Genomic DNA, 72,089 nt, shown 5'->3' on the forward strand with positions numbered 1-72,089 from the left:
GGGAAGGGAAAACAAAGGAGGAGGCAACAATGCTTGATAAGAAATGTATGGTATTTTCCCAATAATAAAGTTATTAAAAATAATATATACCACATATATGGTATATATGTGCACATCAGAGGGAAACCAGGAGGAGGACAGAGAGACAGAGGCAAACTGGGGACAACATACAACAGTGGGACCTATCAGCTGCGCTGGACATTGATCATAACAAACTAAGCAACTCAATGGCAGCAATGTGAGGGAGGGAATAAGCAGCAAAGAGGGAACAGCTGACACTAAGCAAAAGGAAAGAAATGTACATATCACCCCATGTGGAAGAAATAACTGTATTGTCAAAGCCCATAGAATTAACAAACTTTATAAGCCACAATAAAGATAATTTGCCCCCACGAAGGTTAGAATGGGTTTGTGAGGAAAGTATCACTTACTTCGTGACTATAACAATCCTGTGAAATTTGTGAAATTTATGTAATTACTTAATCACAATAAAAATTCCTATAATAAATTTTAATAGAAGAAACTTTTTGTGTAACCCATACGAAAATGTCACAAACAGTGGCCAATAGCAACAAATATGCATGTTCTTCAGGCTCTAGATGGGGTAAGTGGAATATGAATTCCTCTGTACAACTCTGAACCAGCATTCAGTTACTTAGTAGATTCTGATGAACCTTAAGAGAAGACTTAATCTTGAGTGTTTGTTATACTGAGACATGAACACAGCTCTTGCTGGGTCCTGCTATGAGGTGTGGAGTCCTGGCTGTGGCTGCCCACATGGAATGCAGGCAGGACAAAGAGGGTCTAATACAGAGTTAATAACTTTTCCAGGAGCAGAATCTGTAGAAAGATTAAAAATAGACGTTGTAATTGTCTGACTACCTGAATGTTACTGAATGTAACTGGTGTTCTTGTTCATACTGTCTTATAGAAGAGAGAGAGAATTATTAAGAATGTTGCTGTTAGTCTGAAGAGTTATGCTGAAGGAGTGTAATCCCATATTTATTATGAAAATGACTGTGTAAAATTTAGTTTTCTCTGCCATTTTTCACTTTCATTTAGAAATATTATTAATTAAGGAGAATTTTTTCCTCTGGTTTATTTTGTTATGATATAAGTGATCATAAGGAACTTAATTTATTAGGCCCTATATGAAGAACCTTATTTTTTTTTATCACTTGTAGGGATTGAACTCAGGACCTGGGCGGTGATCCTGAGCTCTTTTGCCCAAGGAAAACACTCTGCCACTTTCAGCCACAGCACCACTTCCAATTTCTGAATGATTAATTGGAGATAAGAGTCACAAGGGGAAATTTCAGCCTGGACTGGCTTTGAACCATGTCCTCAGAACTCAGCCTCAAGAGTAGTAGGATTACAGACATAAGCCACCAGAGTTTGTCTTATGAAGAACATCTCTAACAGTTGTTGATAACTTGCTCATCAAAAGTTAACTTTGTTTCAGTGATGTCAAATTAACTCAAGTAGGTATTTGATTTCCTTACCTAGATCAGACCACTGTAGTATTGGATAGAAGTCCTGAGAAACAATGGCAAATGAAGTCTGTGCACAGTATCTTTCTCTAGAATAACTAGAAGAGGGCCAATCAAACTAACCCTTCATCAAGACTCCCCTGGACACACATTTCAATTGAATTGGGCCTCTAGTGTTTCAAGTTGCAGGGTCAAGTACACCACATCCTCCCTGCAGATCCAGGCATCAGGGGAGAGGGGTCCTTCTACCCACTGCTGGAGCCAGCCTGGTATTTGTGGGTCTTTCCTCCAAACACAGAAGAAATTTAAGTCACTTTCTTCACAAGAGAGATGCCCTTGCCCTCTGCTTTGTTCTTCTCACATTGCTGCACCCACCTGCTGATTTACATAGTGCTCCCCAAGGAGGACTTTCCAGCCCTAGTTTGACATAAAGGCTCATCTTAAACTTGACTTCACTGATCAAATCTCCTGGATTGCCAGCTAAAATGAGTCTCTGTTCTTGGGTTCTGGGTCTCCTAATGCTCTGGATCACTGGTAAGGGCAGAGGGAGATGAGGATGGTAAAGGGGGTTGAGGGTTCAGGGCCACTGCTTCTTGTTTGTATTCTGTTCATGGGTTAGATGCACAGAACTTGTCTTCTAGAATGAGGCAAGTGAAGTTAATTATATGAGAGTGATGAATGTTCTAGATGGAACCAGTTCCTGAGCTTTGGTGACAACTATGACAACTGTGCAGTGGGTAGTATACATGAGATCTACAACCTCATTTATTATTTTGATATTTGTATATGTTTTGAAATATTTAATAGTTTTAGGATAGAAGGGAAACCATGAAAAGGATTGGGAATTAATATATAACCACAAAAAAATTATTTCACATATAACCTTGTACTTTTCATTTATATTAATTTCAGGGTCCAATGGCGATATTATAATGACTCAGACTCCACTCTCCCTGGCTATCACCATGGGAAAGACGGTCTCCCTCTCCTGCAGGTCAAGTCAGAGCCTCATAGATAGCGATGGAGATAGCCTTCTGTATTGGTTCCTTCAGAAGCCTGGCCAGTCTCCACAGCGATTGATCTATTGGGCTACCAACCGAGAATCTGGGGTCCCAGACAGATTCAGTGGCAGTGGGTCAGGCACAGATTTCACACTGCAAATCAGCAGGGTGGAGGCTGAGGATATTGGGGTTTATTACTGCATGCAAGATATACGTTTTCCTCCCACAGTGATACAGTCCTTAACAAAAACATCTCTGTAGGGCTTGGCCCAGCTGTCCTATTTCAAAGCTTGTCTGGAGAGCAGCATAGCAAATTCTCTGAACTGAAGCAGTAATCTGAGTTTGGAGGACTTGACAGAAGATGTTATACCAGAGAGCTTGTCCAAGTGGGATCTTGGATTACTTCAGCATCCAGGGACTCCCAGAACCAGAATGTATAATGTTACTGCAAAAGTCAATTTATCACTTATTGCCAAATGTGAAAGACAAAGACAAAATCATCTACCAGAAGCATGCCATTTCTATAGTTTGGATAGAATTACAGAGTCAAATCCCATGCAGAATGACTCAAGAAGCAGTAGTAGCTAGGAATTGAAGAATGAGTCACAAAGCTAGGCTTAAATGTGAGATGGATTTTTGAAATAGGAATGTTACTGAATATCACCAAATAAATAGAATATGTTGGTTACATACAAAAAAATTAATTATATGTCTCAGATATTAAAAGCTTTTTGCTTAATCAACTCATGATTCTGAAAGTCCCATTATTATCATTTTTTATTTGTGAAAATACCATACATAGGGGTTACAATTACATGAGCAAGGTAATGAGTACATTTCTTAACAAGCATTGTTGCCTCCTCCTTTGTTTCCCCTTATTTCCCTACCCTCCCCTCTCCCCACCCCCACAACTGTTGTAAACTTTATTTTTCAACATAACGTCTTGTACATCTCATTGTTGCAATTGGTCCACCCATATCCCTATTTAAACAATTTGTTTTTTCCTTCCCCTCCCCAAATCATACCAACATTAAATACAGTGAAAACTGAGGTCTCCTTGGCACAGGCTTATTTTTATTTAACAAAGCTACAAATTGAAGTGTGACACTGCATAATGATATGTTCCATGTCTTTTTCCTCTGGTCCTCCTCTTATGGAGGCCTTTTCTCACCTGACTCTTAGAGGTTAGAAGATTATGATCTTCCCTTCCAAAAATCTACCATTAACTGGCAAACAAGCCCCACAATGAGCAAAGGCTTCCATTGAGACTTGAGTATGTATTGGATTTTCTCTCAGAATATGCACAGACCACTCAGACATCCAAAGCAGACCCCTGCTATTTCCCTCAGCACAGGTATCATCTTAGGAAAGGACCATACTTACCAGTTTCTCTATTACATTTAAGTTCTCCTAATCCCTCTGTCACTGATAAATCGAAAATATCTCTACTTCCCCTGGTGGTAAAACATGAAATAGCCTCATAGCCACAGCTGTTCTGGGAGAAGTTCTATACTTACTGAGCCTCAAACAGACAGAAAACATTTATAAAATTATCCACTGACTATATCATGAGCTTTACTAGGGAAGCATTTGAATATCTGAAAGAACCACAAACCACACAGAGAGTTGGTTTTAGTGCCAGGGGCAGACAATACTATTGAACAAATGCTATTTCTGCCAATGCGCCCTCTCTGCTCCTGCCAACACCACTCCATGAAGCAAGGTGATGTCAGGTGAGACAGGGCTTATCCATATGTGTCCTGATTGACCTGAAACTCTCCATATTCCTTCCTGTGTCTCCCTGAGTGATTAGGATTACACATAGGCAGTGTCTGTGGTAGAAACAGTCTTTTCATCTCAAATAGCTTATACGTGTATTTCACAGGATGTCACTATCTATCAATGTTACACCTTACATCTTAAATAAGAATCCTACTTTTAAACAGAGCTTTGAAGGCATTTTAGGAAAAGAATAAACACAAAACACTTTGCCCTGGTTTGCATGGCAGCTAGCCTGTGAGACATCAGTGACACAGTGACCCTGAGATTCCTGTGTGCAGTTCAGCTTCTTACTCTATGCACACAACAGATCTTTTTTAAAATAAGCTTTTTTATTGTGAAAATACTGTACAGTGGGTTTACAATCATATGAGCGAGGTAATGAGTACATTTCTTATCAAGCATTGTTGCCACCTCCTTTGTTTTTCCCCTACCATCCCTGCCCTTCCATCTCCACAACTACCTTTCCCTCTCTACTCCCTCACCCCACGCCTAAATTATAAAGTTCATTTTTTGACATGGCATCATGTACATCTCATGGGTTAACCTGTATCCCAATTTGAACAATTTGTTTTTACCCTTTAGCTCCCCAAATTATACTAACATCAAATACAGTCAAAACAGGGGTTATACCTTGGGGAGGGTCATACAAAGCTACAAGAAAATTACGTGGTACATGTTAAATAGTTTAGAAACCATTGCAAGGAAGAAAAGAAAACACCTGTGTCCCTTTCGTGGGGTTCATTTCGCTGACCTTTTCTGCTTGTTTCAGATATATACTAGTTATTGCAAATAAGGGAACCCATGGGAATTATGTTTCTTTGGGCCTGGCTTACTTCACTTAATATATATTTTTCTAAGTCTTTACATGTACTAACAAATGGGGCAATAACATTCTTTCTGGTGGAGGCATAAAATTCCATTTTGTATATATACCACTTTTTCTTGATCGATTCATCTCATGAGGGGCATCTGGGTTGGTTCTGTACCTTAGGTATGGTAAATAATGCTGTATTAAAAACATGTGCTGGTAGCTTTAGTATCGTCTACACAAGAGATCTTTATGTTTATGATTTCTACCTGAACCCAGGGCATAACAGTATTATTAAACAAATAATTTTTTTAAATTTAATTTTATTTTTTTATTGTGAAAATACTGTACAGAGGGGTTACAATAACATGGGCAAGATAATGAGTACATTTCTTATCAAGCATTGTAGCCTCCTCCTTTGCTTCCCCTTCCCATCCCTTCCCATCTATCCCCACATCCCTCCACCCTTATTACAAAAATTGTGAAGTGGTTGATCTCCACTCTCATATCCACTCTTCTTTCCTCCTGAAACATAGCCATTCCTAAAATGTCTTGGTCTCAAACCAATGTGTCAGGACGTTTTGTGCACCAGGAGTGGATGTTTATCAAAAGACAGGTCCACCTTCAAAGTTCCTCTAATTAAATGCAGGTGAATAGAAAGGCATGAGTTTTACAGTTTCATCATAGCTTCCTTTGGCTTCAGAAATATCATATTTCAGGCCTCAGATACATCATAACTGGGGTCGAAGTTCGTGAATCTCTCAAATCCAGATCCACATGCAGTTCATTTAGTGAAGGATGATGAAGAGAACTCTGACTTTGGCAGGGACTTTCCCTGTGTGTGAGCTTCTGACTATGAGGAGCAGTGTTATTTTGTGTACCTGCAGCAGCTGCTTGGACTCACAATGATGAGAGGTTGATTCACTGTCATGTAAATGTCCTGCTAGTGGCTCCCCAGATGTGTCATTTTGCACTAGGGTGGACAGTGTCCCCACATGCTGGTCCTGATGTGGGAGCCTTCCTCACTGTGCTCTGCCTTCACTGTCTGTGGCAGTTTTTCCTTGCTTCCCATGCTAAGGATGTCTTCTCCATTCCTTGTGGTTTCATTGCCTTGCTCACCCTTTACTGTGTTTCCTTTCATCAAATCTGAATCTGCTGGGACCACAAGTTCTAGAACAGTTACTAAAAAATGTTGTTCTGAACTGGAAGAGACTATAGCATAAGAACATGAAGGTTTATGAAGCAGAAGAGACTGAAGTAGATGTGAGTTCTTGGTTTAGGGAACATCTTATCTTTGAAGGGGGTGTTTTGGTGCTTTTGATTGGAGACAGGAATTTTACCTGAGAGATTTGGAGGCTGCTAGCTCAGAAATTCATGAAGATCACCAAGCTACATATATAGCCATGTCTTTTAAATCTTTCTAACCCTGCTGATTTTCATGTGCCCTGAGCACAGCCCACTGCCCTGAGAACTTCTTCAGAGGCTGCTCAGACCCTATGCAGGAGAAGGTTCCAGTGACCAAAGAGCTTGCACATGAAGGCCCCTGCTCACATCCCTGAGCTCCTGCTGCTCTGGCTCCCAGGTAAGAAAGAACAATGCTGGGAATTGCTCATCTCATATTAACAGAGCAGCTTAAGTCTTCCTGGAAGTACTTGGATAATATAATTAATTAAAATGACTAGTCTTTTTAATGTTTCCAATGTCATGTGCCCATTGTGATGTCCAGTTAACCCAGTCGCCATTCCTGCCTGCATCTCTGGGAGAGAGAGTCCACCTCACTTGCAAAGCCAGTCAGGTCATTAGCAATTATTTACATTCTTACCAGCAGAGAGCAAGGAAAGCTCCAAAGCTCCTGATCTATTTTGCACCTACTTGGCAATCTGGGGTCCCATGGAGGTTCAATGGAATGGATCTGGCACAGAGTTCACTCTCAGCATGAGCAGCCTGCAGCCTGAAGATTTTGCCACTTACTACTGTCAGCAGGGTAATTAGTTACCTACCCCTGTGACACCAGTCATAACAAAAACCTCCCAGGGAAGCAAAAGTGAGAGCCTGGGCTGCCCCAGATGCTTATCCTGGTGCTTCCAACTGCTGACAGGACATCTCAGATGCAGCCCCCTTTTTAAGGTCACTGGAAAGCATTGGGAGATAGGTTCTGGAGTCAATTGCATACCTTAACTGTCTGTCCTCCTGCTCATCCCAAGCAGCACACACCTGACACTGCCTCTTCTGTGACTTACAAAGAATACTGCTCTTTACTCATGTATGTTCCAGTCTGTCCTAAAATTCTGCAGTCAGTCAGTAATGAAGCCATTCTAGATATGCTAGGGTTTTTAAAGGCAAGGAAAAATACCTTGTGAAAAACATTTTAAAAACAATTGTTTGAAGAAATATCATCGTTAAAATTTATTTGAAATCAATTTTAGATTGCCGTGGAATAATTTTATTTGAAGTACAATATGATGTAATAATAATGTAATAAACAAATAATGTAATAAACAAGTGAGTTCAGTACCTTAAACATTTCAATTCCCTGTCAGGGATTTTTTTTTCAGCAAATGTATTTTTTAAATACTGATATCAACTCTCATGTTAAAACATGCAACATTTTAATCTGGTTCTCAGAAAAATAATTTATTTTGATACTGAGTATCATATTATTGTTTTACATTGCCATGGTCTCAACTTTTGAAAGAAAATGGAAAAATATGTTTTTAAATAACTTCAGAAAATATCAAGAAAAAATTAACTAAAACTTTGTATCATGTTTTAGAAGGTTTGAACATATTTTTCTTCAGGTGCTTGATCTTAGAAGTGTTATTTAGACGGCAGATATTCAAAGCACCCTTGGCTTCTGGCCTAGTTCACATAAATCCAAACTAAAGAATGGAAATAAATATACGAGAATAAATAAAATACATTTAAGACACTTGTGGAGTCATGTACTAGGTACAGCTACATAGTGACCCATATTATATGTATATTTTTCAGAGTAATCAGAAGTGACTTCCATTTATCATACAGACATTCTGAGAGTCATAAGTTCACATTTAGTAATTAACATGCACTCTTACACATGGAAATGTATATGGAAGGGAGGAGTTGGATTGGGAGGGATGGTTCAGAATGATGAAAGGTTGATAGGTAAAGATGAATTGTATTTATAATCTTGTAGGTTCAGTGGACATCATTTTATACAGCTATTGATAGATATTAAAAATAGAATAAAGACAAGAGATGTGTATGGAGTTCTCACTTGTCCATACTCTCACCTTTGTCCAAGTTCCTTGCATATTGTGGATCGATAGGATTGAGTCCCTTCCACCTTCCAATCTTACATGTGATTAGAAGAGGTCTCATCTCATTCAGAATATAAACAGGAAACAGAGAGGGAGAGCAGTGCTGGGAAATTTATTTCCTGAAGAGACTGTGGTGATGGGAGCCCACAGCTGATGACCCAGTGAAGTCACAGCCCAACTCTCAGAATATATCTAGGAGGGCATTGCCCAATTCCAGGTACACACATGACTCTTCATATTAGCAACTTGTAACCATAGCAAGAGTCTCCGTTCATGGAAAATGAGATGAAATATGTAAGGGGCCATTCTCAAATAGAAATATTTCTTGACAAAAGGAAGCAAACACAACTAAACATGCATGTAGTATTATTTTCTTTCCTACTCAGAATGTGTTCAGAATTCAGGATCATCAAAAGCATCCCTGAGAGCATGTTACAAATACAATATTACAAAACCACTTCACATCTACTGAGTGTTAATCTTCCCTTCAGCAAGTTAACAACTAATCTCTGTATGGATTAGGAAGTTGTATTTAGAAGAAGAAAAGTGTCATTGGTAGAGAGATGCTTTGTACTCCTCAATTAGCCTATTAAGAGCACTTCTATTTAAACCAAATTTCTCTCTCTCTCACACACACACATGTGTGCACACAAACATGACACACCTGTGTCAGTCCTTTAACAAAGTAGCTGACATAAACTCTGAATAAAGAAGAGTTTGTTTAACTCATAATTTTAGATGCAGAACGTCCCTGATGCTGTATCTTCATCTGTCTTTACTCTGAAGACTCTCTTACATGTGGTACAATATGTTGTGTTAATAAAGAGAGAACCAGTTGTAATTTGAGCTGGCCAAGCTTATGGTTGTCTTCCTTTGATAGCAGGTGACTATTATGAGAACTGCCTGACTGCATGAGAGTATCTTTAACCGTTTGGTGAGCAGTGGTATAATTTCCAATCCAATAATACAATCACTTCCCACAAGTCACCTTTTCCGTTGGCCAGGTTCATCCATTGGGGCAGCAGTACAAACATCCTGCATGTGAAGTAGAGACTAAAATCTCTGAGAAAAATAAATAGAGACTGGTTAAATTAGATTGGGACTGGAGATGTTCAGAGATTTTATGTTAATATAAGATAATCAACATTATATATATATATATATATATATATATACACACATATATACCATTTCAAGTAGTTACACAAAGTGGTCTCACCTCAGTATGTCAATTTATAAGTACATTATATTTTGATCCTTTCACCCTTCCATTAATCTCCAGAGGAAACTTTAAGAAGTCCTTTGATCAATTTGCTGTACAAATACATTGTAGAAGAATGACAAGATAAAAACTGTTACATTGAATTCACACTTTCAAGTGCAATAATTTCTCCCATTATGTTAAAAGACCATTAGGGTACTTACTACTTATAAGAGGAAATTTTGTTATCCTTGTCAATTCTATACCCTACATCTTAATATGAAGATCCTGGCAAATAGAGGTGCTAGCATCCCTAAGAGATAACTTGGTAACTATGGTATGCCTCTTCATCTAGCTCAACTCTGTGCTTTTATTGGGCAACTATTTTGAGAATCAGTGCTGCTAATGCTTGACACTGTGTCTTTCTCTAGACTAGATGAAGGAGGAATGAAGTACCCAGGTACAATGTCCATTCCTTTCCTAGAGTCTCTCCTGGACATAAAGCTGCATATCATTGGGCCTCTGATGCTGTTTTAGGGTAGTGGGGTGAAGTGCACCCTGTTTTTCCCTCAGTTCCAGATATTATAAATGGAGTCCTTCATTCCATGCTGCAGGCATCATGGATTTTATTGGTTGTCACCAAGTTTAGAACACATCTGCTGCTACTTTTCTCAGAAGAGCGAGCCTTACCTCCCCTTGACTCTTCTCACACTGTTGCCCCAACCTGGGTATTTGCATACTGCTTCCTAAGGAGGACCTTCCTTTCTAAGTCTGAGATAAAGGCTCAGCTCTGAACTTGTCTTGACCTGTCAAAACTCCTCATTTCATTCCTAAAAATGATATGGATATTTAAAAAAACAATGGGGAAAAGGAAAAATAAAAAATGCAAAATATAAGAATATATAGAATATATTGTAATTCACTTATGGAAACATGTAAGGAACAGTTAGCGTTCACTTTATCCATATTAGAGTAATATATGATGTATTACACAATAATATATAGCAATGTATAAGTAGAGAAATAAAAATTATATTTTAATAGGTAGTACAGATTTAACAAATATGATTAATTCAAAGTTAACAAATAGGCATACTTATACATAATTGGTATATGTTTATATGGGTCAACTATAAAACATGTGCCTAAATTTATATATTAATTCTGTGCATAGATACACATCTATATATGTATACAGATGTGTACAAATGGATGCATCTGTATGTGTATATAGATGTGTACATATGGACATATAAATGTCCAAATGTAGCTGCATAAACATGTAGCTAAAATACAGAGAGAGAGAGATTATCACAATTCCAATGAATCATAGTTTATCATTTGCAGAGACTGTCTTAAAGAAAGACATGTAAGAACACACAGCATGTAGACTTTTGAGGAAACAAGTATATATGGCTCAATAATCTTCTTTCTTTCTTTTTTTTTTTTTTTTGGTCCAGTCATGGAGCCTGAACTCTGGGCCTGGGCGCTGTCTCTCAGCTCTTCAGCTCAAGGCTAGCACTCTACCACTTGAGCCACAGCGCCACTTCTGGCTTTTTTCTTTTTGCTTATGTGGTGCTGAGGAATCAAACCCAGGGCCTCATGCATGCAAGGCAAGCACTCTACCACTGAGCCACCTTCCCAGCCCTCAATAATCTTCTTTCTATACTCATATTTTCTTTGAAAGGTTCAAGGAAACAGAAAAAATTCTGATGATCTTTTATGATGGTTCTCTAGGTTGGATTGCTTGGAGATGAAAAAGTATACTTCTGGACCTGGCTGTGAGAGATTCTTTAGAGAGAATTGACTAAGAGATAAGACCCATACTATTATACACAGACCCTTTCAAAGGACTGAGTTTTAATCAAAAAAGATGTAGCCACCAAGTAGAACATATCCTCTGTTTCTTGGGTGCCATGTTGTGAGCTTCACTAAACTCTGCTCACATGGTAAACTGGAATTTATGATCTAAGAGTTGCAATCAAGTACTCTACCCTTTATTTTACTTTTACTGAGGTCTTAGCCACAACAAGGAAAAGCTAAGTAATACATCTTCATAACTTAGGCCCTAGCTTACTTTCTAACCAATGATGGAAGATGAATTAGGCACCAGAAGCATTTGGGGTCCCCAGCACTGAATTGAGAGAAATGACTATTTGTAGTGGTAATAATATGTTGAGCTAGATACACTTCAAAGTCAGAGTTTCAGTGTGGGAATGTATGTATTAGTGAAGCAAAGTCATTAAACATGAATCCATGAACTCATGGACTGGATTTATCCTCAGGAGTGTGAGATGTGGATGTAAACAGCACAAGAAAGCTGCAGGCCAGGAGGAGGATTCTGAGTACTCATGACTGGGTGCTATAATCTCAGAGCAGGAGAAAAGGGACAGCTCTTCTCTGCAAGAGATCACTGAATAGAGAATCCCAATAGCCAGGGTTCATCCTACTGGCTCCATCTTCAACTCCACTCTCTTGGAAAGGGTTCCAGAACTTCTGCCTTGACTTCTCAAAGTTGTGAACAAATCCATATCCTGAGATAAATCATCTTGTGCTGAGCACACTTCACAACTGTGACTAAGAACAGTGACAAATCCACAGGGAGAGCAACCGGCTCCTTTCCTTCCAATTAGAATACTTTCCCAGCAGACAGAGTCCAGGAAGCCAACATTAGCTATCTTGCAAGCCATCAGTACTCAAGCCACACAAGCACAAGGTGAGCCACTGGTTCTCACCACCTGTACCATGTCATGCAACAAATAGTGATTAATTTTCCTGCACCACTTCAGCCCTCCACATGCAGTCAGTGATTAATATTTAGTAAAATACCAGGGTTTGGCATGGAGAGATTTGGGAATCTCTGTGCAGCTTTTGCTTCTTGTTTCTCTATCTTCACCTGTGTGGACTTACTAGCTCTTATTGGTCAAATTATCACTGGCAACACACACACACACACAAACACACGCACACACACACTCAGATATAGACAGAGAGATATTCACACACCACGCGCACAAAACTCCCATCTTATCTGAATTTTATCCATAGAAAAGTTAAAAACACATCTCAAAATGTAATTTATATCTCTCCCTGAAAAAAGAATGCTGGGGTCCATTTAGTTTAGCATCATCTTAGATGGTCATATGTACATAGTTTTTTTAAGCTTTTCTGCTTTTCTGATAAAAAATATCCTAGATGTATCCTAATTATTGCAAATGAGGGAAACCTGAATCCTAAGATATGGACACAAGAGGTCTTTCTTTGTTGTTGTTTTTAATGTACTATATGATTTTTTTTCTTTTGTACGTTCTTCCCCCTATGGTATATACCCTGTTTTCACTGTACTGAATTTGTTACCCTGAATTTTGTATATACATTTGTCTAATTTGGGGAGGGGAAAGGGAATAACAAAACGCTGAACAAGGACACAGGATGACCCATTGCAACGATGATATCCACAAGACTCTATATTGGAAATGAACTTTACAACTTTGTGGGGGAGGTCTGAGGGAGGGAAGGGATAGTAGGAGAAAAACAAAGGAGGGAGTAACAATGCTTGACAAGAAATGTACTCATTACCTTACTCATGTAAATGTAACCCCTTTGTACAGCATTTTTACAATAAAGTCAAATTAAAATTTAATTAATAAAAAATTTTAAAGATCCTGATTTTAAAACATTTAATGTTAGAATAATACCACTAGATGGCAGTGAAATCCCACAGTATATATTAAAAGAGCTAGCTAAGTTTTCTATGGAAATCACAGAGTTTAGTGTTTTATCATCAACAAAGAGTCTCCAGGCTTGGGTATTTGACTAAGACCAAGGACACTCAGAAGGAGCTGTCAGCAGGCTGAATTGTGGGGGAATGTCTTCTGTTTTTGGAATTTATAGACTGGAAGCTTGGCTTTGCCTCTTTTTCCTGCCTTATTTATCAGCAAAGGCCACCTTTCAAGGAGATGTGTCCTTGGAGAACTCTGTAACAGTGAGTGAGGTGATGTGAGGTGCCTGAGACTGTAGCAAGTCCTGTAGTGCTAGTGTCTTGAGGAGATGTGGCCCTGGATGGCCCTGTCTCTGTCTATGTCACAGGCATCAAAGACCTTGTGAGGTCTTTACAAGAAAGTGAACAGTCAGGAAGAGAGTCTAAAACAGATGACACTCTAGACTTCCCGGCTTCCAGAACTTTGATTTTATAACTATTCCATAAATTTTTCTACCAGCGCAAGATATCTGTGTTCTCCATGGCATTGCAGGGAAACTAAATCACCAAACCAGCTCTCCCTGAGCAGGATCAGCCTTAGGAATTGACATGTAGTTTGGACATGTAGTTGCAGACTTGCTTCTCTTCTTCCTGCTTTTCCAGCCATGGTGAGGAAGCAGGACTCAGGCTCCATTCTCAGTGAGCTTGAATTCAAGAATGTTGCCTATCAGGTGAAGGTGTAACCCTGTTTAGTTTATGGATCAGAATCAAAAAAACATCAACTAAATTGGATGCATTTCTGGTATTGTTTGTTGATGTACATGCACTTTTTCTTCTGTAAGCGACTGAGAAGATCCTGTTTATCCTAACATTCTTTTCTCTACACGGTCCTCAGCTCAGACTTTATCATACCTCTTCTGACTTGTAAATGACATACCTATATACTCTGGGGTGTCAGGGTTGTGTCATTACTTTGGATTCACATAGGAAAGAGAAGGCTGTCTAGGTAAAATAAAAAAGCAGTATGTATGTATGCATTTGTGCATTTCATTTGTTTATTTTTATTATAATAGTTTTCCTTTTAGAGATGTTTCATCTCCTGGTTATGCTTATGTATTCTTACTTTTGAGGAAATACTTTCATAATTTCAGTTTTCCTCATTTAGTATAATGTTGAAAATAGTTTTGCTTCATATTTTGGGGGGGGGGGCTGAGGTAATTTTTTTCTATCCCTGGTCAATTGAGAGATAATTTATCAATCACTCTTCTCCAATTCATGACAACATTTTAACTTATTATCTTTTTATATTTTCTGGTGCTTCTCTGAATCCAACTTGCCAAAAACAATGACCACTACTGAGCCTCTACAAGTGCACAACACCTGGGAAGAGCAGACCATCACCTGGTGTGCAGTTGAGGGCAAATATTCAGCAGCACTGATCAGCAACTTCACAATGTTCCAATCCTGAGAATGAAACCCTACCATACCTGGTTGTGTGGCAAGGAGAGCTATACTTTGTCCTGTTTTGAGAAGTATAAATTCAAATCCTGGTGTTCTACATGGCTTATGTATCTACAAGAGGCCAGTGTGGGTGGCTCATGCCTGAAAAGCTACCTAAACAGAAGGATGAGACCTGCTGATCCCAGTTCAAAGCCAGCCAAGGAAAGGAAAGTACAAGAGAATATTTCCTCCAGTTAACCAACAATTACAGAAATGGAGATGTGGCTCAGGTGGTAGAGTGCTGACCTTGAGTACAAAAGCTCAGGGCCATGGACCAGACCCTGAGTTCAAGTCCCAAGACACACACACACACACACACACACACACACACACACACACACACACATACACACACACACAAACACACACAAAGTAAAAAAATGCACAAAAATTTAGTCATATATGAGTCTTCTTATGGTTGCTCATCCGTGGGGCAGGGGAAATAAAAGGGTTTTTTTTATGTATATCATTTTGATTTATATCATTTCTTTTGATCTATATCATTTATAACTCATATACACAATTGAAGTTACAACGTAATGGGAAATTACCTGTGTTAATCATTTCCCCTTCCATGTGATTGGCATTTAATTTCTGTTTGGAACTTTCTTTCAGTCCTGGTATCTCAAAAAGTATGCTCATTCTCTTTGCATAAGCAAGCAACAAAGGAATAAATGAAATAATTTACAAATAACATACTTACAAGATGATTTCTTTGTTGCTTTGTATGTCACTCCCCTATGGTATAACCCATGTTTTCACTGTATTTGGTGTTGGTATAATTTAGGGAGGAGAAGGGAAAAAACAAATTGTTTAAATAGGGATACATGTGGCCCCACTGCAATAATGAGATGTACAAGAAGTTTTGTCTAAAAATGAACTTTGCAACTTTGTTGCTGAGGGGGAATAAGGTGGGTGGGTAGAAGGGGGGGAAGTGGAGGAGAAGGGATTGGATGGGAAGAGGAAACAAAGGAGGAGGCAACAATGCTTGATAAGAAATGTACTCATTACCTTGCTCATACCCTCTGTATGGTGTTTTTACAATAAAAAAACATATTTAAGGGCTGGGAAGGTGGCTCAGTGGTAGAGCCCTTGCCTTGCAAGCCGGAGGCCCTGGGTGCGATTCCTCAGCACCACATAAGCAAAAAGAAAAAAGCCGGAAGTGGCGCTGTGGCTTGAGTGGTAGAGTGCTAGCCTTGAGCTGAAGAGCTGAGGGACAGCGCCCAGGCCCAGAGTTTAAGCCCCGCGACCGGACCCCCCCCAAAAAAACATATTTAAAAATAATATATACCACATATATGGTATATATATGCACATCAGAAGGAAACTAGGAGGATGACAGAGAAACAGAGAGAAACAGGGGAAAACATACAACAGTGGGATCTATCAGCTGCACTTGACATTGATCAAAGCGAACTAAGCAACTCAATGGAAGCAATGGTAGGGAGGGAATGAGCAGCAAAGAGGGAAAAGCTGACACTAAGCAAAAGGAAAGACATGTATATATCACCCCATGTGGAAGAAATAATTGTATTGTCAGAGCTCATAGAATTAACAAACTTTATGAACCATGATAAAGATAATTAATCCCACACATTCTTGTGTTTGTGACTATAAGTATCACTTACTTTGTGACTGTAAGTATTACCATCCTGTGAAATTTGTGAAATTTATTTAATCACTTAATCACAATAAAAATTTGCTACAAAATAAGTTTAATAGAAAAAACTTTTTGTGAAACCCATAAGAAAATGTCACAGTGGCCAAAGCAACAGATATGTAGGTTCTTCAGACTCTGGATGGTGTAACTGGAATATGAATTCCTCTGTACAAGTCTGAACCAGCATTCAGTTTCTTAGTAGCTTATCATGAAGCTTTAGGGAAGACTTAATCTTGAGTGTTTGTTATACAGAGACATGAACACAGCTCTTGCTGGGTCCTGCTATGAGGTGTGGTGTCCTGGCTGTGGCTGTCCACATGGAATGCAGGCAGGACAAGGAGGGTCTCATACAGAGTTAATAACTTTTCCAAGAGCAGACTCTGTAGAAAGATTAAAAAAATAGATGTTGCAATAGTCTTACTAACTAACTGAAAGTAACTGGCATTCTTGTCCATTCTGTCTTATAGAAGATAGAGAAATATTAAGAATGCTGTTGTTAGTCTGGTGAAGAGTTATGCTGAAGAAGTGTAATCCCATATTTACTGATTGTGAAATGGACTATGTAAAATTTGGTTTTCTCTGTCATTTTTCTCTTTCATTTAGAAATGTTATTAGTTCACCTTCTGTGAGGAGGATTTTATGCTCTGGGTTATTTTGTTTTGACACAAGTGATCATAAGAACTTAATTTATTAGGCCTACTATGAAGGACCTTTTTTTTTTTATCACTTGTAGGGATTGAACTCAGGACGTGGGTGCTGATCTTGAGCTCTTTTGCCCAAAGTTAACACTCTACCACTTTCAGCCACAGCACCACCTCCAATTTCTGAATGATTAATTGGAGATAAGAGTCACAAAGGGAACTTTCAGCCTGGACTGGCTTTGAACCATGTGTTCAGAACTCAGCCTTCACGGACATGAGCTACCAGTGTCTGGCTTATAAAGAACATCTCTAAGAGTTGTTGATAACTTGCTAATCATAAGTTAACTTTGTTTCAGTGATGTCAGATTAAGTCAAGTATGTATTTGGTTTCCTTACCTAGTTGTAACCACATTGGTATTGGATAGAAGTTTTGAGAAAACAATGGCAAATGAAATCTGTGTACAGTATCTTTCTCTAGAATAACCAGAAGAGGGCCAATCAAATTGACCCTTCAGCAAGACTCTCCTGGACACACATTTCAATTGAATTGGGCCTCTAGTGTTTTAAGTTGACAGGGTCAAGTACACCACATCCTCCCTGCAAATCCAAGCATCAGTAGAGAGGGGTCCTTCTAGACACTGTTGGAGCCAGCCTGGTATTTGTGGGTCTTTTCTCCAAACACAGAAGAAATTTAAGTCACTTTCTTCACCAGAGAGATGCCCTTGCCCTCTGCTTTGTTCTTCTCACATTGCTGCACCCACCTGCTGATTTGCATAGTGCTCCCCAAGGAGAACTTTCCAGCCCTAGTTTGACATAAAGGCTCATCTTAAACTTGACTTCACTGATCAAATCTCCTGGATTGCCAGCTAAACTGAGTCTCTGTTCTTGTGTTCTGGGTCTCCTAATGCTCTGGATCACTGGTAAGGGCAGAGGGAGATGAGGATGGAAAAGGGGGTTGAGGGTAAGCCCTCAGGGCCAGTGCTTCTTGTTTGTATTCTGTTCATGGATTAGATGAGCAGAACTTGTCCTCTAGAATGGGGCAGGTGAAGTTTGAACATTCTAGATGGAACCAGTTCCTGAGCTTTGTTGACAACTATGACAAGTGTGTAGAGGGTAGAATACATGAGATCTAGAACCTCATTTTTGCTTTTTAATATTTGTATATATTTTGAAATATTGAATGGTTTTAGGATAGAAGGAAAAACCATGAAAAGGATTGGGAATTAATATATAATCACAGAAAAAATTATATACCACATATAACCTTGTACTTTTCATTTATTTTAATTTCAGGGTCTGGTGGTGATATTGTAATGACTCAGACTCCACTCTCCCTGCCTGTCACCCTGGGAGAGACGGTCTCTCTCTCCTGCAGGTCTAGTGAGAGCCTCATAGATAGTGATGGAGATAGCCTTCTATCTTGGTACTTGCAGAAGCCTGGCCAGTCTCCAAAACTGCTGATCTATGGGGCTTCCAACCGAGCATCTGGGGTCCCAGACAGATTCAGTGGCAGTGGGTCAGGCACAGATTTCACACTGCAAATCAGCAGGGTTGAGGCTGAAGATATTGGGGTTTATTACTGCATGCAAGATATAGATACTCCTCCCACAGTGATACAGTCCTTAACAAAAACATCTCTGTAGGGCTTGGCCCAGCTGTCCTATTTCAAAGCTTGGCTGGGGAGTAGCATAGCAAATTCTCTGAACCAAAGCAGTAGTCTAAGTTTGGAGGACTTGACAGAAGATGTCATACCAGAGACCTTGTCCAAGTGGGACCTTGGATTACTTCAGCTTCTAGGGACTCTCAAAACCAGAATTTATAATGTTACTGCAGAAGTCAATTTATCACTTATTCCCAAATGTGAAAGACAAAGACAAAAACATCTACCAGCAGCATGCCATTTCTATAGTTTGGAGAGAATTACAGAGTCTAATCCCATGCAGAATGACTCAAGAAGCAGTAGTAGCTAGCAATTGAAGAATGAGTCACAAAGGTAGGCTTAAAATGAGACGGATTTTTAAAAATAGGAATGTTACTGAATATCACCAAATAAATAGAATATGTTTGTTAAATATAAAGCAAATTAATTATATGACTCAGATGTTAAAACCTTGTTGCTTAATCAACCCACGATTCTGAAAGTCCTATTAGTATTACTTTTTAATTGTGAAAATACCATACAGAGGGGTTACAATTATATGAGCAAGGTAATGAGTGCATTTCTTATCAAGCATTGTTGCCTCATCCCTTGTTTTCCCTTCCCTTCCCTGCCATCCCATCTTCACCCCAGACCATAGTTATAAAGTTCATTTTTCCACATAACGTCTTGTACATCTCATTGTTGTAATGGGTCCCCCTATTTCCCTATTTAAACAATTTTTTTTTTCTCTACCCCTTTGCAATTTATACTGACATCTAATAGTGAAAACAGAGGCTTCCTTGGCACAGGCCCATTTTTTTTAAACAAGGTACAAATTGAAGTATGACTCTGAATAATACTTTGTTCCATGGCCGTTTCCTCCAGTCTTCCTCTAGTATTGGCTCTTTCTCACCATCCTCTTACAGCTTAGAACAATATGTTCTCCCCTCCCAAAAACCTACCATTAGATGGCAAACAAGCCTCACAATGAGCAAAGGCTTCCACTGAGACTTGAGTGTGTATTGGATTTTCTCGCAGAAAATGCACAGACCACTCAGACATCCAAAGCAGACCCCTGCTATTTCCCTCAGCACAACCATCATCTTAGGAAAAGACCATCCTTACCAGTTTCTCTATTACATTTAAATTCTCCTAATCCCTGTGTCACTGATAGATCTAAAATATCTCAACTTCCCCTGGTGGTAAAACAGGAAATAGCCTCATAGCCACAGCTATGCTGGGAGAAGTTCTATACTTACTGATTCCTAAACAGAAAGAAAACATTTATAAGATTATCCACTGACTATATCATGAGCTTTAGTAGGGAAGCATTTGAATATCTAAAAGAACCACAAACCACACAGAGGGTTGGTTTTAGTGCTAGGGGCAGACAAAACTATTGAACAAATGCTATTTCTGCCAATGTTCCCTTTCTGCTCCTGCCAACACAACTCCATGAAGCAAGGTTATGTCAGGAGAGACAGGGCTTATCCATGTGTGTCCTGATTGACCTGAAACTCTCCATAGTCCTTCCTGTGTCCCCCTGAGTGATTAGGATTACACCTAGGCAGTGTCTGTGGTAGAAACAGTCCTTTCATCTCAAATAGCTTATGTTCGTATTATACAGAATGTCACCATCTATCTATCTTATACATTGCATCTTAAATAAGAATACTACTTTTAAACAGATCTTTGAAGGCATTTTAGGAACACAAATGAACACAAATCATTTTGCTCTGGTTTACATGGCAGCTAGCCTGTGAGACATCAGTGACACAGTGACCCTGAGATCCCTGTGTGCAGATCAGTTTCTCACTCTATGCACACAAGAGATCTTTTCTTTTTAAATAAGATTTTTCTTATTGTGAAAATACTGTGCAGAGGGGTTACAATCACATGAGCAAGGTAATGAGTACATTTCTTATCAAGCATTGTTGCCTCCTCCTTTGTTTTTCCCTACCATCCCTGCCTTCCCCATTTCCACAACTACATTTCCCTCTCCCCTCCCCCACCACACTCCCCAAATTATACCAACATCAAATACAGTGAAAACAGGTGTTATACTGTGGGAGAGGGACATATAAACCAACAAAAAATTATGTGGTACCTTATAAATACATTAGAAACAATTGCAAGAAAGAAAGAAAACACTTGTGTTCCTATCTTGGGGTTCATTTCGCTTAACATCATCTTATCTGACCTTTTCTGCTTGTCTCAGATATACACTAGTTATTGCAAATAAGGGAAACCATGGGACCTATGTTTCTTTGGGCCTGGCTTACTTCAATTAATAGAATTTTGCCCAAGTCTTTCCATTTACTAACAAATGGGGCAATTTCATTCTTTCTGAAGGAGGCATAGAATTCCATTGCGTATATATACCGCATTTTATTGATCCATTCATCTATTGAGGGGCATTTGGGTTGGGTACCTATCTTAGCTATGGTAAGTAATGCTGCAATAAACATAGTTGTTAAATTAATTACTAGGTATTTTATTTTTTGTGGGACTATTACATATGGAGTTGCTTTCCTAATTTCAGCTCCACTTTTCTCATTGTTGGCATACAGAAAAGCCATTGATTTGGGGGGTTAATTTTATACCCTGCTACTTTGCCAAAGTTTTGAATCAGCTTGAGTAATTTGGGAGTGTAGTCTATGGGATTTTTTAAATATAAGATCATGTCATCTGCAAAGAAGGAGAGGTTTATTTCTTCTTTCCCTATTTGGATCCCCTTTATGTCTGCATCTTGTCTCATTGCTGTAGATAGGCATTCTAATACTAGATTGAAAAGAAGTGGAGAGAGTGGATATCCTTGTCTTGTTCCTGATTTATGAGGAAATGGCTTTAGTTTTTCACCATTGAGTATAATGCTGGCTGTAGGTTTGTCGTATACAGCCTTTATTGTATTGAGGAATGTTCCATGGATTCCTAATTTTTCCAAAACCTTCATCATAAAGGGGTGTTGGATCTTGTCGAATGCTTTTTCTGCATCTATTGAGATAACCATGTGGTTCTTACTCTTGCTCCTGTTCATGTGATGAATAATATTAATTGATATGCGTATATTGAACCAGCTTTGCATCCCTAAAATGAATCCTGTCTGATCGTGGTATATGATTTTTTGGATGAATTGTTGAAGTCGATTGGCCAAAATTTTGTTGAGAAATTTTACATCAACGTTCATCAAAGGGATGGGTCTATAATTCTCTTTCTTTGATGAGTCCCTGCCTGGTTTTGGGATGAGGATTATGATGGCTTCATAGAATGTGTTCGGTAGTGAACTTTCTCTTTCAATTTCATTGAAGAGTTGGAGGAGTATTGGTGTGAGCTCTGCTTTGAAGGCCTTGTAGAAATCAGCTGTAAAACCATCTGGTCCTGGACTTTTCTTAGCTGGGAGGTCTCTTATTGCTATTTCTATTTCAATGCTTGTTATGGGCCTGTTTAGATGGTTTAACTCATCTTGGTTTAGTTTTGCCATGTCAATATTTGCTAGGAAAAGGTCCATTTCTGTCAAGTTCTAAAACTTATTAACATAAAGTTTTAAGAAGTATTCCCTTATAATGTTCTGAATCTTGGTTGTTTCCTTGGTGATGTTTCTATTCTCCTCTCTGAGTTTATTTGGGTGTTCTCTTCTTTATCTGATAAGATTTGCTAAGGGTCTGTCAATTTTGTTAAGTTTTTCGAAGAACCAACTCTTTGTTTTGTTCATTCTTTCTATAGTGTATTTGGATTCTAATTCATTTAATTCTGATTTAATTTTAATTATTTCTTTCCATCTACTGGATTGGACTTTATCTTGCTGCTCTTTTTCAAGGAGGTTCAGATGTCTCATTAAATAGTTGGTTTCAGATCTCTCCAATTTGTTGATGTAGGAACTCAGAGCTATAAACTTGCCTCTGAGTACTGCCTTTGCTGTGTCCCAGAAGAGCTGGTAATTTGTGTGCTGATTTTTTTGAATAGGATGAACATTTGAATTGCCTTTCTAATCTCTTCCTTGACCCACTCATGATTCAACAGTGTGTTGTTCAGCCTCCATGTGTTACCGGACTTTCTTTGGTGGCTTTTGGTGTTGAGTTCTAATTTTATTCCCTTGTGGTCTGAGAGAATGCAAGGAATAACTTCAATGTTTCTGAATTTGGACAAGTTTGCTTTGTGGCCTAAAATGTGGTCTGTTTTAGAAAATGTTCCATGTGCTGCTGAGAAAAGCGTGTATTCTGATGCTGCTGGGTGAAATATTCGGTAAATGCCTGTTAAGTCTAGTTGATCTATGCAGTTGTTTAGATCTGCACTTTCTTTGTTGAGTTTTTGCCGAGTTGATCTATCTAGTGGGGAGAGTGGTGTGTTAAAATCCCCTACAATTAATGTCTTTGGATTTTTGTGGGATTTGAGGGAAAGTAGTGTTTCTTGGATAAATTTGGGTGCTCTGTTGTTTGGCGAATAGATATTTAGAATTGTAATATCCTCCTGAAGGAGAGATCCCTTAATTAGTATGTAGCGACCTTCTTTATCTCTTCTCACGAGTTTTAATTTGAAGTCTATTTTATGTGATATTAGGATTGCAACTCTTGCCTGTTTATTGGGGCTGTTTGCTTGGTAGATTCTGTTCCAGACTTTTCCATTGAACATGTGTTTGTTTTTACGGGCAAGATGTGACTCCTGGATACAACAGATACAAGCATGTTGTTTTTAATCCAACTAGACAGTCTATGTCACTTAATTGGAGAGTTAAGTCCGTTAATGTTAAGAGATAGGACTGAGAGGTATTTGAGAGTTCCTGCCATATTATCCACCTTCTTGGGTGCTGTGAAAACTGGGTTCTTCCTATGGTTCTTGGATTCTCAGTTTGGGTGCTGTTTCTTGGCTTTTATTGTGGTCTTGTTGGTTTTCTATGTGTAGGTAATCTTTAAGAATCTTTTGTAGGGCAGGTTTGGTGGAGATGTACTGTTTCAATTTTTCAATTTTTAATATGGAAGGTTTTTATTTGGCCTTCAGTTATTAAGGAGAGTTTAGCTGGGTACAGTATTCTTGGTTGATAGTTGTTTGTTTGTAGGGCATGGCATACATCATTCCAGGGTTTCTTGCTTTGATTGTCTCTGCTGAGAAATCTGAGGTGATTCTAATTGGTTTCCCTTTATAGGTGATTAATCTTTTCTCCTTGACAGCTTTAAGGATCTTTTCCTTGGTCTGAATTGATCCTGTGTGGATTATAATGTGATGGTGGGATGTCCTATTCTGGTCTGGTCTATTTGTAGTTCTAAAAGCTTCTTGTATTTGAATAGGCTTATCTTTTTGCATTTTGGGGAAGTTCTATGCTAGGATCCTGTTAAACAAATTTCCTAGACCATTAATTTCTTTTTCTAGGTGCTCCTCTACACCCATTATCCTTAGATTAGGCCTTCTGATGGTGTCTTCCAAGTGTTGGACAGATCTATCATATTTCTTGGACTTGTCTTGAATGGTTGTATGTCCATTCTCTATAATATCTAGCCTGTCTTCAATCCCCGAGATTTGATCCTCTGCATGGTCTAGCCTGCTGTCAAGACTTTCTTTTTTTTGTGGGGGGGGTTTGGTCTTGGGGCCTGAACTCTGGGCCTGGGCGCTGCCCCTCAGCTCTTCAGCTCAATGCTAGCAATCTAACTCTTCAGCTCAAGGCTATCACTTGAGACACAGTGCCACTTTCGGCTTTTTTCTTTTTGCTTATGTGGTGCTGAAGAATCAAACCCAGGGCCTAATGCAAGCGCTTTACCACTGAGCCACCTTCCCAGCCCCTGGTGTCAAGACTTTCTACTTTGTTTTTCAATTCTTTCCCTTCAAGTTGGTCAGCTTTGATGGCTTCAAATTCTTTGTTGAAGCTTTGTTTTAGATTTTGTATGAACTTCTTTACTTCCTTAATTTGGTGTTCAGTGTTTATTCTCAAATCACTTAGTTGATTGGTTATGGTTTCCTTGGACTCCCATTCCTTCTGATGGGTTCCATTCAGCATTCCCTTTATGGTCTCTCTGACTTCCTTCAGCTCTTTGTTAATGGATCCCATGAATGCCTTTAGTGATTTTTGTGTATTCTCATCCTGCTCTCTCAATTCCTGTATTACTCTTTGCTTAGCTTCCTCACGTTCCTGCCATTCCTGTAGTTCTCTTTGAGTGTTCTAAGCCTGCTCTTGCCATTCCTGCCTTTCTCTTGAGTATTCTCAAGCTGCTCACGCAAATCCTGTATCAGTTTTTGAGTAGCTTTCTCACGCTTATGATATTCCTGTATAAACCTTTTGCCTCCTCTCTCTCCCTATCATGCTCCTAGAGAGTTCTTTTTTTTTTTCAATCTTTTCATTTATCATGTTTGCTAGCAGTGTTTGTAGAGCTATTTGGGAACGCTCCTCTGGATTATTCATTATCTGTTCTGTCCCCGGATTATCATGAGTGGGAGTTGAGATACCCGGACTTGCCATTTTTCTTGTGTTTTTCCAGCTTACTCTGCCCATTTGGGATGAAAATAACACAAGTTTTGTGCTAGAACACTAACTTAGGGTAAGCATCAACCAATGTCTCTATTTGCACAGTCAATAGTCTGCAGATACAATCTATTTCAACAGATACATCTATTCAACATCAAACAACTGTATATTAATGTGCTACGAACCGCAAAGAAGAATTTGGTAAACCAGAAATTATTAGTTTAGGAAGAGATGTGAGTAGAAAATAGGAATAGAGTGATGTGGGAAGGCACAGGGAGAGTTAAGTTAACTAAGTCCTAATGTCAAAGCAGAAAATAGGTTAGATAGGATAAAAGTAGAGAGAGAGAAAAAAGAAGAAAGAGAAAGGGAACAAAAAGAGACCAGAAAAAATAGAAAAGTAATAATTAAAAATATTATACAGATGCAAAAACAAACTATTCATAGAAGGACATGAATATAGTGAGAGAAGGGGAAGGATATAAAGGAGATGTGAAAAACTTAAAAATAAAAATACTTAAAATAATATATAGGTATAAAGAGGTAGTACTGCTATTAAGGAATTTAATTCTAAGACGTTTTGGATTGAATAATAAATTTGTGGATTAAGTGTGTACACAATGGGGGATAAGGTCTAATAATCGACTATGGGTTTATCTGAGGATGCACAGAACAACAATTAAGTCACATAAAGAAGAATGAAAGAGAAGAAAAGTTGAAAAGGATAAGAAAGAAAGAAAAACAGATCAGAAGTTCAGTAGAGATAAATCAAAAAAGAAAGAAAGAAAGAAAGAAAAACGCACACACACATATACTCCTAAAATAAAATTCTAAGAGGAAAAAAAAAGTTACTAGAAAACAATTGTTTTTTCAAAAAAAGGTAAACGTTAAAGATTTAAAAAAAGTTTTAGAAATTTTTTTTTGTTTTTTTATAAAACGTACAAAAAAAAAAGTTCTTTGTTTTGGGAGGGTTGGGGTGGGAAAAATCCTGTATCTCCCTTGTGACTGTAACCAGCCTCTTGTTGGAGCATCTGGTCTGTTGTGTTCCTGTGGCTTGGTTGGTTTCTTAAGTCAGTTTGTTTGAACAGGCAGAAAAATGCTCTGCTTTACCCAGGGTTTTGCGATCCTCCTCCTAGGTTAGTTCAATGGGAGGCAGATATGCTTTGAGTATCACAAAAGAGGGAGATGGCTTTTTCCACAAGTTTGGAGATGCTGTGGTGAGGCTAGGTTCTGGGTAGAGTTGAGGCCTTTTAGCAAACAGTAGCTTTTCCTGGGGAGTGGTTTGTGAGAGACTCATAGAGCCCAGCCTGGATCCATTCTCAGGGTTTATGTTTACTAAATTTCAATTGATTGTCAAGGCTGCTAAAGGGAGGGGCAGCCTCTGGCTCTGATTACCCGGTGAAGAAAGCCACTCCTAGGGCTGGTGCCCCAGCTGGGTGATTTTTCCCTGGGTGGAGCTGAGTCTGGAAGGTCAGGTAAGGCTCTTTTGACCTGCTAGATGACTCTAGATTTATTCCAGGGAATGAGTTGGAGCTAGCAGCTCAGCCGAGCTTTGTTGTTGTCCAAGATGGAGATCTCCAGTACTGGGGGGGGGGGGGGGGGAGGGGTGGCCTTCCCTCCTCTGCTCCCTGAGAAGGAGTGAGGACATCAGGCTTCTACTCATGCCGAGTCTTGGTTCCTGGGTCGTCTCTGGTCTGGGAACTGCAGGATGAAGATGTCTGCTCCTTGTCAGTTCTTGCTGGTGTTGAGTAGAATCCGCTAGCCTGCCGCATCTGGCTCCTTTGTCCGGGACTGTCTGTGATTCAGGTATGGCGACTGCAGCTGCCACTACCGCTGTCACCACCGCGTCAGCTGCTGGCAAGTGCTCAGAGCTGTCTCCTTGCATGGATTTTCCCTCTCTGGCCTAACTCTCTGTCCTGTGAAGGCACTCTTGGTGTGATTCTCTGGCTTAGGATTGTTCACTGGAACTCTAAAACTGCTTTCTATGCGAGAGCTTGTTTAGCCTCCAGCTTCTTCTCCACCATCTTCCCTTCAAATTCTTTAAGACATTATAATTTCCCTAATTTCACAGTATTGTGAAATAGTGATGCTAGTTAAAGTCACAAACACATTCTAACTTTCATTGGACAAATTGTCTGTCGTGGTCAATAACATTCATGAGTTCTATGAGCTTTGACAATACAGTATTTCTTACACATTGGGTGATATGTACCTTTCTTTTGTTTTGCATAGTGTCAGCTGTTCCCTCTTTCCCACTTGTTCCCTCCCTCTCATCGCTGCCATTGAGTTGCTTAGTTCATTTTGATCAATGACCAGTATAGCTGATGGGTCCAGTTGTTTTATGTTTTTCCCTGATTCCCTCTAGTTCTATGTCTTCCTCCTGGTTTCCCTCTGGTGTGCACATATATACAATATGTGTGATCAGCAGCATAGTTTTATTTAGTAGTGATTTGACCAAATGAGTGGAAGTCCTTTGTTTCCTTTTTTTTGTTCTTCTTAATATGATATTTATTTTGAATTTTTTTTTCAATTGTGAGTCCTTTGTTTCTTAAGCCTTGTCACATTTGTCGTATCACCTTTAAGTTTTGGATTTAACATCCACTTATCAGGGAGTCCATGTGCCATTTGTCTCTTTGCTTAACTCCCTCAACATGATTTCTTCTACCTCCAACCATTTCCCTGCAAATATCATTATTTTGTCCTTTCTAATGGCTGCATAATGTTATATTGTGAATAGATACCACAGTTTTTGGATCCATTCATCTGTGGTGGGACATCTGGGTTGCTTCCATATCCTGGCTATTGGGAACAGTGCTGCAATATACATGGAAGTGCATGTGTCCTTTTATACTGGTGCCTGTTGTTCAGGATAGATGACTAGAAGTGCTATGGCTGGGCCATAGCGGAGGTCAATATTTAGCTTTCTGAGGACACTCCAGACTGATTTCTAAAGTGGTTGTATAAGTGTACATTCCCACCAGCAGTTCCTCTTTCTCTGTATCCCCTCCAGCATTTGTAGTTGGCTGACTTGAGGATGTGGGTCATTCTGATTGGGGAAAGGTGATATCTCATGGGTGTCTTTATTTGCATTTCCTTTACAACCAGGGATGGTGAACATTTCCTCATGTGTTTCTTTGCCATTTTTAATCTCATCTTCTAAGAAGTCTTTCTTTACTTCCCTTACCCATTTAGAATTGGGTTGTTAGGTTTGGGAGGGATTAATTTCTTGTGTCCCTTGTATATACTGGATATTAACCCCATGTCTTATATATTGCTGGTAAATATTTTTTCTCAGTTAGTTGGTTGTCTTTCTAGCTTGGTTGCTATAGCTTTAGATGTGCAGAAACTTCTTAGTTTATGGTAGTTCCATTTGTCCAGTCTCTGTCAAATTTGTTGTGACCCTGGGACTCTGTTCAGGAACTTCCTGCCTGTGCCTATAAATTCAAGAGTCTCTCATACTCTGTCCTGCAGTAGTTTCAGAGATACAGATTTGGTGTTAAGGTCTTTAATCCATTTTCAGTTGATGTTGGTGCATGGTGATAGGCTGGTGTCCACTTTTAATTTTCTGCATGTAGCCTCCCAGTTTTCCCAGCACCAGTAGTTGAAGAAGCTGTTTCTTCCACTGTATGTCTTCGGCTCCTTTGTCAAATATCAACTGACTATAGGCGTGTGATGTTATTTCTGGATCTTCTCTTCTATTCCATTGGTCTTTGGGTCTGTTTTTGTGCCAGTACCATGCTGTCTTTGTTAGTATGGCTCTATAGTAGAGTTTGAAGTCTGGTATCAAGATCCCTCCCATGTTGTCTTTTTTGAATAGAATTGTTTTAGATATTCTAAGTCTTTTGTTGTTACATATGAATTTTTGGACCGTTTTCTGTATTTCAGAAATGTACATCATTGGGTTTCTAATAGGAATTGCATTGAATTTGTGTATCAATTTTGGCAGTATGTCCATTTTCATTATGTTAATTCTGCTATCTAAGAGCATGGAAGATCTTTCCATTTCTTTTTTTTATCAGGCAGGAGAATAAGTTTATTTACCTAACTGCTGCCCCCACCACACCCCCAACCCCATGCATGGTGCAGAAGCATGGCTGAAAAAGAAGGTGGGGGGGCGCAACCCACCTCTGGGCCAGGACTTATCTGGGCCAGGGAGAGGAAGAGTTGTAGCCAGGTCGGGGGAAATGTATGCCACACTGGATCTGGATGTGACCTCAGGGTCTGGGACCCTCCTAAGGTCAGATGGGAGGCATGTGACCAGAGGTGGCCCAGGATGTGTCCTAGCAGGAGAGGAAGGTGACTGCTTCCAGGTCTGCCAGTTACGTGGGTAATAGATACTGGGTGGAGACTTAGTCAAGAGGGAGGGAGGTGTCCCTGTTCAGACCTTACATTCCAGCCTTTCATAATTATGAAAATGGGCAAAGATTCTCTCTGGCTACTTCCTGCTGGCAAGGGGCATCAGCAGTAGGGGTATTAGGATGAGATGTGGTCCCCTCTGGGAGAAGGCAGCAGGCAGCAGCTGTCATTTGGTAGGTGTGAGTCCTTAGATGATGTCTGGAGGAGGCAAATCTCTTGGATGAAGTCTGGAGGATCTCATGAGGGAGAGAGGGGCATGGAGTAGGTAGTCAGGATGGTCTAGGCAGGAGTGAGTCCTGTCTTCCAAGCTGGAAGAGATGAACAGGATCTGGACTTCAGGTAGATTGGCTAGTGCTGAAACACAAATCCAAACTGAACAAACTTCTCCCATGATGCCAAGATGGTGCATCCACCACATGGTCAATGCTAGAGAGAGCAGAGTAGAAAAGTGGTGTGGATGTGGATGTGAAGGCCAGCCATGTTGTTGGTGAAAAATCTCCTGTGATGTCTCCAGGCAGTTTGGTTTGCAGAAAAGGGGTGGTTAGGAAATTGTAACATTTCCAACTCAAAAACCCCATCTGAGTCAAGGCACCATATGTAAGGTATATTAAATAGGTAAGTTTCATTACATATCCAATGAAGAGAACACCACAAGCTATTTAGGCAGAAGTTTATTTCCTGAATTGATACCCTGCCGTGCATGGTGGAAAGCATGGCTGTAAAGGAAGTGTGTGTGGGGGGATCTTTCCATTTCTTAGTGTCTTCTATAATTTTTTTACGTTTTTATAGTTCTCATTAAACAGTTCTTTTACATCTTTGGTTAGGTTAAGTCCTAAATATTTTATTTTTGGGGGTGTTATTGTGAATGTGATTGCTTCCTTTATTTCCCTCTCTGCTTGTACATTGTTGGTGTACAGGAAGGCGACTGATTTTGTGGGTTGTTTTTGTATTCTGCTACTTTGCTGAAGTAGTTTATAATTTCTAAGAGTTTGGGGATGGAGTTTTTGGGATCCTGAAATTAGATTATCATCTCATCTGCAAAAAGGGATAGTTTAACTTCATCCTTCCCTATGTGGATCCCTTTAATGTCTTTTTCTTGCCTTATTGCTGGCAAAGGGTTCCAGGAATATATTGAAGAGGAGTTGAGACAGTGGGCATCCTTGCATTGTTCCTGATTTTAGGAGAATTGGTTTTAGTTTTTCCCCATTAAGTATAATATTCAATCAACAGTTTTTTAAACCAAAAATTTTTAAATGAAACTAGGCAGAAAAAAGAGTTCTTCAATTTTTTTTGAGGGGTGGAATCTTGTGTATCCCCTGTGTCTGTAAACAGTCTCTTGGTGGAGTCTCTGCTTTGCTTGTGGTGTTTGGTTTTCCTGTGGTTTGTTTAGTTTCTTAAATCAGCTTGTTTGAGCAGGCAAAATGAAGCTCTGCCTTACCCGAGTCTTTATGACAATCCTCTCAGGCTGGTTCAGTGGGAGGGTAATCTTCTTTGACTATCACAAAAGAGGGATGTGGTTATTTTCCCCACCTTAGAGTTGTTGCACAGGAGCTAGGCTGCAGGCAGCACTGTGGAAAGTCAGCAATCAGTAGCTTTCTCCCAGATGGACTAGCTGCTGAGAGAGTCAAGCAGGCCAGCCTGGAGTTATTCTCAGGATTTACGTGTAACAAATTTCTAATTGTTTTACTTTTACCCTCCAGCAGCTGGAGTTGCTGCCTATGCTGCATGAGTAGGTTAGCCTCTGGGTCTATTTACTCACTGAGGAGAGTCTGCCCTGCCCAGGTGGAGCTCACTCTGCTTGGGAAGGACAACTTTTCCCAGGGGTGGAGCTGAGCCCCACAGGTCAGTCTCCTATGACCTGTTGAATGGCTCCTACTGACTTATTCTAAGGCCTTAGTTAGATGTTAGCTGCTCTGGCCTGGTCTTTCAAAATATCAAAGATAGAGTTCTTCTCCAGGGATGAGGGATGAGCTACCATTCCACTGCTGCTCTATGAGAAGGAGTGAGGATGTCTTGAGGATACTAGCATCTTTCCCTTGGTTTCTGGGCCATCTATGGTATGTGACTATCTATGGTCAGCAGGATGAAGATTTTCACTCTTTGTCAGTTTTTACTTGTGGTGAGTAAAATCTGCTTTTACACTGCCTCTGGTGCCTTTGTCCTGGACTCCTTCTGTGGATATGGTGGCCACAGTAGCAGCTGCTGCTGTCACCGCCATAGACCCTAGAGTGCTTGAATCTGTCTCTGGAACCAAGCTGCCTGAAGTTTTCCTCTCTGGCCAAACTCTTTGTACTATGATGGCATACTTGGTGTGACTCTAGCCTTAGATTTGCTTCTGGAACAGTAAAACTTGTTTCTACCTGAGAGCTTATTTAGCCCCCATGTTCTCCTCTGCCATCTTCTCCAGACTCTCTTGGTTTACGTCTTAACCTGCAACAACTTTTTCAAAAGTTAATGCAAAGAATAGAAATAACGATAGAGAGAACATCTGAAGAGACAATTCTAAAAATGATAAATAAAACATGACAAAATCTACAAAGCAGCGTGATTTTATCATTTAACATATACCCCATATATTGCAAAAAAATGTCCTTGAAGATAAACTTCTCGACCCTAAGAAAAATATTGGCAACAAATAAAATACATGTACGTAAGGTGTGACTGAACAATCATCTCACTCTCGCTCTCTCTTTCTCTCTGATCATACACACACACACCTGTACACACACACATGCACATAGACACACATACATAGACACACACACACAATGGATTTTTTTCCACTGTAAAAGAAGGATGGTTTCTGTGAACGGAAATGAAATGATACAAGTATATATTGTTAATAAATTGAATAATTATTTGGAATATATTTCATACAAAGTAGAAGAAAAACGATTTGGTATTCTAATATAAGTGGGAAAAACACCCTAAACTACAAGCATAAAGGAAGAGAATGTGCTACCCAGTAGCTGTGATACCCAGCAATGTGACAGATGGATTAGAGATGTGATTTTTCTTTGAGCAGGACTTCCTTCATTTGGTTAATTCTCACTTGGGGTAAAATATCAAACTTACACATATACAAAAGGAAAAGATGATGAGAAAAATAAAGGAAGTTGAAATTATGATTCTTTAAGAGGAAAAGGAAAATGTGAAAGTCAGAGAGAATATCTTTGAATAAGAATACACTCTCCTGAATGATTAGCTAGCCATATAGTCAGGTCAGTAGGTAATTTATTAAAAATAATATACAAATGTAATTCTTGAATATCAGGTGAACATAATTTGATATATTGAAGTTTGGACTTTTATTTCTCAAATAATGAATTAAAATTATAAATTAAAGAAGCACCAATCATAAAGTTTTCATCTACAGGACCCCAAATCTCTGTGACCAGAAATGTAATTGAGGAAGAAGAGCTGAGACATTAAATAGTACATCATAAGAACACTGAAGAATTCCTAAAACATTTTGTATTCTTTCATTTTTTTGGAACCAGGAAGCAACATAGTATGTCAAGCACCATTGTCATCTTCATACATAGTGCTCATCTCATAACAATAGAAAGGGTTTTCTTTTTATTCAAATAAGATCATGAAAGTACATGATTTAGGAAATCAATGGTTTAGGGAAGATAACAGGGCAACTCCTTCCTCTATGATCATGAAGCAGGTGTTTCCCAGATCCCAGGAAATTAACAATTGAAGAAGATGAGATCCAACTGGAACTGAGAATTTGAAGACAAGCTTTCCTCTTTGACTATCATTTCTTTCTACCCAATACATCCCAACAATGACCAGGGAAAACATTAGCCAGAAACAGAGATACTGCCTGTTAAAGCTTTTGGAATTTAGTCTCTGTGAAATCAAATGGATTATTGAGTCATGACACATAACAAAAGAAAAACATCACATCCTAGGATAAGTTCCTATATCCACCACTGACAATATTTAATAGAAGTAGGACCATTTCTCTCGGGATCTAAACACCAAGAGCATTTTTGTCAGCCTTCACGAAAAGTTCTTGCAATAATTCTATATTAGCTAGAAATGAGACAAGTTACATTGTATATACGGAGGTCAAGTGTGGCTGTTTGTAAACAATGTATTTGGTGTTTAGGGATTGAATGGGGTTAGCAGTCTATAAATTCATTGTTACTAAAGATTTCTAATTTATGTGTGGGTGGCTACTCAGGTTTTAGCATTTCAATTAACTTTCAGAAAGCTTTTGTCAAACTTGAATTCTTTGGGCCTTTAACTTTTAAGTGATTAACTTCCCTTATCTCTCCCTTCTCTTTCTTCCAGCTTTCAAAATTTAGGATGATTGTTTTTATCATCCATCAGAAACAAAGAGTAAACAGAAAGTCTAGCACAATAAAGACTAACTGAAACTCTGGAGCCCCAAGTGCAGTGACATTGAAGTGCAACCTAGGGAGCATTGGCACGGAGGATTTCCAGGTCTTCGAATGACAGAAATGCTGGTGGAGGTCCAGTTCAGAGTCACTAACATCTAACTGAAGACTACCTCTCACAAACTCATTTAGCCATAGTCCTAGATTATTCAAAATAAAACCATTCAAGAATTTTATGTCTAGAAAAGGATGACATCAATAGAAGATGATTGAAGAATTATATCCCTCTAATCTATATTGTGTCCTTCCAATGCTGTTACAAGGAGGAAGAAAGTTTTCAGGTTACTTCTTCCCACTTGACCACAAGAAAGGACACATTTTCCCAAGGATTGCTCATGTGTTTGGGATGTTTGCTTATGTATCAAAATGATTTTGGTGGTTTACACTATCACTCATTTTTTTGTTAAGTTATTTCTTTCTCTCAAAAGAGTTTCTATGTTGTTATGTTTCCAAAGTTTGGTCCCCTGAATTCACAAAGCTAATTCACAAAAAAATGACATTAGTATGTTGAAGAAAATAAAATAAGGCTTATTATTTGTCACATGTCAAATGAGAAGAATAGTGAAGATTTGAAATCAAAGCTCTATTATCCTACTAATCAGAGAAAAGGACCCAGTTTTAAGAGGCTGCTCAAGGTGTCTGCTCCAGGCTACATGAAAGATGTCCATCCCAAGACTAAATGGTAGCACAATTGGTTCTTATCTCTTGGTTTACTGTTGTCACATCTCTTTAGTTCTGTGTTTGTCTGACAGAGATTTAATAACTTCCTGGGTTGGAGAGATGAGAGGTGATTGTCCTTTTGGGTTGAAAGTAAGTTAAACTTGTTTTCCCCATCCTGGGCATGCAAGAGAGAAAGGGGAAACAAATGCAAGTTTGAATTTTTAAACATACAAATTTGGCCTAGGAAGAATAAGGAGAAGGGAGAGGAAAGGTAGAGGAGAAGTAAGGCAAAAATTTACATTGGTGTAAAAACCAGTTTTGGGAATTCTAGAACCCAATGGAACAATGCACTAAATAGATATGTTATGACTTGATTATGGCAGAAGAATCAATGAATATATTACAATATAAGTTTTTTAGTAAAAAAAATTAATGAACAAATGAACAGATAATTCCTCAGGGAATTATAGGTTAATTTAGTGATTACTATGGTAAGACTGTGTATAAAAATCTATAAAGGAAAAGATATAAATAAGCTAAAAATATTTGAAAAATAACTCAAAATGAGATTTACTTTTGCATTAAAGAGATGTACTTAATCACAATCAGGTAAACACATATAAAAAGCTGTTATACAGGAAAAGAGAATCTTGAAGAAAATTATGCCTATTTGCACAGGAAAATTCAATAAAGTCCTGGATTAATTTTATCATTAACATTTGAGGTTAGAATATAGTAGAATGGCATATGTGACAATCAAGAGAAAAGAAAAGCCAACCAAGAATACTGTATTCACGATCCCATACCTTAAAATTGAAGGCAAAAAAATAACATTGTTTTTCTAACTGCAAATGAAGGGAAATTGGTATCTGCAGACATACTCTGGCAGAACAAGAAGCCATTTAGAACCAAAGGAAGTGATAGGAAGGGCGCTGAACCTATGAGGGGAAAAGACCTCAAAAGTATTTCAGAAACAAGAAGCTGAAACCAAATAAAAGTTCTCTCTTCAATGCATGTGATGGTCAAGTCTAGGAAACAAACTATAATGCCACATGTTGGGAATGTCACCTAGGGATACTACAGCCTCTGGTATGTACTGGAGGAGGGGGCCTTTGAGTAACTTGATACTGAATTCCATGGTTTGTCTGAATTGTATATCTGTGCTAAACATTGCACATTTAATTTTTGCTCTCTACATTACATGTAGTTTATACTAAGCAAAATAAAATGACCAGACCTAAACTTTAAAACAAATGTCTAGAAAATAAATAAGAATGATTCAATATTAATGGAAATGCATCCTTATCAAGAAAACTGTAAAACATACCAGACATGGTTGAAGAATTAGGCAGCAGACAAGAGCAGGAGGAATCATGAAGGCATTCCCTTTCCAGGGAACACACATTAGATTTCTCTTGCTTTACTTGGTCCCAGTTAATGTCATTTGCTCACAGGAGAGGCCCCACCCTCCCAGTGTCTGTTTCCATTTCACCTGACAGTTTGTCTCTCACCATTGCACCCACCAGGACATTTGCATATTGCTCCTTAGGGAGGAGCTCCCTTGCAAGTCCAACATAAAAGCTCAGCTCTAAGCTTGCTTGGACTGACCAGCACTGCTTACTCTCAAAATGAGGTGCCCTGTTCAGCTCCTGGGGCTGCTCTTGCTCTGGGTATCAGGTAAGAACACACTAGAGCTGAGGAAGGAGATGGGGAGCGGCTGAGCTCTGCTCCCCATGTGTGTTATGTCCACTCCTGCATATTTGCTCTCTTGAATGGAAATGTGGATATGTATCTTTGAGAGTGAGGAAGATTCCAGAAGGAACAAAGACCCATGCTGTTTTTCAAATTCTGGATGTGTGTGTGTGTGTGTGTGTGTGTGTGTGTGTGTGTTCATCATGTATTTAATGAACATTTTGTTGGATGAAACAAAAATAAAAAAAATATAGGGTGCAATAAGATAATTGTGAAAATGGCTCATGATGCTGGTAACCAACCCTGTCCACTTTTCTAATTATTTTAGGATCCAGTGGAGATGCTATATTGACTCAGACTCCACTCTCTCTGCCTGTCACCCTGGGAGAGCCAGTCTCCATCTCCTGTAGGTCGAGTCAGAGTCTCTTATATAGTGATGGAAACACCTATTTGTACTGGTTCCTACAGAAGCCAGGCCAGTCTCCACAAGCCCTAATCTACTTGGTTTCCAACCAATATTCTGGGGTCCCAGACAGATTCAGTGGCAGTGGGTCAGGCACAGATTTTACATTGAAAATCAGCAGGAGGCTGAGGATGTTGGCGTTTATTACTACTTTCAACATACACATGTTCCTCCCACACTGATAGAGCCCTGAACAAAAACCACCCTGCCTGGTGTAGCAGAACTGTCACGTGTAGCCTTTTTTAGGAGCAGCACAACAGCTTTTCTGAGTGAATATGAGAGCAAGAAGCTAGAGAAGTCAGGATACTAAGACACTGTTGTGCTCTCTGAACCAAGCATTTCTGATACCCTTTAGGATATTGCAGCAAAAGCCATGGAATTGCACAGGCAGCCATATGGCTCCTTTGGCTGATGGGATGATAATGCATCATATGGTTTAATAAATACTCATTCTGATTCCATTTTCTTCTCTATCATTTGTCCACTGGATTTGAACACTACAAATTGGATAGTTAATATTAGAAATTAGTGCTTTTAAAATAATTCTCCTCTTTGGCTGTGGTGGTGGGATTTACCAGATCAGTATTAGCTTAAGCTATATTGTGACTTCCAGCGCTAAAGGGAACATGTGCACACAGCATGTCCAGTTGTGGGAGATGAGAGAGGGCTGCAGGATCAGTGCTGTCCCCAGCAGGTCACCAGAGTCCTCTGCAGTGAGCAGGTCACTGCTTGTGCTCAAGGGCACAGACTGTGTCCTGAGCTTCATCATGCCCAGGCTAAGAGTGAGGGAAGGACAGCCGAGTGACTCTCCATTATTCCCTAGATTTCCTTCTCAATTTCAGAATTTAAAATGATAAGTTATACAATTAAATATTAGTTTACCAATCAATTAATACCTAATTTACTACATATAAACAATAGACATATAGCTTTTGCATTCATGCATTTATGAAGTGTTCCTTGATGTTCTGATAAGAACAGACTCCAGTCGATTTAAGACTCTGTTCTTAGGACTCTGCTGACTCTCCTCATTATCCAAGTCCCTCAGAAGCAGTGAGAACGGCCCTTGAGCATCCTTCCAACACAGTCCTGGCCCTGGAGCTTTTTCCAGGGCCAGGAGGCTTTTCTGGAGGTTGGTTTAAGAGCTTTGCGCCCGTTGGCCTTGGCTCTTCTTGACTTGGGCAGGCGCTCGCTGCTTGCACACACTGCTCTTGGTCTTGGCGAAGCTGCAGGTACAGCTCTCGCCAGGACTCACCCTCTGCTGGGTTTTTGTCCTTGAATGCTTTGCAACAGCGGATTTGCCACAGCCTGTCTGTGCCACTGTGCGCCACTGTCCTTGGATGAGTGTTCCCTTGAGGCTGGTGCGGAGAAGGGGTAGAAGTCTGGGAAATGGGTGCTAGGAGAATGCAGGGCGGCCTGGCAGTGGCTGGAGTGCTGTGTTGCGGGAGCCCCCAGACATCCTGGGGGCACCAGGGAGCCAGGGAGTCGCGCTTTGGTCCAGAGTACAGTGGCATTTTCAGGGACTTTCTGACAAAAGGCAAGGCCATCTCTTCCCCTCCTTTTCCCTGTCCCCCTTTGCCTTCTGCTCCCCTTCCCCCTTCCCTTTCATCTCCCTTTACCCCTTCCTCAACACCTCCTCCTTCCCCTTCTCCTTCCCTTTCCCTTTTTCCCTCTTCCCAGAGCACAGAGGCTCCCGGCCTAGATGAAGAGAAGGAGGGCATCCTTTTCATGTCAGGCAGCCGATCCGAATAGGCCTGCAGGCCAGGGAAATTAGAGGTTTCATTGCTGAGCTGCACCATTGGCACCCTGACTGCTTCTGTGGAATTGACGGGACTGGCTAGATTGGCGGCTGAGATTGGCGCCACCTGTCCTGCCTGGTTTTCCTGGACCTTGCTTGCCCTTGGGACTGAGCTGTGCATGGAATCCGAGGGTCTTCTGGGGCCGCTGGAGCTATTCCTTTTCAGGTCTCCTTGAGCCAAGGCAGCAGCACCAATCCTGCCCTTGGTCCTCTGTCTCCTCGGCAGCAGCTGGGTCTGGTTGAGGGCATCCTCGAAAGACTGTGGAGGTGCGCGGAATTCATGCTGTTGCTGGGATTCGCTCTGGTGATTGCGCCCGCACAGCTTCGCTGCCTGCATCTCTGGCTTGCCAGAGGTCTGCTTGACCTTAGAGGGCAGGAGGCCTGAACCTCTCTTCCCCTCTTCAGAGGATCGGCACCCATTTTTTGGTCTGGCCCCAGCCTGTCCCTGGGATTCCCAATGGAGACCTTCTTGTGGGAGCCTTGGTGGATCCTGAGACTGCGTGACCAGACGGCTCGCGTTGCCAGGCATGTCCGGAATACCAGTGGGCCCAGGGTCCCGCGAGACTCCAGAGCTGTCCACAGCCCAACGATGAGACCTGCTGCTGCCCCCAGAGGACTCTAGGTCCACTAGGGGACGCTTCTCCTGCCTGGTACTGGGACAAGGGCTGGCAGACAGCTTGCCAGGTCCCTGGAACTCACACAGCTCGCTGGGCCATGGGGGCTCTGGCCCAGAGTTTAGGCCTCCCCTCCTGGCTGCCGTTTCTTTCCCCCTGGACCCCCAAACCACCCTTGACTCTTTCAACTTGTCCTCTTGCACCCAACCTGACTCTGACAGCCCAAGAGCCTCCTTCCTGGGCTCTTGAGTGCCATCTTGTTCAGAGACCTGCTGTAGAATCACCGAAAGAAGCGCTGGGTTGCAGCCCAGAAGAGCCAAGGTCTCCCAGCGTGTGTCCAGCTCCTTTGCCATACTGCCCACCAGCGGGTGCTTCCTAAAACCCCTCACTATCTCTCTGACACCCGTGGCGCCAAGGATTTCTGCCGTGATGGGCAAGACTGAGAGGAGACTCAAGGATTTGCGGAGCTCCTCCGAATGTGTGCTGGAGGCCAGGTGCTCTTGGAGCAGCCTCACGGCTCCCCACACCCACTCGGTGGTCTGCGTCCCCATGCCACCCCTGGCCACGTCTACAGAGACGCAGGAACCACATGCCTGGACTCCTCCATCCAGGGGTTCACTCGCCCTGCTCTGAGAGGACAGATCCACATTTGACGCCTCCAACAGGTCTTCCTGCTCCCTCTCACCATCCTCCACCTCCCTCTCCCCCTCCCCCTGCCCAAGATCGTACTTCCTGGGCTCTAGACCTCCATCCTGGTCAGGGACCTGGCTCAGAGCCTCTGATTTGTGGCTCAGAACAGCCAAGGTCTTCCAGTGTTTGTCCAGTTCCTTGGCCAAACCAGTCACCTGTGGGTGCTTCCTAAAATGCTTCACTACCCTTCTGACACCCGTGGTGGCAAGGATTTCTGCCGTGATGGGAATGACTGAGAGCAGCCTCAAGGAATGAAGAAGCTCATCCGTGTCTTTACTGGAGACTAGGCGCTCCTGGAGCTGCCGCACAACTCCACACACAGACTCGGCATTCTGCATCCCGATGCCACCCCCGACTATGTCTACAGAGATGTTGGGCCTACTCACCTGTGTTCCTGGATCCTGTGGGTTACTCGCCCTTCTCTGAGAGAACGCATCCACATTTGAGGACTTCAACATGTCCTCCGGCTCCCGTTCCCTCATCTGCTTCCACTCCCCCTCTCCCAGATCATCCTTCCTGGGCTCTTGACTGCCATCCTGCTCAGGAACCTGGCTCAGAGCCTCTGATTTGCGCCTCAGCATAGGCAAGGTCTTCCAGAGCTTGGCCAGCTCCTTGGCCAAACTGCCCACCTGCTGGTACTTCCTAAAACCCTTCACTGTCTCTCTGACACCCGTGGTGGCAAGGATTTCTGCCGTGATGGGCATGACTGAGAGCAGCCTCAAGGATTTGTATAGCTGGTTAGCATCTGTGCTGGAGGCCAGGCGCTCCTGAATCTGCCTCACAGCTCTGCACTCCCACTGGGCTGCCTCCATCCTTCTGCCAACCCCGTCTATGTCTACAGAGATGCCCAGGCCACTCACCTGGCTTCCTGAATGCCGTGGGTCACTCACCTTGCTCTGGGACTCTTCTTCCAGTCAGTCGCTGTGAGGCATGTAGGCTTCCTCCTGGTCCTCTCTGCAGCCGAGTCCAGAATGATCCTGCCCGCCAGCTGCCTGCCTTATATAAACTCTTACTGCCCCACCTCTTCCTACAGTTCCTCCTGTAAGCCCCTCCCTGTCTCAAGCCTGTCACACCCTTACATCCTAGCAGGGGGTCTCCCAAGATGCACCTTGCCTGACCTTCCACAAGTCCCCTCCCTACAACTCCCAAGGCCAAGTGTCGGCTCTGACCTTCTTGTCCGGACCTCCTGTATCAAGAGATCCCTCACTTCTCCTCTGTCCTGGGGGACCAGGGGATGGTGCAACTGGCAACTTCCACTAACACTCCCTTTGTCTCCATCCTGTTTACAGGATCCTCTCTATCTGGTCCTGTATTTTCCACCTTTAAAGATAACAGGTAACCTTAGACATACTTTTCTAGTTGCTCCACAAACTCCAGGGCTATTGTCGCCGATTTGATCTCAATGTCCTTCATCACCTGATGTGCGTTGGCACTTCTGGGATTGAACACTTGCTGAGGGAATCGCTGATCCCGCCTGCACCAATCCAACTAAAGGTAGTGGCCATTTGCCTGGTCAAGTTTAATAAATATATAAATGAATGAATAAATATGTATATTATGTGTGTATGTGTGTATTTTAACCTATGTATATGTGCAAACATTTATACATACGTATATATACACAAGCATATATAGTTATATATATTTATATATAGTTTATACATATGTATATATACATTTATATGCAAATCTGTACTGGCCAGTGTCTTTTCCCAGTCTTTCCTTCCCCTTTTGTTGTTCCTTTTGGGGTTGTGGGCTACTGGCTTGCTAAGGAACTGTTTTGTTTGCTTACTTTGATTCAGAGAAAAGGTCACACTGGGAAGACCAAGGTGGACTGGCGCTTTGGAACCTGGTGAATCTGCTGCCTGTAGGGTGAGCACAGGTGTGGACCATCAACACTGAGCTCCTACCCCCTGTGGTTAGGGTATGCTTTGATCTGAGCTTGTTGCTTCTGTTATGGTAGGAAGCAGGTGGTAGATGGGAGAGAGTGCCTTGATCTCCTCCATCACCTGCTGTGTGTTCCAGTTCCCAGGTTGGATAATTGTTTAGGGAATTGCTGCTCACACTTGAACTAATCTAACTGAAACCAGTGGCTATTGGTCTTCTAGAGATAAGTGTATATGTAAGTATATTTTCCCTTATGTAATATGTGCACATGCATACATATATACACATAAATGTACATATACATATGCAGAAACCAATAAAATATACATATATTGCACGTATGTGTGTGTGTGTGTGTGTGTGTGTGTGTGTGTGTATGTGTGTGTGTACAGTTAAATGTCCTTTCCCAGGTTTTCCTTCCTCTTTCTTTGTTCTTTGTAGGCTTGTGAGACTTCTGGCTTGGGGGGAACCATTTTATTTGCTTGCTGGGTTTCAGTGACAGGGTCCCACTGGGAAGACCAGGTTAAACTTGAGCTTTGGAACCCGGTGAGTTGGCCACCTGTAGACTGTCCCACAGGTGTGGACCATCAACACTGATCTCCTAACCCTCCCTGCTGTTAGGGTGTGTTCTGATCTTAGCTTCTTCCTTCTGGTTTAGTAGGAAGCAGCTTCAGTAGATGGCAGAGATTCCTCCACGTCTTTCATCACCTGAGGTGAGTTTTCATTTCTCAGATTGGATAATTGTTTAGGGAACTGCTGATCACTTCTGCACCAATCTAACTGAAGCTAGTGGCCATTTGTCTTGTCCATATACATATGTATATACATATAATTTATACATTTATCCTTATATACATTTATATGTTTACCTATGTATATATATGAGTATACACACACACACACACACACACACACACACACATACCACTCTATATGCAGATATATATGTGGATATCTATCTATCTATATCCCAAACTTGAAATATGTTATCAAACAACATTTAACAGGAAGGCTTTAGGATCTTATTTTTAACTCTCTTGCTCTGAAATTACTCATTCTCCATCCTCCACATTTCTATTGTTAGAAAATTTCTTCGAAAATAATCATTCCCCATAGTTTATTTGTTCAAAATCCTTACTAACAAGAGAAATCATATTCCAAATTAACCACTTCTTCTATTTCATTGTCTCTCTTTCTCTCTTTTCTAGTCTCTTTTCTGGAATATTTTCTTTCTTTATTTTTTTTTGGGGGGGTGGTAATTCCTCATTTTGTTCACTTCTTTTTTTTAATTGTGAAAATACCATACAGAGGGGTTGCAATTACATGGGCAAGGTAATGAGTACATTTCTTATCAAGCATTGTTGCCTCCTCTTGGGAGTATTTTCTTGAGGTTACATATATGGGCCACCGTACTTGGCTTTCTGTAAGACTTCTTATGTTTGCTGAAGAATGTAGTCAACATCATCAACAATTTAAGATCTAGATGTCTCTCTGTCTTGAGAGTTTGAACATTAGTCTTACTATTCATCCTAACCTGGTGTATTCCTTAGATTAATGTTTCAGTGTTTATAGGATTCTCCACAGATTCTAAAGGATGTCTGAAGGACAAAATCCTAACATGCTCTATCTCAACTTTTCTTCCAATAACTATGAACCCATCCTCTTACATACACAAAAATTCTTCAAACCTGCTTACCGACAAGGACAATTTGATTGCACCCAAAAGGTAAATAAGAGGATTTCAAGCAGCCCGTGGGAACACACCACTTAAGGGAATAGAGAAGGAATGCTGTCCTCCCATACTTTCCCATCCAAAGGGTGCCAATCTCAATCCAGACAGAAAATGAACACCTTCCTGCAGTCAGCAGAGAAAAGATTCACTCTCTGGCACACCTTTCAGCTCCATAACACAAAGCTAATTTAAATATGTACCAAAAAGTCTGAGGGATTTCTGTATTTATCAGAACCCTTATTCTTTGTTGTCACACATAAGTTTAGCGTTTAATATAGGTCATCTTTACCAGTAAATGATAGCCAAAACATCATTTCATAATAAATTAGAATGCTATTTAAATATTTATTGATTATACACTATAGACAAATGAGAATCTTGGATATAGATGTATTATTTACTGACAAATAATAAAATGAATATTACTTACTGACTACCTGGCCGAAGAAATAACATTCTCAGTAACATTGAAGTCTGGATTTCTCCCTTTACGAAAGCTTGTTCAGAATAATAGTATTAGTATCTTCTTTGTTTTTCTTTAGGGTGACATAAATACAAATAATGCATCTTGTAAGTTTATAAAAATGGGATTATACTTCCTAGATTTTTCAGTGGTTTATTGAACATCAACATTATGTTTCTCAGGTTCACCTGTATTAATGCATATGGCTGTAGTTCATTTTTGTTACATAGAGCATTCCATTTCTGTGAATGCAGGACAGTTTATTTCTCCTGGGATAGACCCTGAGATGTTTCCAGTGTCTTCTGTTTCTGGATGATGGCTGTTGTTTCCCTCTTCTGGAGATGATGAGCAAGGTGTTTCAGGCTTGTATAACCAGGAGAGTTGTTGTGTGGCAACCCATGTACAAAAGGTATATCTCCCACTTTACCTGGCATCCCTGGTTTCTTCCAAGGTCCTCAAGCCAATTTTCAGTTCTCACCAGAACTCTAGGAAAATATCCATCACTTCACAGACTTGCCAACCCTGAGTCCTGGCAGATTATGTATGTTGTCAAGTCTTCTGGGGTTTGAATTTCCTGATTACCAGTGAGATCATCTGTCTTTAAAGTTTATTTTATTCTTTTCTTTGAAATGCCCCACTATGCCCTTGGATGGACAGTTCTTTCCAAACTGGCTCATGAGATTTTTTTTAGGTTCACGTAAGTAATCTTTTCTTTTCTTTATTATTATTATTTTTTATTTTGAAAATACCATATAGAGGGGTTACAATTACATCGGTAAGGTAATGAGTACATTTCTTATCAAGCATTGTTGCCTCCTCCTTTGTTTCTTCTTCTTCTTCTTTCCTATTTCTCTCCCCACCCCACCCCCCAACTCCCGGGCCAAAGTTATATAGTTCATTTTTTGACAAAATGACTTGTACATCTCATTGTTGCAATGGGTCCACCTGTATCCCCATTTAAATTTTTTGTTTTTTTCCTTCCCCTCCACAAATTATACTGACCTCAAATACAGTGAAAGCAGGGGTTATACTGTGGGGGAGGGACATACAAAGTAACAAAGAAATAATCTTATAAATGTGTTAGAAACAATAGCATGAAAGAAAAAAACCATTTGAATACATATCTTAGGGTTCATTTCCCTAACATCACCTTATCTGTACTTTTCTGCTTGACTCAGACATATACTATATATTGCAAATAAGGGAAACCATGGTATTTATTTTTCTTTGGGCCTGGCTTACTTCATTTAATATAATTTAGGAAAAGGAATCTTATCATTTGTCTGCTATTCAGAACCTTCACCCTGTCGATCCCTTTGCTGATGCAAGTAAGGGTGATGACCTGCTTCCTGCTCTCTCCAAGGATTATATCTAAGTGTTTTTTTTTCTTGCTTGCTTGCTATTGTTTCTAATGTATATATAAAGAACCACATTTTTCTTTGCTTTGTATGTCCCTCCTCCACGGTATAACCCCTGTTTTCACTGTATTTGATGTTGGTATAATTTGGGAGGCAGAAAGAGAAAAAAAAAATTGTTTAAGTAAGGATACAGGTGGACACATTTCACAATGAGGTGCACAAGACGCTATTGGGGGGAGGAGTGTAGTTGTGGAGATCAGAGGGAAGGGATGGAAGTGGAAGGGGGAAAAAGAGGTGGAGGCAACAATGCTTGATAAGAAATGTACTCATTACCTTGCTCATGTAATTGTAACCCCTCTGTACAGTATTTTCACAATAAAAACATTTAAAAAAATAACGAATTCAATAGAGAAATGGCAGGAAGACCCTTACTACTGTCCAAGGGATCACTGACTATTATGATAAAAAGAAAGTACTGAAGGTGTTTAAGAAGAAATTTGCCTGCAATGGTACTGTAATTACGCATCCAGAATATGGAGAAGTAATTCAGCTACAGGGTGACCAGCACAAGAACATATGCCAGTTCCTGGTAGAGCTTGGACAGGCTAAGGACGATCAGTTGATGGTTCATGGGTTTTAAGTGGTTATAGCTCACTAAAGCTTAAGTGAGGATTTCCTTGCAATGAGTAGAATTTCCTCCTTTCTCTTGTCACAAGTTTAAAAACCTCACAGCTTGCATAATGAAACCATTTGGGGTCCACTTTTAACTTGGACTAGTATAACTCCTTCATGCAATAAACTGAAAACAGCCATCCTTTCTAGTCTTGAAGTCCCTTATTTAAAGAGAGGTCAAGCAGCAGGTACCTGGCAGTGTCCAGCGTGCAAAAAAGCAATAATGTGAAGTTTCAGTTAAGCCCATAGCCCCAGGATCACAGGGTGGCTATGTGCTGCCAGAGGCTCCCTCTGCAGCTTCCCCGCCCTAAGAGAATGCTGCCATTTGAACTACCCATGGTACTCCAGAGAGAATGGGTAAGTCATCAAGCAACAGCTGTGCCACTAGGGGGAGCCTTGAGCTGGCCACACATGGGCTAAGTTGGGGGGTCCAAAAAAGAAGGATATGAGATCAGGCTAATAACAATTAAACTTTTGACAAGGGAACAAACATCAGAGTCATCTGTCATGTAGCTAGCTGTAGAGTTTGCAACTTAAGTAACAGCTACTCAGTGCCATGTGAAGTAACCGACTGGTTTTTGGTTTACTTCTCCCAGTTTTAATGTGATATCATTTACTTATATTTAAATGGAAAAGAATCAATCTTTTTTCCCATTATCAGAGAGGAACCTATATAAAGGCAAATTTGCCACATGGTGTCCTTAAGTCTCTATTTGGTCACTGAGACCTGACACCCTGCAGTTGGCCCAGCCCCTGCTGATTTGCATCTTCCCCAGAGCAAGGCCCAAGTACTTGATAAGCTGTTTACACACTGTTCAGTAGAATGTTCCATTCAGCACACAGCATGAACATGAGGAAACCTGCTCAACTCCTGGGGCTTCTGATGCTCTGGCTCCCGGGTAAGGATGGACAATGCTAAGGATTAGTTGGCTCTTCTTGGAAAGCATAATTTACTAAATGGCTAATGGTTTTTATGTTTCCATTGTCAGGTGCCAAATGTGATGTTCAGTTGACTCAGTTGCCATCCATGTCTGCATCTCTTGGAGAGAGAGTCTCCATAACTTGCAGGGCCAGTCAGGGCATTGGCAATTATTTACATTGGTACCAGCAGAAACCAGGAAATGCCCCTAAGCTCCTGATTTATTTTGCAACTAGTTTGCAATCTGGGACTCAATCCAGGTTCAGTGGCAGTGGATGAAATGTCTCCTTTTTGTTGCCCTATTTATATATTACCATACATTATAGTATATTACATAAAACTGCAATATGGGTAATATTAATGCAGTGTTCCTCAGATATTTCAATCAATGAACTAAAATGTGTTCTATTTGTTAATATATCTTGTAGATGTTTTTCTCATTCCTGCCTGATTGTTTTTATAAAGATCCATAGTTAATCAACTGGTTTTTAACAAAAATAGAGTACAGTGAACCACCCCAAAACTTTGTTTTTGGTCGTTCTTTAGGATTTAAAACTGGGTCTGGGTGTTGTCCCTCAGATCTTCAGCTCAAGGCTAGTGCTCTACACTTGAGCCATGGTGCCACTTCCAGTTTTGTGGTGATTTATTGTAGATGTAGTCAAGACATCCAAACATCAAGAAACTCCTCCTATAGACTCCACTCCCAAATTACTCAAGCTGATTCAAAACTTTGGCAAAGCAGCAGGGTATAAAATTAAACCTCAAAAATCAATGGCTTTTCTGAATGCCAACAATGAGAAGAGTGTGGCTGAAATTAGGAAAGCAACTCCATTGGTAATAGCCCCTCAAAAAATAAAATATCTAGGAATTAACTAAAGAAGTGAAGGACCTCTATGATGAAAACTTTAAAATCTTGAAAAAGGAAATCAACACAGAACTTAAAAAATGGCAAAACCTCCCATGCTCCTGGATTGGAAAGATTAACATCGTGAAAATGGCAATACTTCCCAACGCTATCTACAAATTCAACACAATACCTATCAAAATTCCAAACTCATTCTTCAAGCAAATAGAAGAGGCAATCCAAAAATTCATATGGAACAATAAAAGATCCCGAATAGCAAAAAAACTCCTCAACGGAAAGAACACTGCTGGAGGAATATCAATACCAAATTTCAAACTCTACTATAAAGCCATAGTAATCAAAACAGCTTGGTATTGGCATAAGAACAGACCTCAGGACCAATGGAATAGAATTGAAAACCCAGAAATGAACCTACAGATCTATAGCCATCTAATCTTCGATAAGGGAGCTAAAACAATAGAATGGAAGAAAGACAGCCTCTTCAGTAAATGGTGCTGGCAAAATTGGTTAACTACACGTAGAAAACTAAAGCTAGATCCTTATATATCACCCTGCACCAGAATCAACTCCAAATGGATCAAAGACCTTGAAGTCAAAGCAGACACTCTGAAAACATTACAGGATGGAACAGGAGAAACCCTAGGTCTCCTTGACTCAGGCCGAAATTTTCTGAATCGAGACCCAGAAACACAACAAATCAAAGAAAGGTTGGACAAATGGGATTGCATAAAGTTGCAGAGCTTCTGCAGGGCAAATGATATAGCTAGCAAGATCAATAGAAAGCCCACGGATTGGGAGAAGATCTTCACTAGCCATACAACGGACAAGGGTCTCATATCTAAAATATACTTGGAACTCAAAAAATTAACCCCCCCAACAACAAATCCTCAAAGAAACAACTGCCCAATAAATAAGTGGGCGAAAGACTTAAAGAGAAACTTCTCTGAAGAAGAAAGAAGGATGGCCAATAGACACATGAAGAAATGTTCAACATCCCTAGCCATAAAAGAAATGCAAATCAAAACAATATTGAGATATCACCTCAGTCCAGTTAGAACGGCAAAAATCAAGAACTCTAACAACAACAGATGCTGGAGGGGATGTGGACAGAAAGGAACCTTACTTCATTGTTGGTGGGAATGTAAACTTGTTCAACCACTTTGGAAAGCAGTATGGAGGTTCCTCAAAAGACTTCACATAGAACTCCCCTATGACCCAGCAATCCCACTTTTGGGCATTTTCCCAAATGTTTACAAACAAGACCACACTAAAGCTACCAGCACAGCTATGTTTATTGCAGCATTATTTACCATAGCGAAGATATGGAACCAACCCAGATGCCCCTCAGTAGATGAATGGATCAAGAAAATGTGGTATATATTCACAATGGAATTCTATGCCTCCATCAGAAAGAATGACATTGCCCCATTTGTTAGGAAATGGAAAGGTTTGGAAAAAATTATATTAAGTGAAGTAAGCCAGGCCCAAAGAAACATAGGTCCCATGGTTTCCCTTATTTGCAGTATCTAGTATATGTATGAGTCAAGCGGAAAAGGTCAGATAATGTGATGTCAGGAAAATGAACCCTTAGATATGTATTTTAATGTTATTTTCTTTCATGCATGTGTTTCTAACGCATTTATAAGATTATCTCTTTGTTGCTTTGTATGTCCCTCCCCCACAGTATAACCCCTGCTTTCACTATATTTGATGTCAGTATAACTTGTGGAGGAGATGGGGAAAAACCAGTTGTTTAAGGATACAGGTGGACCTGTTGCAACAATGAGAAGTACAAGTTGTCATGTCCAAAACGAGCTTTACATCGGTGGCGGGGGGTGGGGGGGGGGGGGTGGGGGGGGGGGAAGGGGGAGGAAGGAGAAGGATTGGGATTGGGGAGGGAGGGGGGAGGCTGGGAAGGGATGTGAAGGGTAAACAACGGAGGAGGCTGCAATGCTTGGTAAGAAATGTATGCATTATCCTGCCCATATAATTGTAACCCTTCTGTACATTATGTTCACAAGTAAAATAAAATTAAAAAAAAAGAAATACAGGTTCTGTCTACATCTGAGGACTAATTTCTTTGTTTTCTATTCCTACGCAGAGTTGAGATGAGCATAAAGTGATATGTCAGAACGGTTTGGGAATTACAGGAAGAGACTGGGTTACAAAATTTTGGTCAGGAGTGATCAGCTGAACATCATGCCCTGACAGGTAACTCATAGAATCAGTCTTTTTGCCAAAACAGTACCTTTAACATTTCATGTGGTGAAGATAATCCAGACCTCCCACTGTTTTTTAACCATTATCCTTTCACAATTTTTGATAAGTGCATAAGAATTTTGTCTTTAACTAGCTATGGAAAGTATTGAGGGAAAAGCTATCATTGCTTATTAATTTTCTACAGAATATAGATTAGTGATTTGTAAAATAGGATAAACTTGTGAATACTGGTGCAAGAATCAGTCTAGACATAGAAAACTCAAACCAAGCATCTTATGATTGCAAGACACTATATACTATCTCAGAAATGAACTTTATAACTTCAGTGGCAGAAGTCATGGAGGTGGGGGAGGGAAAGGATAGTGGGAGAACAACAAAAGAGGAGGTAATGATACTCAGCAAGAAATGTACCCATTATCTTACTCATGTACCTGTAACTCTTCTGTACAGTATCTCCCCTACGGTATAACCCCTACTTTCACTGTATTTGATGTTGGCATAATTGTGGCAGGGAAGGGAAAAAACAAATCATTTAAATAGGGATACAGATGGACCCATTGCGACAATGAGATGTACAAGTCATTATGTGAAAAAATGAACTTTGCAACTTTTACCGGGGGTGGGTGGGGTGGGGGAAAGTGGGGTGGGGGAAGGGGGGTGGAGGGTTGGGAGATGGGAAGGGATGGGAAGGGCCAACAAAGGAGGAGGCTACAATGCTTGATGAGAAATGTACTCATTACCTTGCCCATGTAATTGCAACACCTCAGTACAGTATTTTCACAATAAAAAAAAAGAAAAAAAGATGGGGGTGGGGAGGATGGGAAGGGATGGGAAGGGGAAACAAAGGAGGAGGCTACAATGCTTGATAAGAAATGTACTCATTATCTTGCCCGTGTAATTGTAACCCCTCTGTACAGTATGTTCACAATAAAATAAATAAATAAATATAATGCTATGTCACAAACCTGCCATTAGATGGCAACAAACTTCATAAAAACAAAGCCCACAGGTTTACATTAATTGAACTAAGCCAGGCCCAAAGAAACAGATCAAAAGCATTTGTTAGGAAATGGAAAAACTTGGAAAAAATTACAGTAAGTGAAGTAAGCCAGGCCCAAAGCAACACAGGTCTCATGGTTTTCCTTATTTGCAGTAACTAGTATATGTCTGAGTCAAGCAGAAAAGGTCAGACAAGTTGAGGTCAGAGGAAAGAACCCCAAGATAAGTATTCAAATGTTTTGTTTTTCTTTCATGCAATTTTTTCTAACATATTTATAAGATGATTTCTATGTTGCTTTGTATGTCCCTTCCCCACGGTATAACCCCTGCTTTCACTGTTCTTGATGTTGGTATAATTTGTGGAGGGGAAGGGTAAAAACAAATCGTTTAACTAGGGATACAAGTGGACCCATTTCAACAATAAGATGTACAAGTCGTTCTGTCGAAAAATGAACTTTACAACTTTTGTGGGGAGGAGGTTCTGGTGGGGGAAGGTGAAGGGAGTATGGGAAGAGATGGGAAGGGGAAACAAAGAGGAGGCAATAATGCTTGATAAGAAATGTACTCAGTATCTTGCCCATGTAATTGTAACTTCTCTGTATGTTATTTTCACAATAAAAAAAGCAGAAAAGGTCAAAAGCTACATACATATGACCATATAAGATGTTGTTAAGCGAAATGAACCCCAGGATAGGGACACATTTTTTTTCCTTTTCTTGCTATTGTTTCTAAAGTATTTATAATGTGTTATGTGAGTTTTTGTTTGTTTCTTTGTATGTTCCTCACCCACGGTATTACCCCTGTTTTCACTGTATTTGATTCCGGTGTCCTGCATCTTGTATATACACTTCTCTAATTTGGGGGAGGAGGGAAAAAGCAAAATGTTTAAATAGCGATACAGGTTGACCCATTCATTGTAACAATGAGATGTACAAGACACTATGTTGAAAACAAATTTTACAACTTTGGCGGGGGTGGGGATGTGGGGTGGGAGTGGGCGTAGGGGTATATTAGTTGTGGATCTGGGAGAGCAGGGATGGTAGGAGAAAAACAAAGGAGAAGGCAACAATGCTCTATAGGAAATGTACTAATTCCCTTGCTCATGTAGCTGCAAACTCTCTGTACAGTATTTTTACAATAAAAAATGTACAATAAAAAGAAAAGAAACCCAGGGAAAGCAGTAGTGATGCAGCCCCATTAACATGAGAAGCCTGAGGTGTAGATGCTCTCTGCCAGGCTCCCTGGCCAATGTGATACTGGGATTCTGTTCAAAATGGGCAGAGTCTTTCCATGAGCAAGTCCCTCAATATTTTCTATTTTACCTGATCCAGATTAAAAACACCTAGAAAATGATGATTCTACCACAAGAGTTCTTGGAATGGAGTTAGAACTATAGATAAGACTGGATTCAGATGTAATAGAACAAGACAGCCCTCTGAGATGCAACTGCCTTGTGTACAGTCAGCATGACTCCAGTTACATTTTATACACGTTTTACTTCTACTCCTTATGTTTCTAAGCAGAATACACAGAGCTAAAACAACACCCTTGGTTGCTGATTCTCAGATGAGTGGAAGAACACAGAGAAGGACCAGTCCCACAGAGTCAGGCAAACTCCAATCCTTCTAGTCTCTTGCAGTCTAATCTTGGGCTTATACTTTTGGTTGTGTTCAACTCCAGTACATTTTATGCATTTTTTTCCCCTGAATCTTAGGCACCGCCATGGGCAGAGCTTCTGGTTGACCCTCAAGTCTTCAGTCCCCACCATTCAGGAGACCAAATGCTTTCTCCACAACCCAGGGTCATAGCATAGCAGCTCCAGGTCGGTGCCATCTTGGCCTTACTCTGGTTTGAAGGCCCAGATAAAAATCAATGGAAAAATGACTTATACTGAAAGGATTCACCTTTCCCATGACAGCCATATCTTAGATTTGTCTTTTCAGCCAAGCTGTCTGAATCATATCCCCTCCCCTTCCACCTGAAAAAATGCACCCTGTAATTTCAGAGAAGAGAGCCTGATCCAGGCCAAATCTGACTCTGACATCAATGAGGAGTACAGATGCTGTTGAAACCTTGAAACCCCTCAGTCAATGTAAGATTTCTCTTCCACATGGCCATTACTTCAAGCTGCTTCCAATTGCCCCTTGACTTCACTCATTCTGCCTAACCTTTAAAGGGCATCTAGTTTTAAGAGGAATGTGAAATTTCCCCTTTAGGAAGATTGGAGGAGATTTGGTTGTTCTTCCCACGCTTTTCTCCTGAATGACACATGTTGACCTGTTGAGTTTTCCCCTTTCTGGTCTTTTTCCTTCTCTTACACACATCTATTCTATTTATTCTAGTGTCTAAAAATAGGTACTTAAACTTGTAGGCCACATTTTTTCAATGATCTCACATTCCCAGCTCTGATTCTTATCACATCATGCCTTGCCCTTTTCACTGTCACTTCCTTTCTCTGGCATTTCTTACTCAACAGTATAAGCGTTCTTGATATTATATCAGCCTCACGCAGATCGTTCAAGATAGTTTTCCAGTCTGAAAATGTGTAACCCAATAACATCTCCCAAGTTCTTTTGGCTTCATAGGGTAATATTGATAGGCTCAAGACTTGAACATGGATATCTATTGATGATTCCACGTTACATATATAACGGCCGTTATTGTGTCCTCCCAACTGTCTTTTCCTAATGCAGAAATAAAATCACAAGGTGGATTTTGAAATCAAGAGACCAGGAATAAATCTCAAACTTAGACCCTGGTACCTATGAGGTTTAAAGACTGTCACTGTCCTCTATCAGTGCTTTAAATGTGCACTTCATAGTGCATGTGAATTTCCTATAGGTTCTTCTGATTGTGTGACCCATAAAACAGAAATAATGGCTGCTTTATCCAATCCAAGAAATGTTTGTAAACAGAAATTAAACTTTTCTAGAATTTTCTGTTTTCAAATTATCAAAAAATAGGGTCAAAAATTCAGATAAGAATTGCCATCTAAATATAATACTTGGTTTAATGTGTTAGCATGGGTCTAATATTAAGAATTTCAACACAGTTCAGATATGTATTTCCAGCTCCATCAGTGGACAACATGATGGTGGAAAACTGATACTCAAGGTATATATCTATATTGCCAAGAGAGATGACGAGCGTCTGGGACAGTTCCCAGAATTCCTGAATTTCCTTGTCCTCCACTTTTATTGGGTACAAGATCACTTGTTAGGTTGGAGCAGTTTTATTCACAATCAAAGGGCATATTCCCAGAGTTAGGTAATAAGATATCAGAATATAGTGAAGTTTAAGCTTGCCAAAGAGCAGACATTCATTCTTTTTTTCTATAGGATAACAGTGTAATGTTCACATTCAGAATCCTTGTAAACAGGACAAGACTACACACAAACCATCAGTTTTTTGCTGGCATCAGTCTTTCTCCACATTCACCACTCAGTCACACTTTCTGGACTCAGTCAGAGCTCCCAAGAGGCTCTAGGGTCTTCAAACTTTATGATATATAGGATGCAGTGATAAGGGACAAAGAAAGTCAAGGAAGGGAAAATGGACTGTAAAGATTATACCACACGCTATATACTTCGTATTGCTGTTGATGACTGCAACTCAGCACCATGTGGAGATTTGGAGAACACTTTTGAGTTATTCTTGGTAAGATGAGGGGCTGAGATATGTATGCACCTCTTTTCTCATCAGCACTGAGGAAATTCGGAGGGCACTCATTCCTAACTCGGTGTTCTTTTGAGTGTATAAGCAGAGGTGTCCTCTCTTGTTTCAAGATGACATCAGGACACCGGATGGCTGTACAAATCAACACAAACATATTAAAGGACGATATCAACATACCAGCATTGCTGATAACCCAACTAAAAAGAGCATAGAACTTTACATTCTCCCTGCAAGGAGATTCTGGCTGGATTCTTTATAACCAGTTCCCATGAAAGTTTGGCATCTGGAAACACAGAAGGAAGATATTACTCAGGCACCAATGGTATAATCTGCTACTCATCATTAAGAAACTAGAGTGTCAGGGTCAAGAGTGTGGAAACTCAAGGCACAGACAAGCCCTGTTCCCATGGTGTTGAGCTAGGATAGAACATCCAAATTGAGGAATAGATGTGACTTTTTAATTTATTTGAATTTTTATTGCCTGTGGGGTTTGAATTCAGTGCATGGACACTGTCATAAACTCTTGCTCAAAAGTAGTGGTCTACCAGTGTGAACAACAGGTCCACATTTGATTTTCTGGTGGTTAATTAGAGATAAGACTCTTCAAACCATGACCCTCAGGTTTTAACCTCCTGAGTTGTTAGTGGTACAGGCATGAGCTTCCAACCCAGCTTTGGATGTGAAATTTGAGATAGTCAAATCTTTGTCCAACTTTGACCTGTATCCAAGATTCTGCTCAATGCTCACCTGCCTGCACTGGCTGGAAAAGAGAGCCAGTCTTTCTCCTAGAGATACCCACAGCAAAGCTGGTGTCTAGATCAGGTTGATGTCCTACTATTGCAGGTAGAAAAAACCCAAAAACATAAAACTAAACAAACAGAGGCATTTGTGGTGAATGGAAAGCAGGTGCATAGAGTATGGAGATATTTACTGAAGTGTACAAGTCTGACATAACTAATTAGACTTTCAGGGTGGTAACTGGAATCATCACAAATAACAACAGTTTATCATAACTCTGAGATTCCAAATTATGGAAAATATGTAGCCCATTCAGTATGGAACAGGAAATGTACTTACAGCACTGGAAAATGGTGGACTTCTAAGTGACTCACATTGGAACAGCATGCTGCTTCTCCTCATCATATAACTTCTTCTAAATAACTTCTTCCAATAAATTATCATCATTTCACTTACACACAGAAATGCTATTTTACACACATACACACTTTGCTAAGAAATATTTTTTATCAGTCAGAATTATTTGAGGAAGTGAAGTCTGTGCTTCACTTGGTAGAGTACAACAATTGAGTGAAAAAGCTTAGAGATAGCACACAGACCCCAAGCTAAAGCATCAGGATCAGCATAAAAATATAAAAATAACAATAAGGATACTATTTGAGAGTGAATTAAAAATCAAATAGTGCATACTCTAAGATTTCTTTGTGTAGTCCCTACAAGCAAGGATATGTTCATGCATTGCATCATACTGAGAGATAACTTAATCAATTTAATGCTTATATATCATGCATTACAATTATAATCATCAAAATATCTGCTTTAATAAAATGGCTTCAGAGAGAATAACATTGCCTGCCCTGGGACACCAGGGAAGCCTGCAGCCTGGGACACCTGCAACCCAAGACACCAGTAAAACACAGGGCCAATGTGGAATTGTTGCAGTGAGCCAGCCCTTTAGATGTGTCCAGTCCTGCCTAGTCTCTGCTGTTTGCATATGACCAGCACAGAGCACAATACTCTGAATATTTCTTCATAGATTGTTCACACCCTGTGTAGCAGTCAGACCCACTCAGCACACAGCATGGACATAAAGGTCCCTGCTCAGCTCCAGGGGCTCCTGATGCTCTGGCTCCCAGGTAAGGAAGGACATCAACAGAAATTTTATTCGTTCAGTGTGGTCAATTCAGTCTGGCTCTCTGTGAGTATTCATGAAACATGAATCATTATGCGCATTGTATTCCATGTCAGGTTTCAGATGTGACATCCAGATGACCCAGTGTCCATCTTCCCTGTCTGCATCTCCGGGAGACAGAGTCTCCATCAATTGCTGGGCCAGTCAAGACATTCACTCTAATTTAGCCTGGTATCAGCAGAAACCAGGGAAAACTCTCAAGCTCCTGATCTATGAAACATCCAGTTTGGAATCTAGGAACCCATCCATGTTCAGTGGCACTGGATCTGGAACAGAGTATTCTCTCACCATTAACAGCCTGCAGCCTGAAGATGTTGAAATTTATTACTGACTGCAGTATTATGATAACATTTCCAAAGTGATACAACCCATAATATAAATTTCCAGGAAAGCAGAAGTGAGAGGCCAGACTATCCAAGATGCTCCTTCTGGTGCCTCCATCTGCTGAGAGTGCTTCTCATATGGAGCCAGAATCTAAACCAAATAATTCTCTGCAATCTATGACTGTCCTTAGACCTAAAAGAAAAGACTTTGTAAGGAATCTCTGATTTAAAAAGAGAATTAATTTTTGCATATGAGGAATGCCAATAAATTATTTTGGACATTTTGCTTTGCCTAATGAGGGAATACTGTATAGTTTCAGTGATGACAAAAACTACAAAAATCTGGTGAAATAAATATCAAGTTTGTGATTTTTACTAAGTATTAAGGAATCAACAACACTTTTTTATTGGGCACTGATCTTCAACAAGGCCATGTCTACTTTCCTTTCCAAGTACATCTATGTTAAGTACTGACTAGAATTCTCACTTAAAAAATATCCAGCCTACACAAGAAACATCTCTTTTTTTGAATAAGTTTTTTATTGTAAAAATACTGTACAGAGGGGTTACAGTTACATGAGTAAGGTAATGAATACATTTCTTATCAAGCATTGTTGCCTCCTCCTTTGTTTTTCCTCTACCATTCCCTATTCCTTCCCTCCCATCTCTACAACTACACTTCCCCCACCACCTTGTCTAAATTGTAAAGTTCATTTTTCAATATAGTGTGTTGTATAAACATTTCTATAGTCCCTTCTTCAGCAAATATAAAAATCTTAATTTCTGCTTCATTCAAGCCAACCTGGATCAGGAGAGAAGGAGCTCTCCCTAGTTAGTGCTAATCCTAATACACCAACCTATGTCCATCTCATTCAGGAAGCCACTGCATGAATAATAAAGATTGTGTTAGTATTGGCAATTCCCGTATATCCTTGGCTTCAGGTAAATTTCTATTTGTTAGAAAAGATATCCACTACTGTTCTTCAGGAAGACCATGAAATACACAACAATGTAAGAAGAGAAAATACACTCTAAGACAAAGAAATATGAGGGAAGAACAGAAAGGTAGGCACAATTTTTGAGAGTTTATTATTCCAAGAGGCATATGAAGGCTCAATAGAGACTTCTAGAAAGATCCATCTGAAAGGAAGATGTAAGAGGCCTCGGAGGTAGACAGTATTCTTAGTACTATGTGTTTGTTATTAAAAAGTGTCTATTAGAACAGAAAAAAATGATGAGCTGACACATCTTGGCCCTCCACTCTTATCCTTGAAGAGCTAAACACCAGGAGGGAGAAGGAAGCAGGACCAGCAGGACATCAACAGTGTTGAAGCTTCCGTTCAGGGTACTTCAGACCCTGAGGGTACCAAACTCATGTTCCCCTAGTGCCTCATTCTAGCAGCTTGAAAAGAACATCCTCTTAGAAGGGAAAAAGACTTTTCCACAGATCACAGTCACCTACAATGGGTTTTAGAATATCAAAATAAGTATAGAAATGTAAAGTATATGATGTGTGGCCTGATTTCAGTCAATATTCTATCAATGAGAATGTTTTCCATGCAAATTCAGAAAGAAAAATAGGCAACAAAACCATCCAAAACTCTGTGTAGACACTGACAGGAACAGGATATGTAGAAGGACAAAGTGGAGAATTTATTTATTTTGAAGTTCTACTAAGATTGAAACTCAAAGCTTCCTACCTACTACACAAGTGCTCTATCACATGAGCCTTTCCTCATCCATTTTTATTCTACAGATAGGGTGGCATGCTTTTTACCTTAGCTGGCCTTGCACTGCACTCTCAACTTCAAACTTTATAGTCATCACTATGGAAGAATAAGATTTCATCTTTGCAAAAGTATTCACTGAAACTTAAAATACTTGTACATTAAGTAGACTCCACCTTGAGCCCGAGAGATTATAAACTGATTTAAGTTCAAATTCACCTAGATCTTGGATTTTAAAGGCAAGATTTTCTTTACAACTATCTCTTCTTTGTGCACTGCACAGCCCATAGATTTTTACAACTGTCACTGTCTGGAAATTCCTTGAGAATTTATTAGGCCATTAAAATATTACTGAGAAATATGTCAGGTCCTTATACAAGTTCCTACAAACACCAGAGGCAAAGCTGGATCACAGTTGGAAATAGAGTCACTGGACCCAAACCTGCAGGTTACATGGATTCCCCCAGAGCTCTGAACTTTTTTGAATATAGTACATACATCTCCCACAGGGCCAGGACCAGAGCACAGAACACTGTGTCTGTGCCACGCTGTCCTTAGTACCAACTTCAACTTGATTCCAAATTCCATTGCCCTTAAATTAGAAGTCTTCATTTTTCTTTTTTTTTAAATTTTATTCTCAAGGTAATGTTCAGAGTGCTTACAGTTACATAAGTAAGATAAAGAGTACATTTCTTGCCATTTTTACCCCTCCCTCATTTTTCTCCTACTTTCCCTTCTGGCAAATTGTAAAGGTCAGTTCCAACATATTGTCTTGTATCACTGTTGCATTTTCACTCTTTGTCCTTTGTCACACCATTGTTTTGTTTCCCTTCCCTTCCCCAATTCAGGTAAACATATATACAAGATATAGGGTACCAAAATCAAATACAGTAATAACAGAGGATAAACCAAAAGTGGAAAACAAAGAAAGAAAAAGAAATAACTTCACATAACACATTAAAAGCAACAATAGAAAAATGCTCTTTTTTAAAAGTTTTTTTTTTATTGTGAAAATACCATACAGAGGGGTTACAATTACATGAGCAAGGTAAGTACATTTCTTATCAAACATTGTTGCCTCCCCCTTTGTTTATTCCCTACCATCCCTGCCCTACCATCTCCACGACTACACTCCCCCCCCCAAAGTTGTAAAATTAATTTTTCTTTCCATGTCTTGTGGTTCATTTCATTTAGGATCCTCTTATATGGCCATATGTATAAGCTATTGAGCTATTGTGATCTTGTTCTAAGCCTATCCCAGACATATACTAATTATTACAAATGAGGGAATCCGGGGAGTCTATATTTCTTTGGATCTGGCTTGTCACTTAATATGATTTTTCCAAGCCTTTCTTTTATAAATGGGGCAAGGTCATTTTTTCTGATGGAAGTATAGAATTCCATTGTGCATATATATGTATGTATATATATAATTTTCCTTATCCATTCATCTACTGGGGGCATCTGGGTTGGTTCCATATTTTAGCTATGATAAATAATACTACAATGAAAATGGTTGTGGTGTTAGCTTTAGTATAGCCTTCCTCATTTTTCAGTTGCCTAATCTAGCATTCTATTGAAATAATTATAAGTTTGCCTATATTGTCATCCTGAAGGCCAAGCTCATTTCAACCACTTCAGAGATATCCTCCAAATTTCTTTGCCTCCCCCCTCATACCTGGACTAATGGAGAAACAAAGTGATATTTAAAATGGGACATAAGGCTACTAAACCCTTTTAATAGCTCTCCTTTCTCTTGTTTGCTACTTTAAGGTGTCAGTACTGACCTGCTGGGCATAAATAGCAGAGAAGCCTCTCTCATTTCAGAACAGTTGCAGAAATTTGGACACGTGTGATAAAAAATGAAATCTAATAGGAGTGAGGGGCAGGCACTTGAGCTCTCCAAAAATATGGAAAGTAGGCAATTTGCCCTGGATTTGAGGTGAAATGTTAAGAGGGAAATAGATGGAGGGATGTATTGCAGTCCTTTTGAAAATATGTCATTAATTCCAACATTAAAAACTCTATATGGTAACAGTGGCAAATCACAAATATCTAAGTAACTTTGGTCTTTTCTGCTACCAAAATGCATCTGCTCCAGTCCTCCAAATCACAGGACATGGCTTACTTAAGCCATTGCTATATCCCTTTAATTTTTTTTCCTGATTTTTGAAGTAAAGTCACTTAAATAAGGAAGACTTTGACTAAGTCATATACACTTTTTTGAAGAAGCCACACATATATCATGTTCATGCCTGTGGTGTGGGCTAGACAGAGGCATGAATTCCTAGAAAATATAACAACTGATGTCTTTACTGCTATGTCCGTCATATTTTTGCAATGTGTAAAGAAACTAAACCAGTTCATTGCAAATAAGGGAAACCATGAGACCTATGTTTCTTTGTGTCTGGCTTACTTCATTTAATATAATTTTTTCCAAGTCTTTTACTTCCTAACGAATGAGGCAATGTCATTCTTTCTGATGGAGGCATAGAATTCCATTGTGTATATATGCCACATTTTCCTGATCCATTCAACTACTTAGGGGCATCTGGGTTGGTTCCATATCTTAACTATGGTAAATAATGCTGCAATAAATATAGTTGTGCTGGTAGGTTTAGTATGGTCTTGTTTGTGATCATTTGGGTGAATGCCCAAAAACGGGATTCCTAAGTCATAGGAGAGCTCTATGTGGAGTCTTTTGAGGAACCTCCATACTACTTTCCAGAGTGGTTGAACAAGTTTACACTCCCACCAACAATGCAGTTGGGTTCCCTTCTGTCCACATCTCCTCCAGCATCTCTTGTAATTAGCTTTCTTGATTGTAGCCCTTCCAACTGGGGTGAGGTGGTATCTTAATGTTGTTTTGGTTTGCATTTCTTTTATGGATAGAGAGTTTGAGCATTTCTTCATGTGTCTATTGGCCATTCTTATTTCCTCTTCAGACAAGTTATTTATTGGGCAATTGTTTCTTTGACGATCTGTTGAGGGATTTAATTTTTTGAGTTCCAGGTATATTTTAGATATGAGACCCTCACAAGCTCTATTGTCTCCTATCCTCCCATCTATTTTGGTATCCTGAACATGAAATCCTCATTTTCCCCTTAACCCTCCATTACAAGACTACTTGGTTGGAATTTTAAGAAACTCAAGAAAAGCAGGTCCTCTCTGGTCATATATACATAGCTTTTTACCTTGTCTGCTTATCGCAGACATATACAAGTTATTGAAAATAAGGGAAACCATGGGACCTATGTTTCTTTGGGCCTGGCTTACTTCAACTTAATATAATTTTTCCCAAGTCTTTCCATTTCTTAACAAATGGAGTAGTCATTCTTTCTGATAGACTCAAAGAATTCCATTGTAAGCTATGTACATATGACCAGACAAGATGATGTTAAGTGAAATGAACCCCAAGATAGGGGCACGTTTTTATGTTTCTTTTTTGCTATTGTTTCTAACATAGTTATAATGCCCTACATGATTTTTTTGTTTCTTTGTATGTTCCTCCCCCATGGGTATAACCCCTGTTTTCACTGTATTTGACATTGGTGCCCTGATCTTGTATGTACACTTCTCTAATTTGGGGAGGGGAAGGGAAAAAAACAAAATGCTTAAATAGGGATACAGGATGACCCATTATATCGAGATGCACAAGACATTTTGTTCAAAAACTAATTTTACAATTTAGACAGTGGGAGAGGAAGGAGTGTATCTGTGGAAATGGGCGGGAAGGGATGGTAGGGGAAAAACAAAGGAGGAGGTAACAATGCTTGATAGAAAATGTACTCATTACCTTGCTCATGTAACTGTAATCCATCTGTACAGTATTTTTACAATTAAAAAAAAGGTATAAAAAAGAAAAGAAAAGCACATCCTCAACCTTGAAGGCTTCAAGAGATCTCTTCATAGTGGAGTAGAATGGCTATGACTTGTGCTGTCTGGGTGAATCATGTATCCTGGTCTAAATTAAAACACTAGGGCAATATGGACCTGTGATGATTTTCTAAGATGAGCCAGCCTGAGATGATTCCAACTTTGACAACCTTGCTATTTGCATAGGCCTACATCATAACCTACTGCCCCAATGACTTCATAAGAGGTTGCTGACACTCTATGTAGCAGTCAATCCCAGGCACCACATAGCATGGGAATGAGATCCCTGCTCAGCTCCTGGGGCTCCTGCTGCTCTGACTCCCAGGTAATGGACAATACTTCTTCCACCCTGTGTTTTCAGTGCTGCTTGTATCTTCAGAAAAATCCACCTAAAACATGACTAACATTGTGGATATTTGTTTGCATATTTCCAATGCCAGGTACCATCCAGATGTGACATCCAGATGACCCAGTCTCCATTCTTCCTTGCTACATGTCTAAGATACAAAGTCACCATCACCTGCCAAGCCAGTCAGGGTATTAGTGATTATTTAGCCTGGTATCAGCAGAAACTAGGGAAAGCTCCTAAACTCCTAATAGAATCTACATCCAGTTTGACCTCTGGGGTCCCATCCAGGTTCAGTGACAGTGTGTGGGGGAGGATTATTCTCTCACCTTCAGGAGCCTGTGGCCTGAAGATGTTGCCACTTAATACTGTCAACAGTATCACAGTTTCCCTACTACAGTGATAGGAGCCATAACATAATTCTTTCAGGAAAACAGAAGTGAGAGTCTGGCTGCCCCAGCTGCTCCTCAGGGTGCCTACACCTGTTGGTAGAGCTTCTCAGATGCAACCTGTGCATGAACGTTACTACAAGCTTTTGGTTGGAGTTTCCATGAGGCTCCTCTGTGCTCTCTATATCTTTCCTTCCTTTCAGCCACTGAAGCCCAGACATAGCCATCACTTCTCATATAAACTCATCAGATGGAATTCACACAGTAAAACAGTCAAGATTCTCCAAGCAGGATTTGTTTTAATAATGGAAACAAGTCTGATCTCTGGCTTTAGAAGTTCTCGGATGGCCAGAGAAGTTGGAACTAGGAGTATGGATTCTCTGGTGCAGTGAAGCTGTCCTAGGGTTTGGGCCACATAAGCCTGTGATTCTCCATCTGGTGGGAAAGCCAGGATGAGCCACTGTTCCTCTTGCCTGCCCCAACCATCTCTCTTGGTGATTCTCTAGGCCACAAAACTGTTCAGTTGTCAGCCTGCTTATGCCAATAAATGCTACATTCTCTCCTTTTTGCCAAATCTCATAGAAGGAGCACTAATGCATCTCTGCAGGAAAATGCATCTCTTATCTGAGATAAGAGCAAAAAATTAAAAAAATTAACAATCGTCACCTTCATTAAGTCTTGAAGTAAGCTGTAAGAAAGTAGAAATTGCATCACACATCATATACTGTTCAAGATCTTACACAGCAACAAAACCACTGAAAGAACTTTCTTGATTAAAAAATAATTCAGAAGGAAAACAACACCAAAACACCCAAAAGTAGAAAAATCCATTTATTGGTTTAAGAATTCTTTTAGTGATATGAGAAAGCATTTTAATTTGATGCAATCACATTTGTCATTTCTTGCTTTTATTTCCAGGGCAATTGGAGTTCTGTTCACAAATAACTACCTTCGACCTTACCTTCAAGTTTTTCCTTAGTTTTCTTAATGTAGTTTCAAAGTTTCAAGTTGCTCATTATTATCATTAATCCAATTTGTATTAAATTTTCATATTGGTGAGACTAGGGAAGTGGATACAGTCTTCCATATGTAGATATCCAGTGTTCCCAACACCAATTTTTGAAGACAATCTCTTTTGGCCAGTGTATGTTTTTCAAGTCTTTGGTACAAACCAAGTGGCTATAGCTATGTGGGCTTACTTCTGGATCTTCTCTTCTGTTTCCTTGGTATTCAGGTAGCTCACACGTTCTGGTTAATAGAATCCTGGTGAAATTAATTCCAGTAAAATGATTAGGTATCACTGAAAGAGCTGATTGCCTGGAGGAGCTTTTTACTCTAGGGAAAGTTTTCCACACAAGTTCACTCTCACATTCCTGCAAACATTCCATGGATGTTTAGCCAATTCTTGAAATGATTTGTGTATCTTTCCTATTACCCTGACACAAAACTTCATGTCAAATGTGCCAATTTCTTTGAAATGAGGCCTGCCTAAGCCTTAACTTTCCACAGGCTCTTCCTACCAAACTGCCTTTGTTCCGGGTGTTTCTGCTCTACATTTTGTTCTTGACTTTCACCGTAAATCTAGCTCAAAGAAGCTAACAATAATTGTCTTGGGGTTGGACTTCCTTAAAATTTACTTTGACAGGTTAGTCCATAGTGTTTTAATTCAGTCTCCTACAAAATATTGTGCCATGGACAAAAGATGGAGAAGTTGTTGGCTATAATACAACATTAATATATATACATATATATACAAACACACACACACACACACACACACATATATATATATGAAAACAAATCAGGTATTATGCAAGTGGTAAAAATGAATGAACTTAATAGATTCTATAAAAAGCTCACATATAATTATTTTAGAATGAGTAGGTCACAGTTCGACACAGTAAGCACCAGGATCTGGGAACTTGAGAAACAGGTTGTGGGCAAAGTGGTGAATGGTAAAGGAATGACAGAGGAAATTGGGAGTAGTCAAGAATTCATTGTATATAGCACAAAATTAAGAAAGGAAAGTGGTGAGTCAAAGGAGATAAGAATGTTGAAGTGCATGACACTGATCAAAATGCTTGTATTCCTAAACTGCTTTATGGATCAACACTTCTTTTGTATGACTACTTTAAAATGTAAAAAAAGGAAATATTAAAAACGTCTTCTACAATCAAATGTTCTCCATGGAGAAACACATTTCTTGGCAGACATATGTATATCTCTCTTGTTTGATCTGGGACTCTGTGAATGTTCTTTCTATTTTGAGTTACTGATTGAGCCAGTCTTGCAGCTGTGCCCAGCCTAGTCTAGACCCTGCTGATTTGCATGTGCATGGAGCACAGCCCACTGCCCTGAACACTTCTTCATAGTCTGCTCACACACTGTGCAGGGGTCAGTCTCAGCACAAAGCATGAACATGAGGGCCCCTGCTCAGTTCCTGGGGCTCCTGCTGCTCTGGCTCCCAGGTAAGGAAGAATAGCACTGCAGATACATCAAGCTCATTAGGTTTGATCATTGCTGTCTTATATATGTGAGATCCTCTTACCAAATACTTAGTTGTGTGGATATTTGTTATATTTCTTTTGCCAGGTGCCAGTTGTGACATCCAGATGACCCAGTCTCAATCCTCCCTGTCTGCATCCCTTGGAGACAGTCTTTCCATCACTTGCAGAGCCAGTCAGGGCATTAGCATTTGGTTAGCCTGGTATCAACAGAAACCAGGAAAAGCACCAAAGCTCCTGATCTATAGTGCATCCAGTTTGGCCACTGGGGTCCCATCCAGATTCAGTGGCAGTGGATCTGGGACAGAGTTCACTCTTACCATCAGCAACCTGCAGCCAGATGATATTGCCACATATTATTGCCAACAACATAGCAGTTTTCCTCCCACAGTGATACAAGTCATAACAAAAACCTACAGGGAAGCAGAAGTGAGAGGCTGGGCTGCCCCAGCTACTCCTGCTGTGACTGAACCTGTTGACAGTGCTTCTCAAATGCAGACAAGATCTGAAAGTCTATTGGAGATTTTGGTTAAAGGGATCAAGAACCATCTTCTGTCCTTTGTCACTCACCTGTTCATTCCTAGCAGAACAGATATGGCAAGGCCTCCTCAATAATAAAAGCATGTGTTAATGTGTGTTTTCAATGCAGGGCTTTTTCATACAGAAAATAATGTCTAAGATGCAGTCTTTCCAAGCCTGAGCTACAGTACAGAAAAAAACCTGAAAATTAAAATACAAAGGTTTTCTTGTTTTCCTACAGACACCACATATCATCTACCAGTCACAATAAGTGCTGCCTAACATAGGTCCTCTGCCCTGACTAATGAATGAGTCCATGGCATGAAGTCTTTAGGCTTTCCGGTTTTAGTAGTTCCTATTGATGATGTTCCAGTCCTTCCTCTGTCCCAATGTCTGCCTGCAGGGACAAGAGCATAGTAGATCACCACCTCCTCTTCCTCCTCCTCCTCCTCCCCCTCCTCCTCCTCCCCCTCCTCCTCCTCCTCCTCCTCCTCCTTCTTCTTTTTAAATCTCAAAGCATTCCTCATGCTGCAACATTCCAGAAAAACACAGAGAGAAAAATGGTTGTGAAATTAACTGCAATTGAAGAGATGATGTCAGAGAGCAGATAGGTGACAGCTGAGTGTCACTCCTTGTGCTGATTAGCTATCAACAAATAGACTAAAAAATAACAATAGCAGTTTGTACTCCACTCTGTTGCTTTGCTGTAAGCTAAGTCATTGTGGTTAGGTACATCTATCAGTGTCATTTTATCTATGTTTTTTTTTTTATGTGAAAGTTTCTTTTTTTTAATTTTAATTTTTATTTTTTGTGAACATACTGTACAGAGGGGTTACAATTATATGGGCAAGATAATGAGTACATTTCTTATCAAGCATTGCAGCCTCCTCCTTTGTTTACCTTCACATCCCTTCCCAGCCTCCCCCCGCCCTCCCTATTTATGTTTTAGTGTATACAGTATATATGATGGTTTAATATCTGCAGTTTTATATTTTCAAAGACAGAACATAAAGTCAGTAGACATAATAACCAATTCTGGACCTCAGGTTTTCTTGAGTTTACTAAGTCTGAACAATTTCCATAGACAATATATTATAATATTTTCAATTTTATAAATTACTTTATCAGTTTTAGTTGCCTTGCATTGAGTCCTTAGGCTAACCACAAGAGAATTGTAATCTTTTTTTTTTTTTTTTTTTGGTCGGCCGTGGGGCTTGAACTCTGGGCCTGGGCGCTGTCCTTCAGCTCTCCTGCTCAAGGCGAGCGCTCTACCACTTGAGCTATAGCACCACTTCTGGTTTTCTGGTGGTTTATTGGTGATAGGAGTCTCACGGTCTTTCCTGCCAGGGCTGGCTTTGAACCGCGATCCTCAGATCTCAGCCTCCTGAGTAGCTAGGATTACAGGCGTGAGCCACTAGCGCCCGGCTGAGTATTGTAATCTTAAGATTACATTTCATCTTGAAAACAAAAAACATGCTGGAGTTCCAGGAAGATGGCGGAGGAGAAGCTGGAGTTCCAATGAACAGTCCTAAGCCAGAGAATCACACCAAGTGTGCCATCACAGGACAGAGAGTTAGGCCAGAGAGAGAAAATCCAGGCAAGGAGACAGATCTGAGCTCTTGAGAGCAGCTGCCGCTATGGCTGCGGCAGCGGCGGCGGCGGCAGCACCACCATACCTGAAACAGAGAGAGTCTGGGACAAAGGAGACAGATGCAGCAGGCAAGCAGATTCTACTCAACACCAGCAAGAACTGACAAGGAGCAGACATCTTCATCCTTCAATTCTCAGACCAGAGACGACCCAGGAACCAAGACTCAGCATGCCTGCCTCTTTATTACAATTATCATTATCATTTTAATGAAAATAACATGTGAGATGCTTTCTGCTCTACTGTTTAAAACTTAAGTCATGCTTCAATTTCATATTACCAAAAATTAACATCCTAAAATCCTTCATTTCTGAAAGTATTTCTTTTGATGTAATTTTTGTTTGTCTGTGATTCAAATGTAGTGTCCTAATATAAAAATTAACAATCTTTGTATTGATAATGTATTAAAAGTTGTTCGTGCTGAATAAAAAACTTCAAAAAAATTAACAATCTATTTTTATAATTTTGTGATTATGCTTTCATTAAAAGAAAATCATTGATGTCTTTATCAAAAAAAAAATGCTCTCTTTATTTGTACTTTTAATCCAGACTTATTTTTAGACTTAAATGTTTTCTGTTCAAATTTTACATCAAATAAAAATATGCTTCTATTACATTTGTAAACATCATGTCTTTCTTGTCATTCTTGACTTCCTGCATTTGGAAAATCTCAATATAAGTTTGGAAGCAGGAGGGCATATTGGACATTGTAGTCTTCTATATAACCTGAGGGCTCCACATTACTGAGTGATTGATGTGTCACCTAGTAATCTGTTTGCTAGACATTTTTGTTATATGTGAATGTCCAAACAACTGTATCTAGAGGGCCCAAAGAGTGCCTTGGTTCACTAACACTCTTGCTTGCCTTCTTTCCCAGGCCAGACAATATCATGCTACAGGCACCAGTCCAAAACTTACTCCCAGCTTGGACCTTGCACAGATACCTCAGCTCGGCTTCCTCCCTTGTGATTTTATGTTCCGCCACTTACCCACTATTCCACTAGACAATGCTAAAATTCTTTTTATTTGGGGGGGGATGTTGGGGGAAGGTCCGGTCGTGGGGCCTGAACTCTGGGCCTGGGCACTGTCCCTCAGCTCTTCAGCTCGAGGCTAGTGCTCTACCACTTGAGCCACAGCACCACTTCCGGCTTTTTTCTTTTTGCTTATGTGGTGCTGAGGAATCGAACCCAGGGCCTCAGGCATGCAAGGCGCTCTACCACTGAGCCACCTTCCCAGCCCCTAAAATTCTTTCATAACCACTATAAGAATACAGATTGTATTCCCTTTTCAGGTTTTTAAAGTTTTCATCATAGAGGTCCTTCACTTCTTTGCTATTGTTTCTAACATTTATAAGATGATTTTTTTGTTGCTTTGTATGTTCCTCCCCCATGGTATAACCCCTGTTTTCACTGTATTTGATGTTGGTATAATTTGGGGAGGGGAAGGGAAAAAACAAATTGTTTAAACAGGAATACAGGTGAGCCCATTGCAACAATGAGACATACAAGACATTATGTCGTAAAGCAAACTTTACAACTTTGTTCAGGGTTTGGGGGGGAGGATCAGGTGGAGGGATGAGGGGATGGAAATGTATGGGAAGGGGAAACAAAGGAGGAGGCAACAATGCTTGATTAGAAATTTACTCATTACCTTGCTCATGTAATTGTAACTCCTCTGTATGGTATTTTCACAATAAAAAATTACTAATAAAAATATAGATTGTAAGCAAGCAATGAGATTTTAGCTTTTACTATAGCCTTCCAAGTTGCATATTATTTAAAATTATAAACCTGTGTTTATGTTCAGCCTCTCATCATCCATTCTTTCTCACACCATTTTTTTCCTTTTTGAATCTAATAATTATTATATCTACTTCGTGAGAAGTTTTTATGATTAATTCTTGGTTCTTTTACAAACAATTTATCACCTACTATTAAGATATCATGTAGTTTTTGTTTTTGATTCTGTCAGAATGATTACAGGAGTCAGAGATCTATTTACAATAACCTTATACTTTTGAAAACATTTCAGCAAAAAACATCATCTGAAATGTGGAAGGAAAACAGAGCATGAAAAGGAAAAAAAGAGAAGAAAGAGGAGATGAAGAAAAGGAAGGAACAATGGGACAAAGGAGGGATATAGTAAGAATATAGGAAGGAAGGAAGGAAAGAAGGAAGGAAGGAAGGAAGGAAGGAAGGAAGGAAGGAAGGAAGGTAGGCAGGCAGGCAGCTAAATATACTTTATTTCTGTTCTATGAACATCAGTTCAAATTGTCAGTCAACACAACATTGTCAAGAAATGTATTGGATACAATGGATACCTTTTACCTCTATGTGTCCAGCTATCCTGTGCACTTCAAGGTAAGCTGAAGGTGAGGTGTTTCCTGTTCACTCCTTCCTGAACAACAGCACCCAATAAGGAATCACAGCAGTGCTCCTAGCTCGCTGAATCTTCTCTGTTTCCATGTCTAGGACTCTTTGACAGACATAGGAATAAAATAATTCTTAAGTATTTCATTTTTTGGGGGGGGGGCAGTCGTGAGGCCTGAACTCTGGGCCTGGACGCTGTCCCTCAGCTGTTCAGCTCAAGGCTAGCCCTCTACTACTTGAGCCACAGTGCCACTTCTGACTTTTTTTTCTTTTTGCTTATGTGGTGCTGAGGAATCGAACCCAGGGCCTCAGGCATGCAAGGCAAGCGTTCTACCACTGAGCCACCTTCCCAGCCCCAAGTATTTCATTTTTAACAGGAAAAATAGCCAAGCCTCAAGTTAAAGCAGATCTTCTTTGAGTAATTAATCCTGTAATTCTCAATTGTAACCTATACTGATGCATACAACTTAGGTATTATGTGTGTATGTCTATATTTATACTATATAATATATAATTATAAGTTCAAGCCAGGATAGGTACACACACACACACACACACACACACACAGTCATTTTAATTCAGGTTATTTATGTTACATTTAATTTAGGTAATTTGTTATGACTCACTTAATTTACCAATGTTGGAGAAAAGCTATCATCTTACAAACATTGACATACAAAATACATTTTTTACTAGGATGTATATCAAAATAATAAGAAATTTTGAGGAAAATCCTCTTATTCAGGCTCTAGATTGATCAGAGTGATTTTTCATTATTGCACATGAGCTAAGCTTCTTTTTTTTCAGTCAGGAGGCTTGAACTATAGGCCTGGGTGCTATCCTTCAGCTCTTCAGCTCAAGTTGAACTCTCTACCACTTGAGCCATATCACCACTTCAGGTTTTCTGATGGTTTGTTGGAGCTTAGAATCTCACGGACTTTCCTGCCTGGCCTGGCTTTAAACCTCGATCCTCAGATCTCAGCCTTCTGAATAGCTAGGATTACAGGAGTGAGCCACTGGTGCCTGGCTATGAGCTAAGCTTTGAGAAGAATAAGAAATTCAAGAGTAGGGTTTCTTTCTTTCTAGTCCTTTAGATAGAAGATCATTTCATCTGCACATAAGGATACTTTGAGTTCTTCTTTCCCTATGGCAATCCAGTGTATGTCTTTTCTTGCTTCATTGCTAGAAATTCAAGAATTATATTTGGAAGGAATGGAGAGAATGGATATCCTTGCCTTGTTCCTGATTTAGAGAAAGTGGTTTTAATTTTTCACCACTTACTATGATATTAGCTGTTAGTCTGTTGCACATAGCTTTTCTTATTCCGAGCTAAGTTCCTTCTCTTCCTAGCTTGTCTAATATTTTAACATAAATGGATTTTATTGATGGCTTTTTCTGCATCTTTTGAGATTATCATTCAGCTCTAGTCTTTGGTTCTGTTAATGTGATGTATCATGTTTATTGATTTGCATATGTTAAACCAGCCTTCCATCTCTGTGATAGATCGCATTTGATCATAGAGTATGATTTTTTGATTAGTTGCTAAATCTTGTGACTAATATTTTATCGAAGGGATTTGCATCTATATTCTTCAGAGAGACTGGTTTATGATTGTCTTTCTTCCTTAGATCCCTACCTGGTTGGGGGATGAGTGTATTACTATCTTCCTAAAACAAGTTGAGAATTGATCCTTCTTATTTTATTTCTAGAAAATTTTGAAGAGTACCGACATCAGTTCAGCTTCAAAGTCTTATAGAATTCAGATGTGAATCCATTGTGAAATGGACATTTCCTTTTTTGAAGACTTCTGAATA

The 72,089-nt window shown here is 39.9% G+C and overlaps 2 pseudogenes and 3 gene segments (V, D, J or C); all 5 read left to right on the forward strand.

Moving 5' to 3' along the window:
* Positions 1 to 1,941: 1,941 nt before the first annotated feature.
* LOC122116843 lies at positions 1,942 to 2,752 on the forward strand. The segment is given in 2 exon segments: positions 1,942 to 2,024; positions 2,403 to 2,752. Coding segments are annotated over 2 exon segments (399 nt in total).
* A 15,189-nt stretch (positions 2,753 to 17,941) lies between these two features.
* Positions 17,942 to 18,725, forward strand: LOC122116844. The segment is given in 2 exon segments: positions 17,942 to 18,002; positions 18,376 to 18,725. Coding segments are annotated over 2 exon segments (366 nt in total).
* Positions 18,726 to 36,183: 17,458 nt separating this feature from the next.
* LOC122116845 lies at positions 36,184 to 36,945 on the forward strand (annotated as a pseudogene).
* A 17,576-nt stretch (positions 36,946 to 54,521) lies between these two features.
* On the forward strand, positions 54,522 to 56,905 carry LOC122116846. The segment is given in 3 exon segments: positions 54,522 to 54,626; positions 56,419 to 56,518; positions 56,631 to 56,905. Coding segments are annotated over 3 exon segments (480 nt in total).
* An 8,722-nt stretch (positions 56,906 to 65,627) lies between these two features.
* LOC122116723 lies at positions 65,628 to 66,122 on the forward strand (annotated as a pseudogene).
* Positions 66,123 to 72,089: the final 5,967 nt, after the last annotated feature.

This window comes from Dipodomys spectabilis, unplaced genomic scaffold (assembly GCF_019054845.1).
Source record: "Dipodomys spectabilis isolate Male_0828 unplaced genomic scaffold, ASM1905484v1 ptg000137l, whole genome shotgun sequence".
NCBI lineage: Eukaryota > Metazoa > Chordata > Mammalia > Rodentia > Heteromyidae > Dipodomys > Dipodomys spectabilis.